The sequence below is a fragment of the Dermacentor silvarum genome, chromosome 9 (genome assembly GCF_013339745.2).
Source record: "Dermacentor silvarum isolate Dsil-2018 chromosome 9, BIME_Dsil_1.4, whole genome shotgun sequence".
NCBI lineage: Eukaryota > Metazoa > Arthropoda > Arachnida > Ixodida > Ixodidae > Dermacentor > Dermacentor silvarum.
Genome location: NC_051162.1, coordinates 80,760,858 through 80,832,946, shown reverse-complemented (window position 1 = coordinate 80,832,946; position 72,089 = coordinate 80,760,858). Strand labels below are relative to the sequence as shown.

Sequence of the window (72,089 nt, the reverse complement as noted above, 5' to 3'; positions counted from 1 at the left end):
GTTACTAGGTGGCATGCTGATGTCTCGTCGTGATGATTCACGAATCGTCGTCGTCGTCGGCGGCGGAGGATCTTCGGCATTGCGTCGTACAGCAACCGCACCTCCATCGGTTGCTGCCTTTAGTTTCCCGGGTAAGGGCTCGGAGATCGGTCCCGGTTGGGACCGGTGTACTGACGGCGATGCGGCCAGATGTAGCGGCCTGGTGACGGCGAGCGTGAGGGTCGTCGTGGTTGCCACTGGGCTCAGGCGAGGTAGTCGGCGATGTCACGTGGTCGCTCGCCAAGCTGTGGACGCGGCGAGTTGACGGCGAACCCTCGTAGGCCCATCTCGCGGTATGGGCATCGGCGGTAGACATGGCCGGCTTCCCCGCAGTGATAGCAGAGCCGGCGGTGGTCGGGGGCGCGCCAAATGTCCGTATTCCTCTGGTAGCTGCGCTGGGCGACGGGCGGGCGTGCTGGCGGCGGCGGCGGTGGACGACGGAACTGCGGCGTTACGGGGCCCTGGCGCGAGCGCGGAGGGGGGCCTTGACGACGGGCGACTGCGGCGTAGGTCATCGCTTGCGGCTGTGGTTGAGGCGATGCCGGAACTTCTGGCACTTCCAGTGACCACTGAATCTCTTCCTTAACTATGTCAGCGATCGTAGTCACCTGAGGCTGCGACCTTGGGAATAGTTTCTGCAGCTCTTCCCGTACAACTGCTCTGATCGTTTCGCGCAGGTCGTCGGCGCCTAACGCTTGAGCTTCGGCGTAGTTTGTCAGCGCACGGCGGTTGTATTGCCTGGCTCGCATTTCAAGCGTCTTCTCGATCGTTGTGGCCTCCGCAACAAATTCTGCCACAGTCTTGGGCGGGTTGCGCATCAATCCGGTGAATAGATGCTGTTTGACGCCCCGAAATCAAGAACCGAACTTTCTTTTCCTCAGACATATCGGGGTCGGCGTGGCGGAAGAGGCGAGTCATCTCCTCCGTGAAGATCGAGATGTTCTCGTTCGGCAATTGCACTCTGGTTTCTAATAAAACTTCAGCCCTTTCCTTTCGCACGACATTCGTGAAGGTCCTCGCGACGTTCTCACGAAATAGGTCCCACGTCACCAGGGTGTGGTCTCTCTGTTCTCAAACCAGGTCCGAGCAACGTCATCCAATGAAAAATAAACATGGCGCAGCTTGTCGTCGTCGCTCCATTTGTTGAACGTCGCGGTCTTCTCATATGTCTCCAGCCAGGTTTCAGGGTCTTCAGCCGATGATCCACGAAAGGTCGGTGGCTCCCGGGGCTGCTGCAGCAGGATGGGGGACGCTGGTGCTGCCATTCTGGTCGTTGACTTGGCCTTGATTGCAGTGGTCTTTTCGGGAAGAAGTGCGTACTCCGGCAGAAGTCCTTGCTGCCTACGGCTAGCTCGCTGATCCTTGGCGATGTTGGCGTTGTCCTCTGGCTTGGGGCTTGGATCGCGACTTTGCGGGGGCGTTCGGTGCATGAACGAACTAGCACCTCCACCAGATGTCACGCAGTAGTGATGCTGAAGTAAACAGTCGTAAAACTGTGTATGACGAAACTGGTTGTTTATTGGGCGAACCTGTGCCCACAAAAGCAAGCTACACTCAAAGCACAACGAAAGCGGCGAACACAGTCGGCGATCGTCGAAAATCTGATCAGTGGCGAAACACGTCGGCTTTTATACCTGAGTCATCGAAGGTTCCAGAATAAACCCTGGTACGCGCGTGTCTTCCAGAAAGTTCTAGACAATTCGCGTCGCTCATACAATCAGATAACATAAGCGTCGGTGAAAACAGGCAACGGAAAGAAGCACCGATAACGTTCTAGAAACTTCCGATACAGGCGCGTCTGGCGCCGAGCGATAACGTTTACCATTTGTTAGGCAGTGGAAAGCGGCCATCGGCGAAAGATGAACATGTATACATGTCAATATACAAACTCACGATAGAAATATTCACTACAGCAGACCCACCATCGTCACAGTTTCGCTTGCTTCCATCTTCACAGTAGTGGAAGGGCTCAGAAGTTTTTTTTTTTGCATGACAGTGACCTAAGCCTCGCCTTACAGTGGTCCAATATAAAATCATACACGTATGATACATTGCGCATATAGAGTGATGCTTGTTATTGTCAAGCTATTTTCAAACTGCAAAATAATGCAATCAGGCTAAGCACTTCGTCTGCATCCCATATTGTTGCATAAAATAAGAACTAAGCTGGTCTTTTAAAAAATTCCCCTACAATCACACCGTCCAATAGTTATATTCTTCCGCACATTTGGCTCTTGCAGCCCAATTTCATTTGTAGTCTCTGATAAACACCTCCGCATTTAGTAAACACTGATAGTGGCTTAGCTTGAAACGGCTCTTATTTGGGGTCTCCAGTAAGAGCCGGGAGCCAGAAATCGCATTCTGTTGATTGCGTCTGCTCATATGGTGCGCATAAGGAGGGCGGCATCATTGCTGTCGCAAAATTTTCTGCGCCTTGGTGCATCGAAAAAGGAAGGCATGTTTATGATCGATCATAATACCGCCGATCTTTCACAAGCAAGAGCAACGATGTCACAAAAAAGTGACATCGCAAGTTCATCATGGCAGAGAGCAGTAGCTTTAGTAGTGCGAGACAAGTTGAAGTTTCTATAGGTGAAGTACACTTGTGTATTGAGTAACTTTTCTATGGCAACCGAATATCATAAACAGCATGCTCGTGTCTCGTTAAAGGTATTCTCAATATATATAAAAAATTCTGAGCCCTTCAACTTCCGTGAACGTGGAACCCAGAGAAGCTGCTACTATGGTGGGTCTGCTGTAATGAATATTGCTATAGTGAATTTACATATCATAATTATTGATGATGTTGAACGTCTTCTGCTTGTTCGTCAAAGAGCAATGACGCCGGCGTCTTGTCTTCGCCCGGCACAATGGCCAAGTAGTGCGTTTGCTGCGCCAATTCCGCCCCATCGTCATAGACTAGCATATCAGCCACAGCGTTCATAGGCGTTGCATACTGCACGGCAGCGTCAGGATCCTGTGAGATCTCTCCCACTACTGCTCTCGGCGACTCATACCCAGATATCCAACGCAGGTATGAGCCCCATGTTTCTTACCTTCCTTCTTTTATTCCTTATCTCTCTTTATTTCCTTCCTTCCTTCTTTTTTATTTCTGTCTCATCCCGGGCTCACACACGCATATCCCTGGCTCATACCTGCACATCCAATGCGGGTATGCACCACGCTTGATTTTATTACTGCTAATCGTGACGTAACCCACAAGCATGTCATCTTATTGATGTCATGACTTAGTCCTCGATTTTGACACCTGTGCTAAGGCACAACTGGCGGGAAACTGCCACATACATGGAGCCAAAATTGTAGCACACGCCGGTCGGTCTACGGACGCGATCTCCTGGAACCTAGCCTTTAACAGCTTCGCTGTAAAACAGTTTTTTTTTTTCTTTTCACTGGGACGGCGCTGCAATCGCCGACATGAGTGGATGTGCTCCCGTCGGCGCCGTCTTTCTCAACCGATTTTGCAGTGTTTTTCACCGAACACCACCGAAATTCCTGCGCCACCTAGTCCGCCAAGTCGCCACGAACCTGTGGACACCACTTTTAAGGTGGGAACCGCTTTTTCATCAACTTTACGAGGACGTTTCTACCCGTGCCACGCTACCGCCGCGCTAAGCCTAGGAGGGCTCCCGTGCTGTGTGCTCACGCGCTCATGCGCTAGGCCGGCACGCTGCTCCGGCCAGCCTCGCAGCTTCAAATCAGGAGACGCCCGAGACTCACCGATGGATAATATGGAAATACAAGTCGAGGGGGAGGCCATACCTCCCAAAAATGTAACTAAAGACAACGGCTGGAAGACTGCCAGATACCGGAGGGAGCCTGGCACGTCTACGCCCAAGAACGCGAAAGTAGACGTACACCCACCACATGGCGGTGGAGCCGCGAAGAGGACGTGGTTAAGGGCTCACCAGAGCGGGGTCTCGGGGCACTCTACACCCAAACATAACAACACTAGCTACAATAACATTAGCGAATTAGAAAACGAAGCCATCGCTGAACTGAGGCGCCAAAACGCTACATTTAGACACCTCGTCCAGCAGTTAACTAAGGAGGTACAAAACCTAAAAAAGAGCACAGGCAACCCAGGAACATCAAACAACGAATCCTGCGAGCCAGTAAGATGCCGCATCTACCCAAGGCAGACACCAAGATCGTCGTCCGACCCAGGGGTGGTCTCAACTTAGCCAAGGTAGGGGGCCCGGCGGTCACGGCCGCCATTTTCCACGCCACGTGTATAACCAGAGAGGAACGAGCGGTAGACACCATATGCACGAACAACCATCAAAATATCATCGTCATCAGCACTCCGAACGAGGCGAACATCGACAAGTACCTACAAATGAGACAACTACGCATCAACGACCAACTCCACGAAGTCAGCGTCTACGAAACGACCCCAAACCTCTGGATCAAATGAGTCAGCAGAGGCATACCCCTAGAAGATGATCGCCAAACGATAGACGAAAAGATCGTTAACTCGAGAACCCCACGGCCCCGGCCACCAAGCGAATCGGCAAATCGACCACTATTATCATCGCCTTCGACGGCCTCAAAGTTCCCACCCTGGTGCGCTATGGAGAAACCCTCCTCAGATGCACCCTATACAGGAAACAAATCGACGTATGCCACCAATGCGGCAGACTGGGCCGCCGAATGGACGTCTGCCCCAACCCCCAAAACAAGGTATGCCGAGGCTGCGGCGCCCGAAACCCAAACCAAGAACACCAGTGCACTCCCCTCTGCGACCTATGTGGGGAAGCGCACCCCATGGCAGACAAGACTTGCAAAGGAAGATTCAAGACGCCCTACATCGTGAAAAGAAGATGGGAACGACGGTTGCAAGCCGAAGAGCAGGGAGCCATGGAGGCCGCCGCCACCGTGCCCACCGGGCGATCGCGGAGTCGCTCCCGATCCCGAGGCCGGTCCAAGTTCCCAGGGCCGCTCCAGATCCAGGGGCCACTCCGGATCCAGGGGCCGCTCCACATCCAGGGGGAGGAACGGCAGCTGCACCCCCAGAAAGCGAAGGGGGAACTCCAGGTCCAGGTCCGGGCCGGCCAACGCTACCAAAAAGGTGAGCTGGGCGGACGTGGTTAAGGGCTCCCCAAAGCGGGGGGTCTCGGGGCACTCTACACGCAAACATAACAACACTAGCTACAATAACATTAGCGAATTAGAAAACGAAGCCATCGCGGAACTGAGGCGCGAAAACGCTACACTTAGACACCTCGTCCAGCAGCTAACTAAGGAGGTCCAAGACCTCAAAAAAGAGCACAGGCAACCGCTAGAGAGGCCGGTCAACGCGCCTGTCGCCGAACTACCCGAAGTCGACCACCAACCGGCCGCGAAGAAACGGGCAGTACAGCCACAGCAGGAAAGCAGCAGGGTGGCACACGCCCGCTCGGAAATCAGACATGTTCACCGAAATACAGAAGACAGTCAGCAGTATCCTGATGGCCGTCGCCGGCCTCACCGACAGAGTCATTCGCATCGAAGTAGTAGTAGGGCTCACACCACCACCACAGGGACAACTGGGCCCGCACTCGAATTCAGACATATTCATGGACGAGCTCCCCCAAACTAACAAAGCCGGATCGGCCAGGCCAAATCACAGACACAACATGGATCCAAACCGTAAAGAATTCATAGTCTGGCAGTGGAACTGCCGAGGGCTTGGTAAAAAAAATCACAGCATATCCACGGGGTGAATGATGATGAGTGGGCGAAGCTCCGGAGGGAATCATCGGATCTCCCGCTTAAGGGGTTGCTAGCACAAACGCGTTAGAAACGTGCAGTACTCTCTAGTAAGGGGGGCGGCCACAGCGTCTTACGCAGCCATTTACACATGCCGGAACGTGCACCGCGTTTGCCGACGCCATCACATGACTGCTGAGAGAGTATACCCCCCGTATTCATAAACGCACCTCGACTTGAACTTGACTTGCCACCGCCTTGGGCAGCGCGTTCGAAACGCGTTGAAGGTAAGGCGGAGAGGCCAGAGCGTCTTACACCAGTTTCTTACACGGGCCGTAACGCGCTAGCACAAACGCGTTAGAAACGCGCTAGAAACGCGGCCTTTCGTTAATGTTGGGTATTTATTGCCATCGTGGTGCGTTGTCTATGTGCGCTTTGTGGCGTAGTGGGCTAACGCCGCGCGCTCGGAAGCGAGGGGTCCCTGGTTCGATTCCGCGCTACGGACACAACTTCGGAATTTTTTTTCTCATTTTTCTCAGACTGCTTACACACTACTACTACGACGACGGGGACGGAACGGGTGCCGCTATAAGGAGCTTCGCTCCTAAAAAAGGCTGTCTTCCAACAACGCGTCAGAACCACACAACCCAAACCAGACGTAATCCTACTTCAGGAAACGGTGGGGTCACAGGCTTCGCTCCCGGGATACCGCGACGTGCCGCCCTCGGCACCGATGGACAGGGGGGTAACGATCCTGGTCAGAAAAGGCCTCGTCGCCGTACGACACAATATACGGGGAGTCAACCTGGATCACCTGTTCATAGAAATCATCCCACAAAGGCATCGCAAAGACCACATATTCATCCTTAACTTATATAGCAACCCGTCAAAAACGAGAGAGAGATTCTTGCTACTGTTCAAGAAAGCCGCCACCCTCGCGGACCCACACCTGCTCCTGTTAGGCAGAGACTTCAACGCCCCGCACCCGGCGTGGGGCTATGGCCACGCCACGGTCAAGGGCAAGCACCTCTGGCAAGACTCACAAGACCTAGGCCTCACAATCATCACGGACCCTAGCACTCCCACAAAGGTGGGCAACTCGGTATCCCAAGACACCACACCGGACCTCACCATGGTCAAAAACATCGAGAACGCAGAGTGGCAAAATACGACAACCGACTTGGGCAGCGACCACATGACTTATAGAAATCAAAATCCCGACCCTCGGGGGGACCTCCCCACTGGCCAGAAGCTTCGTACGCACAGACTGGGACAAGTTCCGCAGACAGAGAGACGCGGCCCAAAACGACGAGCGGATCACCGGCAACAACTCATGGACCGCAGAACTGATCAATGACGCCGTAAGAGCCACACAGACCATCACCACCGAGATCCCAACCGAGAAGATGGACAGCCGCCTAGCCCACCTCATCGAGGCAAAAACTTCCATCCTAAACCGGTAGAAAGGCCAGCGACTCAACCGCAAGCTAAGGAAAAAAGTCGCCGATCTGAACCGAGAGATCGAAGAGCACTGTTAAACGCTAAGCGGGCAACAATGGGACGAGGTCTGCAACGCCGCGGACGGCCAACTACACAAGGGCCATACGTGGAAGCTCCTCAAGCACCTCCTAGATGAAACCAAGAGTAAATCCAACCAACGAGACAACCTGCGCAGGCTCCTCTACACGGAAATAAACGCAACGGACCGAAACAGCGTCACCCAAAAACTGAGAAACAAATAGCTACCTCAAAAATTCACAGTACCGCAACGGGACTATCGGTATGAGACGAACCCCGCCCTAGAGGAACCCTTCAGCATGGCCGAAATCAGAAGAGCGCTGCACGGACTCAACGGCAAATCCGCGCCAGGGCCAGACAGACTCACAAATAAATCCTCAAGAAACCTAGATGACAAGTCCATCGACAAGCTAACCGAGTTCATCAACGGTTGCTGGTAAGAAGGAAATATCCCACTCCAATGGAAGACATCCAAGGTCATCATCATTCCCAAACCCCGAAAGCCCCCGAGCCTCGAAAACCTAAGACCGATCTCGCTGACGTCTTGCGCTGGGAAGGTCATGGAACACGCCTTCCTCAACAGCATAAACACACACCTCGAGGAGACACACGCATATCCACACACCATGATTAGTTTCCGTGCTCACCTCTCTACACGGGACGCCTTGCTACAGCTCAAGGAACAGATCCTAGACGACCGAACCCGAGCACCAAGGCGATCCTCGGCCTCGATCTAGAAAAAGCGTTCGACAACGTGGCGAACTCCGCCATCCTAGACTAAATCTCAAACCTGAACTTGGGCATCCGAGCATACAACGACATCAGGGACTTCTTCACGGACCGAAAAGCCACGCTCATTGCCGGGGACATGGAAACGGAAGAACTGAACATGGGCAGTGAGGGAACACCTCAGGGCTCGGTCATATTCCCCTGTTCTTCAACCTCGTGATGCTCGACCTCCCGCGGAAGCTACAAGAATCGCATAGCGTCTACCATACCATCTACGCTGATGCCATCACGATCTGGACTAGTAACGGAAGCGACGGCCAAATAGAGATCAAACTCCAAGAATCCATCCGCAAAGTAGAACAGTTCCTCGCGGGGACGGGCCTACGATTATCCCCCGGAAAGTCGCAACTCCGGCTATACCGTCCCACCCTCAAGGGCAGACCGCCCAAGGGATACGGCGGACCAACACAACACGAAGAAATCAAAATCCACACACAGGAAGGGATCGAAATCACAAAGGTACGCAAGATCAAGGTCCTAGGTATGCTCATCGAAACGAACGGAGTTAATGGCGAGACTGTCAACAAACTAAGGACCATGGTCAGCAACGCCATGCGCCTAATCCGGCGGATCACAAACAGAAGAAATGGCATGACAGAGGAAAGCGCCATCAGGCTCATCCACGGTTTCGCCATCAGCCATATTGCCGGCGTCGCGACCTTTCACAACTGGTTAACTAGCGAAAGAAAAAAGATTAACGTGCTCATCCGAAGGACGTTTAAGCTTGCCATCGGCGTCCCGGACTCCGCCAGTACGGAACTCCTCCTCGAGCTAGGACTGCACAACCCGCTCGAGGAGATCGCCGAAGCATAAAGCATATCTCAGCTCGAAAGACTAACAGAGACCGACACGGGGCGATACATCCTGGATCGACTGGGCATCACGTACCACAAACAACACGGACACAAAGCGCAAATACCCAAGGGAATCCGAGAAACCACACACGTTGCAGCCACCCTCGGAACGTCCACCCTGACTTCAACAAAGGTCGCAGACTAGCAAGAGCCAAAACCCTCCTCCGATCGTACGGAAGGGAAACCGACGCGCGCTTCGTTGACGCCGCGGAACACCTTGATGGCAGACGCTTCACTGTAGCAGTAATAGACGCCAACTGCAAAACTGACAACGCGTGTAGCGTCGAAACCCAACATGCAGATGAAGCCGAAGAGGTAGGCCCTCTCGAATCCGGATTGCAACACCGTCCTGAGCGACTCCCAGGCTGGCGGTGCGAAACTTTGCCAAAGGGTGCATTTCCCCTAAAGCCGTCAACATTCTTAAGAGAATACGCACCCCCAACGGCCACCTGAGTCGTATCGTATGGTTCCCCACCCACGTCAACACGGGTGACCAGGCACCCCCGAACTTCAACGAGGTAGCCCACCGCAGAGCGCGACAGCTCACGGACCGCGCCCGGCCGGCCTCTCGGGAAGACCTCCGAACCTAACGAGACGGACTGACCACATACAACGCGATTACAAAGATGTACCAACAAGCCAGAAGAGCATTCCCACCAGCACACAAAGACCCAAACAGGGTACAAGCAGTGGCCCGACGTCAACTGCAAACAAAAACCTTCCCGAACCCATTTCACTTCAAGCAGGTATTCCCCGAAGTACACAAAGAAGACACGTGCAAGATATGCAAACAGGAAACAGCTACACTCAAACACATGCTATGGGAATGTAACGCCCAACACAAAAAGAATTAAGCTCCGAGACCCTATCGCTGAGGTGGGCCGCCGCTCTGCGCAGCTCCGACCTCGGCGACCAATTTTGGGCTGTCCAGCAGGCCCGCGATGCGGCGCTGAAACAAGATCTCGACGTCCTGTCGTGGGAGACCTGAGCCCGGGTCGTCAAAACTGCAGGACAATTCAATAAAGTTATTACCATCCATCCATTCTTTTAACTGGGCTGAGTGATGCTGACGAAGTAATATTTGTATTTGCATGTGTAGCATTTCGAAATAGGTTCGTTCTCTTTGTTCAGTAACTCTTTCAATTTTGTTGAGGAACCTGAAGTCTACGTTTGCAACCTTGAATAGGTAAGTCTGTTTTCAAAAATGCGGTTTCTGTAGTGCTTCATGAATCAATCAGCAGTTTGAGTAGGGTTTTTTTTGTGAGCGTGGAGAGGAAAGTATTCATTGAGTTGGGCTGTCAATCGACGAGATTTCTCCGCTGTGCTTATGATTGTTTAGCATTCCTACACTTTAACTGTGATGACAGGTTTCTAATCGTGTGTGTCCGTTAGACACATGGTGCGGTTTAAAGAAGTCTTCATCCACTCAAAGTGAAGCATGAATTTGCTGTAAAACGTTTGAGGAGATTTTACAGCGATGCTGTATACCTCTACCCTGCAGCCAAGCAAACTTTCGTCTCGGCGTAAGCAAAAAACGCCAGGCTAAAATTTAATACAAGCGGCATATCTTCTTTGAAATAAGCTATACAGCATACAGCTCAGCACTCGTTTTCAAAAGAAAAGCCACAAAACAAGCATCAAAGCCACATGATGAATGATAAGGCACTTTAGGCTCCGGTAAAGATTAGGTTTGCAGCTTCTTCGAAAGGGGCTGACGTTATTCAAAACCCTCATGAAACCAGTGTCTCTGGTTTCACTTTTTGTAGAGCCACCTGTGTGAACTCAAGTGACGTCCCAATGAGTAATCGCTGTGGGTGTTGTTTACAGCTCCACTGTCCAACCACCTTCACCGTACGGATTGGAGCCACAGTTTTTTTTTTTTCAATTTCAGTCCAGTTTAAATTAGCAAGTTTTGTAAATGAAGAGTCGCAAGCCAGGAAAGCCATTTTCTGGCATGCGTCTGCCCACGGCAGATCGGCTAAGAAGTTAAGTAAGCAGCCGAAAGCGGCATAAATGCAACGTGTGCTGCAGTCTGCGCAAATTATGATGCGACAGGAAGCCACCGACTGTACCGAGACGTGGCTGCCGTTGATGCATGTGAACTCACAGCAAAGCGCGAGTTTCAATAAAAAGAACTTGCGGGTGAAAATTTTACTTTGTTACTTGTTTTTACATGCAATTGTTTTCTAAATACATGGAAGCAAACATACATGAACAGCCAGAATGAAACTGCTCCAACGATCTTTATTTTGGTCCAAGCATGGCAGTCTAATCTTCAGTAACAATAAGAATCCCTTTTAACAAAAAAGACATTTCCGCTACAGCCCCAGCAATGGCTAGGGCATGGAGTTGAACTGTCGCATTTCTGCAAAAAAAAAAAAAACACACACACACACGTTCTTGAAATTATAAAACATAAGTATTTTTATAACGAGAACACCGCATTTACGAAGTCATGGATACTTTGCAGCAATTATAAGTTTAGAACCACGTTCGCTATATTCATTCCCAAAATCTGCCATGAGAATGCCGTCGGCTGACTCGTACGATAAACAGCAAATGCTAAAAGGATAGGATTGCAAAACTTTTTGACATGAATGTTAGTACGTATTATATAGAATTATTCACGGATGTTCATAAAACGGTCCGCCTTTGTATTTCTGCTGAGCAATATTTATTTGCTCTTTGGCTTTATTTCGCAATTGCAACCTGCGCCATAGGGTTTGTCTCAATTAATATGAAAAACTCTCAGGAGGTGTATCGTATATGAAACGAAGATTCAGAAACTTCAGCTGAGGAATTTGGAACTCTTTTCCGTTCAGGTGGGACAGCTCCGCAAAAGTTATTAGGAGGACGAACTGGATAACGTAAAAAAATACGCAATCGCCAGCACAGGGGTGCTGTCCACAAGAAAATATTCTGGAGTTTTGCGTGTCAAAACCCCAATCTGATTATGAGGCACGCCGTAGTGGGGACTCCGGAATAATTTGGACCTCCTGGGGTTCTTCAGCTTGCACCGGAATCAAAGTACATGAGTGTCTTCGCATTTCGCCCCTATTGAAATGCGGCCGCCGTGGCCTGGATTTCATCCGGTGACCTCGTGCCAACACCATAGCCTCTAAGCAACCACGGCGGGTCGGTTGCTGTTCACAATAATGTTCTTAGCATCGACACAATGTAGGGGCACACCATACTGCTATCGCTGAAACACGTCATGTATGAAACACGTCACGTCTCCTCTTGCGCTTCCCTTTATGTTAGGTGCACCCTCTGTCGGTGCCACTACAAGGTCCACGCAAAGCGCATGTCTGCATATATACGTATATTGAGCCATGACTGTTTGAATATATTTAGTGCTGGTTTGCCGCCGCTCAGCACTGGATACATTTGACCTTTCATTGATGAGTGTCGAATACATGCAACCTACCAGAAAAAGATTACATCATGCCGAGTTTCAGTATTGACCATGTTTCTGGTCAAATGTATTCGGCCAACGCCGAATGACTAGCAGCCTTACTGGAAAATTTATAGCAAGCACACAGGAGCAGAAATTGGTGTGGCACAAGGCTCACTTTTAAATGCCTACTGTAATGAACGGAGACAAAGACACAGCCCCCGTTCCTGGGCCGGCTGTTCTATTCTCTGCCTCGTCGTCTTCTTTTCCCTCGTTTGCCCCCTGGCGCCCGGTATACGAGCGCCCGAGCCCAAGTGCATGTTTTCATCTTCACACTCGGCCACGCTGCAAGTTTCCGGCATGGCTTGCAAACACGCCACTTAAAATGAAGGCAACCTGTTGAGTCGTCGTTGGTGAGCCGTCCAGCCTGCAACTAGCTTCTCTGGCGGGCGGCATTGGCTGTTGCGCGCTGGTCGCAGGTCTTGCCGACGATTATCCTGCCTCTCATCATTGAAAATTTCCGCCGAAGTTGAGGAGATTTCCTCCAAGGATGTTCCGCTGACCACTATGGGTGGTGCGACCGCGACCAGTCCTCCCCGCCTCTTCTCAGACCTTCGAGGATCATCACAGGAACAACTGGAGAGGTTGTGAATGAATGGCGATGCCCTGAATGACTGGAGGGCAGAATCGGAGCCACTCCGAAGCGAAGTTGTCGTGCTTGTCACATGGCTGGAACCAGTAGCAACTGACTGTAGTGGACCATGCCGGCCTCGCTTCTCGTCAGGCCTACCGGGACTGTTGTCGCTAAAGAGGACGACGACACATTGTCCGAGAACGTAGACTGGAACCCACTGACACCACCACCATGGCTGCTGGAACCACGAGGTGCTGGTGCTGGCCGCTGCTGAACACCAGAAGATGCCGAAGTGCTGCCACCACTCCCCTGGTGCGGTGGTGGCCCCGCGCATCAAGCATGCCGCAGTGAAGGCTGTCCTGTGATGCCTCCTCTGCGACCTGTCACAACCGACACTCTGGAAGACGAGGACGAGGATGGCACCGGGTGGAGGGGGCCTGCACGCGGCTGCTGCTGCAGCCCAAGGAGGAGTAGGACAGGGCTGTGGACCATCTCGTCGGCGGAAGGCGCCCTTCCTGCAGCAGGGGTGGCGTGTGCCGGAGGGGAGCTCTTGTTGCGCTACTCTTCGGCCCTCAGCAACCGCAGGGCCACGGCGGCTGGGCCAGTGTCCAAAGGGTCGCAGTACTTTACATCGGCCGCGTCGTCGCCGCATGCCTCTGTTGCCGACGTTGCTGCTGATGCAGCTTCATCCACTGTCTTGGAGGCCTTGCTGCCGGGTTCGCTATGGATGGCAGAGGACGCCAACATGGAGTTCGAACCGGAGGCCTGTGACTGATATGGTGGCGGCTGAGGGCTCGACTCGCTGCCTCTATTGCTGAACCGTTGGTTCTCAGCCGCGATCTTCGAGGATGACGAGCCGCAGCTGATACTCGGGAATGTAGGGGCAGTGCAAGCATAAGGGAGCTGGCGGTTGCTAGGTGGTTCTATCGGAAGCGGAATAGTAGCGGAAGCGGTGGTCACCATGCGCTTCCCATCGTCTGGGGTGAAGCAGACGGCGACCCCCGGTGAGCCGGCGTCTGCGGCGAGGCAGCCTGGGCACCACTCTGTCGACGCGTTGCTGGGCACATCTGCCGCAGCATCAAAGCAGTGGCGCGCCGGAGCGCCATGCACAGAACTTCGCTGGTCGGACTCACCGCAGGCAGAAGGTAGCTGGCCGAAAGCAGCTATTAAAGCAGCACTCCTTTCAGGCCAGGACCGCTGTTTGATACCTTCGTAGCTTTCCCATGCCTTGGCGGCACCTCGAAGTCGCCCCGCTGCATCCAGCCATATCGGGTTGTCGGGCCAGGCATGGCGTGCGCCGAGGACGTTGGCGGCTTGCAGCCACAGAATGGGGTCATTCTCAAATCCATGGAACTCCGGTAGTTCTGAGGCAGCAGGTGATGGAAAAGCTGCTGGAGAAAACCCGGAAGCGGCTGAAACTATATAGTCCAGTTGCTGTGACAGCAGCGAGATCGCTCGCATGACGTCAGTTAAACTGCCCCTTGAGCCGCCTGTTGAGCCAGGGGCGGAATGCGCGCACCCTGAGGCAGCGGCAGCGGCTGCAGTACTCGGGCCAGCCGGACCAGTGGCCAAGGGAGCGTGAACGGCATCCGTTGAGCCAGGGCTGGTGGCGGCCGTGGTACTCACTGTAGCCGTAAGCATGGCCAGGGGAGCGTGAACGGCATCCCTTGGTGGCTTAGTTGCCGATGGTACCATGGGGCAGGGATCCAGGGCATGGGAAGCGTGGACGGCGTTCCCTGGCCGCAGGAGGAACGTACGACGGTGAGGATCCATGTCTAAGGCAGCGTGGACGGCATGCCTTGGCGGATCGGAGGTTGACGTAGTCCCAGGCGCGGCATCTATCCGAATTGAAGCGTTGACGGCGTTCCCTCGCCGGAAGGACCCTGGACGCGAGATGCCGGAGGACGCAAGGCCTCCGCAGCACGGTGCTTAAGGCTGAAGCCCCTTAAGACTTGGCTTTCGTCGACTGCGCCATTGTAATGAACGGAGACAAAGACACAGCACCCGTTCCTGGGCCGGCTGTTCTATTCTGTCCCTCGTCGTCTTCTTTTCCCGCGTTCGCCCCCTGGCGCCCGGTGTACGAGCGCCCGAGCCCAAGTGCATGTTTTCATCTTCACACTACCTTCAAAATTTCGCAATAGTGACTCTTTTTCACTGGGATAATCACCCGATCCTTGGCCATTCCTTCATAGTGGGCATGAGCCACTCTCGAGGGCTAGCAACAAGCAAGCAAGCTACCTATGCCTACCCGACGAGGGAACCCATCCGTCTATTGCGTAAGACGAATCGCTATACAGAATTATTGTATAAAACACAATAACTTCGAAAGGAAAAACGGTGGCGTTCCTGTGTTTCGCACCCATGACCCCACCCACTGGGCTAAACACTTTTTTATACATTGCCGACTTTGACATTACACACCAACAAAACAACAAAACTCCAACAAAGCACAAAAGATAAAATGTGTCGACAAAATGTTTACTGGGATGACATTTAAATTATTTTAAATGCTGCGAATTCGTCCAGCATTTCAATCCAGGTTGTCGGTTCATGGCATGTCCGATGGACATCCCTGAACCGTACTACACTTACTTTCAATGAAGTGACCGCGTACAGATCTCACTACGACATCAGCATTGTTGACCTGCGTTCTAGTTTTCCACAAACTGTGGAGGCCCAGGAGCATTATAGCGTCCTATGGAAAACCCTGTTTCTACCAGTAAGAATCTTATTGCCTGTGGATTTAAAGGTAACTCTTTGTATAACGTCCCTTGAAGTACATCCCAGAAAAAAATCGGGTCCCAGCAAAGTAAAAACACGTGTTCAATCATTTCAGGTTTCTTACATAAGAAGCAGTTGATTGACCAAGAGACAAAAATGTCTTCGTTATGAACCCATGTTTTAAGTGATAGTGTATTAGTGTGTAGTTTAAAGAAAAAATTGTTACCGAAGGATGTACTGGCATTCGTTTAACCCTTTTGAGAGCATCTCCTGGCCCTCCATAGTTTGGCATGCGATAAATCGGTACAGGGAGCACAGTATCTATTAGGTCCTTATACATTTTTTCTTAGTAACGTTGGAGAGATACTGCATTGAAAACACCACATGCAACAGTGTGCAGCAAAGCACGGCTTCTCGTAGAGAACCTTTAGCGGCACCACACATTGCTTCAAACGAGCATACAATAAATCCTTGAAGGGGACGACATAAACGCACTTGCATGACTGTGGTTAGGAACATATTGTTCTCATCGCGAGGGTACATAAAGCGCAATACAACTTGTTGCAAAAATAAATGTGCCATACTAAGACCACCTTTCTTTACTCGCAAGAACAAGTTTGTAAGGCTGGTTCTTTCCCAAGTCGATGCCCATATGAAAACGGCGCAGATATTGTGGATATTTTGCAATGTTGATCAGCGAAGCACACAGGACATTCATAGCATAGCATATCTTGCAGGTAATAAATAGGTTAGGGACTGCTGGCGCGCGTGAACATTGACAATTGCCGCCCTTGCCACGCATTAGCTTTTTTCTTTGCTATCGCCGCTTCTTCATCCCAGTACGGCGCCAGGTCCCGATAAGTGTCCAGTGGCACGCCAAGATACGTTGTTGCTGATGTTTACCACTGAAGTCGAGAGAAGTAGCGTGGCACTTCATGTCATTCGCCATGCCAGAACCCATAGCTCTTCTGCCAGTTTATTTCCGGCCCGGTGCATTTGCACAATGTTTCAACTACCACCGCGGCCTCACAAATACTCTCTCTATTCGGGCTGAAAATGGCAATGTCGTCAGCATTCGCCAAAATTTTTCCATGCATTGACTGTAACCTGTAGCCAGCTATTCGTTGATTATTCTGGGTGGCCATGCACAGAGGCTCAAGGTAGGCTATGAAGAACATGAGTGACAGTGGACATCCGTGCATCACAGAAGACTGCACTTGCAGGCAGTCAGTCAGGTCTCCATTTGCAATGACACGAGTGGAACAGTTAGCATACACCATTTTGACACTGTCTGCTAATACGCTTCCTAAATTGAAATGCTCTAGTATTGCGAAGAGAACATCGTGAGAGAAACGGTAAAAGGCTTTTGCGAGATCTATTGGCATCATCACCACTCGGACAGGAAATGCATCACAACATTGTAGCTTGCTTCGAGCTGCGTGTATGTTCGTGGCGATGCATCGACCCTTCATACCACAGGTCTGATGCGTGCCAACCAGCTCCATTTTTGCACCCTTCAATCGTTTGGCCAACACCTTCATTAATATCTTATAGTCGACGTTGGTAATGCATAACGGGCGGTAAGACCCTACCAACAGACGTTTTTCAGTCTGGTGCCTCAGCTTTTGGAATGAGAACGATGTGTCAAGTTGTGAAGGACAGTGGTCTACGATTTTGCTGATATGCTTCGACGATAACATTGAGCAGAATGTGGGCCATCATTGTTTTGAATGCTTTATAAAATTCTATTCCTAGGACGTCAGGGGCAGGTGTCTTGCCAACTGGTAGTGCATCTATTGCGTCCTCTATTTCTTTCATGGAAATTGGCTGTTCCAGAGGCGTTTTTTCTTCGTCCAGCTTTGGCATTAAAGGTACAGATTCTGTTTTAAAGCCCTTTGAAACGCTGTGCGATGGACCAAGCATATATTTGAAATGATCAGCGACGACGCGCTTGATAACATTGTCGTTATCCGAAACGTCATTCCCGCTTCTTATTTGCCCTATTTCCTTATGGCAAACGTATCGCTTTTCGTCCGACAACGCGCGCTTTGTTGGTGTTTCCTTGGACCACAGCTTCCCTTACCATGCACGAATAACCGCTGCTCTGTACTTGTCCGCATCCATTCTTTCCAACTAAAATTTTATGTCTCTTAATTCTTCGGTGTACGTACCTGGTTGGGAGCATTCTATATCCGTATGAAATTCAAGTTCCTCTCGAAGCAGTGTTTTGTTTCGTTTTTCTTCATACGCAATATGCTACTTCTTTCGATAGCTTTCATTTTTACTACTTGCTTGAAATGCTCCCACTTAACACCAACGCTTAAAAATTGCCCAGCGAATAGCTTCTTTAGCTTGTCATCTACATCTTTAACAAAACCCTTATCCCCAAACAATTTCCTTTTAAGTTTCCAAAGGTTTCATCCAATGTAATTTTTGTTTTCTTTTTTACCAAAGGTTGCAATAGCTAGACAGTGGTCACTGAAAGACAATGGCTTAACCTCATACGAAGTGCATCGTAGCACACGTTCAAGCGACATGTACAACCTGTCTACTTGTGCATGGCTACCACCTTGAAAATGAGTGAATTGCGGAAGCCTGCCTTTTATGAAAGCACTGCCAATATCTTCTGAGTTGTGATCCTGAACTAATACATTAAAGACCTCCACAATTTTATCTCTCACTGGCAAACCTTTTACACAATTTACCGCATGGCAAACACAATTGAAGTTTCCCACCAAAACTAGTATTTTTTTCGCAATCGTGATAGATTTGAGAACTTTTAAAAACAGTTTTCTCACTGCCTCTACATTGGGAGCATACACACAAATCGCCATCTGGATGGTTAGCAAGGAACTGAGAGGCGCGTGCCACTCTGTGATCGGTAGAAACGCGGCCTCTTGCGTGGGCCGCTCCCGGAGGTCGTGAACAGCCGCGCCACAAAAAAACATAATTTTTACAACGAAGCAGTATACCTCTACCAGCCAAGGAAATTTTCGTGTCGGCGTAAGCCAAACACGCCAAGCTAAAAATTGAATACAAACAGCATATCTCCTTTGAAATCAGGCATCAGCATGCAGCTCAGCACTCGTTTTCAAAAGAAAAACCACAAAACAAGCATCAAAACTACGTGATGGAAGATAAGGCGCGTGTGAACAATGGGCATACCCTTCGACGCGTCCTGGTAAATATTAGGTTTGCAGCTGCTTCGAAAGGAGTTGACGTCATTGAAAACCTTCGTGAAACCAGTGTCTCTGGTTTCACTCTTTGTAGAGCCAGGGGTGTGAATTCAAGTGACGTCACAATAGGTAATCGTTGTGGGTGTCGTTTACAGCGTTCCTTCTCCCGCGTGTGTTTCCCGGTAAAGATAACGGTTGCGTAAGCTACTCCAAGTGGAAAAGCACCCAACAGCAGAGAAATCGCGTACTGACGTCACCACGGTCTAGCAACTCATTCAGTTCATTCCAGGCTACCATGGGTACACCACGGAAAGCAAAGACGCCAAAAGAACAGCGTGAATATAATGTCGTTGTGAAGTAATAAACGGTGCATTTAAGTACATTTCACTTGTGTCTGGTTTCGCTCTTTGTAGAGCCGCGTGCCTGAATTTAAGTGACGTCCCAATGGGTAATTGTTGTGGGTGTCGTTTACAGCTTCACTGTCCAACCACCTTCACAGCATGGATTGGAGCCCCAGTTTTTCATGTTTCTGTTATTGTTTCACACTTTTAATATTGAAGTCGGAAAAGATATAACATTAACGACATGCGCTGCCGGTTATTTGTTCATGTCATTTGTTTGTGGGCTGCCATTCTCAAAATTCCGAGGAATAACTTTGTCAAGAATCCAACACAAGGTATGAGAAATTTCAGGCATAGAATGTGGTGGAAATGTAACGCGCATATACCACACGTCATAGAGCGAGACATGGTATATACGTCTACCTAAATATATACGGAAATGTTCGCTCAATAGACGTCAGACTCTGTAGTTTTGCAAGACGCGTAGCGCCACCTGCCGGTGCGAAGAGGTAATAATTGAGTAGTGCAAAGTCCGACTCCCTTGCTAAGTTGTCTAAGCAGCTAGCGACTGCGTAACAACGATTTAACTTAATTTTGGTTCATATTGCGAATGTTTTGCGCATTTAACACCCAGAAAGAGAGCTATGAATTTCTCCGCTAATCAGACGCGCCGCTGAACTGCCATAAAGATACAAAGCTCTTGTTGGCTCACTCGTAAGAACGATGGCGAGCACCATGGTAACCGCGACAGCTCCGCGCGCAACGAAGATGCGCCGCAGTCGACGCTACTGTTGCGTTGCAGCCATGAACGTGAAGGACTGAATAACAACGTTCAGTTTTACCGATTTCCATCGCGGTCGTATGAAGGAGAAAGGCGAGAGCGCCGGATACGGGCCGCTCTGCGTGTTGGGTAAGCGAATTACTCGCATTCTCCACAACACAGCCGCTCACATGAAAAAGTGTGATAATGGTGTTCTGCTGTAATCTGTTGCGTAGCCCTGACGGGGGATTGTGGCAACCAAGCGAAAACTCAAGAATCTGCAGCCGTCACTTCGATGGCAACAGAAAAAACAACGTAGCGAACCATCCTGCGTATGTGCCATCGATATTTCCGCCTGTTTGGAGAGATTTGGCAGGTCAGTTTAACCAAACATTTTGGTTCCTTTATGTTATTCTTCATTTTGGTTCCTACTTTTATTCAAAATCTTGGTTTCTAGGGCGTTGTGGTATCGCCAGCTCATTTCTAGTTTCGGCTTTTCCGGTACAACAAGCACGTTTCGCAATGCACTGAGCCCTCTCGAGTGCGTGTTTTTTTTTTTCAATGTGAGCAATAAGTTGCCATAGGAGCACTGGATGAGCAATTGCGAAGTAACGCACGTATGTAGAAAAAATGTCGCGTTTATTTACGTTTATTTGTGCGCGTGTGTTGTTTTAGGCGTCTGCTGAAAATTCAAGGGTACTGAGCGGTGCTGTAGCTCCCGTGAGACAGGAAGATGCGGCGCGCAGGCACTGTAGGAAGCTTAATAACTTTCGTTATGTTCGCACGCTGTTTATTGCCTTGGAAAACGTTTTCTGTTTGCTGCCCGAAAAAGGCTATGGAAGAATTTATTCTCTTTGAATAATTACGACAATAAACATTACGAATAAATGCTTAACGCTTTGAGGGTCGAATTGTTTTGCCAAATGCGACCCCGCAGGGTCGATTTTTTTTTAATTGCTGATTTAAATTCTTCTAAAGAACCTATTTCGAAAAAAATGGTCGTAATTTTTTTAGAGTGACCGTAAAGTGACGAGAAAATCGTTTGTGTTGTAAAATACACAATGTTCATTCATGAATAAGAAGATAAGCGCACTGAAAAGTTTTCATGTGCACATCCGGAAAGCGGAACAAGTGAGAAGCCTTCGTCTTATCGCCAAAAAGGTGCGATAGAGCTTTTGTCGTCTCCAAAAACGGAAACGCGAGAACGGCAGTATCGTTTATGTGTATATACGCGCCTGCCCGTGAACAGATGTAATCGCGCCGCGGTGAGCGATAAACGATCGAGTAAGAAGCGGTCACCCTTTGAGAGATTTGAAACCAGGTAGCCATCAGTTTAGCGCGTGAAACAACTAGCAAATGCTAACACGTGTTCAAACGAATAAATGCCAAAATATTGTTCGCGACCACCTTTAGGCTTGTTTTGCTTTCGGTTGTACCCCGCGAAAGCGGACACGCACGTATCTCCATTTGCAGTAAATACAAACGGAAGACAACCGTGAAGAGAACATTCGAAGATGCGCGATAACATGCTCGAACGCACAGGAATCGAGAGCTGAAACGACAAGGCAACGGAAAAGGCGGAGGTCGCCAGGGCCATTCGCCCCTGATAAAGGGAGCTTTGCACCACTTACCGTAAGCTACATAGCTGACTGAATGAATCATATATGTACTTTATCGCTTTGACATTATGTACGTACCCAAATTTAACACATTTAAGCGCTAGAGAAAGGACGTCGGAGTTCTTCCTCGAACTCGATGTCGTACGATGCTCGCCGTACTTGCGAGTTGCAGCGCGCCGAAATAACATCTGAAACTTCTTTTATATTGTACACGTACTTCGGTCTGCTGAGCTTCCTCCCTTTCCGAAGCGTGGATGGGCGGAAGAAGCTTTCCAGGTCCTTGATTTTTAGGAAACCGTGCCTCAACACAACCGAAAGAGGGGGGTTCATTGTGGCCTATGCAGCTTCGCTTGCGGACAGCTCTCTTTTCACTACTCAGTTTGCGCCAAAGCTGCGATGGGGGCGCGGGGGGCGGGTTTTTCCGCAGCGTCGCCTGGGCAGAGTCTGAAGTCTATGACAACGCCGCCGACGCAGACGCCTGATTTTCTGCGATACCTCTTGGAGGCCCTTAACGCTACTGCGTTAAAGTCGTAGCGCCCGTGGGAAGTGACAGTAATTCAGCGCGTGGTGTTCATATCTAAACAAAACGTGCAGTTCTGACATCATCGCTGGATTATAGAATAAGATATCAATCAGTCATACATGTGAACGAATCCTTTCACCAGCGATGGTTGGATGAATACTATAACATTCGGAACTCTAGCAAAATGGTACTTGACTGGAGATCATCCGTCGTCCTATCTGTGCTTAATCCAGGAGCTGCGGTAAAGCCCCTTCCGTCCTATCGTGCTAAATGCCTCTGATGTCATGTTACGCATGGTACATTAGCGTCTAACGCGTGTACTTCAGAGGAATAAATTCGTTCCTGAAGGTATGAGCGGTTTCTGCCAAAAACGCTCCACAGCAGATTTTATTGCAGACATGGCCCCGTTGCTGTAATCTGCTTGAAACAATCGTCTCAACGAGTGCATACTGTTGCTGGACATCCACCAATCATTTAACTCTCTCCCGCATTTGGACATTATCGAAGCCCTCAATTAGGCTGGTGTGGAAGGCCGCGCACTTGATTACGTCTTCGGCTATTTATCGCACAGAATAATGAACGTACACTGGTAATGTGACAAGCCAACCTTTCCCTGCAAATTGTGGAGTTCCTCAGGGCAGCGTAATACCGCCACTTTCGTTCAACTGCGCGCTTGCAGGCCTACCTTACCGTTTATCGAAGAGGGAGAGTTATCCGATAGGTGTTGCAATGTAAGCGGACGATATGGTGTTATCGATTACTGGGGCTTCCAGCGCTGGACCGCAACTACAAACATTGCAAACTGCATTATGTGTGATGGCGTAATTTCTTAATGAAATCCGCCTTTCCATTTTTCCACCTAAGTAGGCATATATTACCCCTAATTCTCAACAGAGAGCACAACAGTCCCTGAAACGTTTTCAACTAAACGATTCTCCTATATTATACGTAAAACAACACAGATATCTTGGTATAATCTGAGATGACCGCATCAGCTAACGACCTGCTGGTAAAGCTTTACGTACATCATCCCGGTCTCTCCTAAAATATCTGACAACATGGACAGCTCGAGGCAATGGCTGTGATCAGTGAAATAGCTCTACGTGCGTACCAAGGAATATTGCTGTGAAGAGCACTTTATTCTCTGATTTTGGTGAACGTTACAACTTGACCGATTTCACAGCTAGGAAAGGTCACCCGAGTGGCCCTTCGGGCAATACTAGGCCTTTCGCGATCCGCAGAATCAAGCGGTTTACTTGCCGAAGCCATACAACTACCACTGAGACGACAAGTCAATCGAAGGGCCTAACACCACATAAATCGTCTATGTCGGACCGACGACGGCAGAAAGAATATTTTTGAGCGAGTGCTCAGCAGACAGAAATGGCAAGAAATAATTAATAATCGTGGTCATGTGGTAACGATGTACAACTGGCCTTGAACGGCTTTCGTGAGTCTTGAGATCTCTATCTAAGCTCTTATAAGGAAGATAGTGTGGAAGACATAAGATGTGCATGGCTATGGACCTGCCGTGGAGGCATGGAGGCTATGGTGTTGCGCTGCTAAACACGAGGTCACGTGAAGAAATCATGGCCGCTGCCGCTGCGTTTTAACGGGGACGCAACGGAAAAACCCTCGCGTCCCGTGCATTAGGGGCACGTTAAAGATCCCCTGGTGGTCAAAATTTATTCAGGGTCCCTTACTATGGCGTGACTCCTAATAATATCGTGGTTATGACACGTAAAACCTCAGAATTCAATTCTATTCATGCCTACAGACAAACATTGACACCACGAACAGTAATATATATCCAACACTACCTAGTTTCCTTTTTCTGTCTCCCCCCAAGTGAACTTCCAAGTCGATCATGGAGCCCGTGTGGGGTACTCAGTCAAATTCATTGGCGAAGCGCTCGTTGGCCTAAAAGATGTTTATGTGTAGTGAAGCCCACTTTACCTTTAACCGTACTATTATTTCCTTTTTATAAAAAAAGAATACCTCTTGTTACAAGGGTGCCGGCGCTTTCTAGAGATGTCCTAAATTGTTTCCAGAAATAAGAATATACCGGAATTTTCACATATTTTTTTTTGTGCATTACCATAGGTTAACTTGAAACCGTGCTCGTTTGGCAGAGCTGTTGTAGCTGTCATTGCTCCGAGTGAGGCTCATTCGACGCATTAACGTCATAATGTGAAGCGCTTTTCAGTTTCTTTCTTCCTTGTCGCGAAGTGTAGGACTGTTTTTCCCTAAAGTTGGAATGATTAAATTATTTATAGCATTATTGCAACTGCCATAAGACGCTCATTGATGTGTCACGCTATATAGTTATATGTATATAATATTTTTTTCGTCTCTTCATGATCTGTCATGAATTCTGTTTTGATGTTTGTAACAGTGGTTGTGATACCCCTCCTGCATGGGCGCAAGCTTGGGTATGCAGTATTTTGGAAATAAATAAATAAATAGTGACGTGTTATTTTTTTTCTATTTTGCGGGCTGTTCTTTGTACGTTAAAATGCAAATGACAGCAGGGCTATGCGACTAAATAGATTTTGAACCCATTTTCCAGCGAATCTGCTAATTTTAGGCAATTACAACAGCAACTTCAATTGCTTTCATTTATTGGCACACATTAAAACGTTTCTGGTATGTAACGGGTCTGATTAAAACCCCGCCCTTATAAAACGGTTTTGAGCACTTCGTGAAGGACGTTTAAAAGGCGATAATTTATACACACGCGTTTATATTCACCACCGCATTGGCCAAGATGTCCTGCTTTGTTAGTATGGAGGAGTGTCCAATGAAACCACTGACCCCATACTGACGATATTTTTCTGAAGAATTACTGGGATTCGACTAATAAAATATTGTTCTGTCGCCAAGTAATTCAGGTTTTAGTTAAACTATAACTACAGAAGCATGGTAAATGTACCAAGACTTTTACTCACAAATGTTTTGCAGGTACTTGAAGCGATTCGCTCTTCAAACATAATCTTTCTGCCTTTGGTTTGAGGGCGAGATTGGCAACTGAAAGTGAAAATATTGGCGTTATTAAATATTCCCTTGAATAACATGAAATACTTTAGATTGGCAGTTGATGATAGAACTGCGCACAGGCAATTTCAGTACAGGCAAGCTGCATTTCATCCTATTCTTGCTCTGATATTCTGTGACATCTGTTCCATGCATACAACGTGCTGCTTTTTCCAGTGGCCATTTTTACTACATTATCGCTGTTACCAACTTATCCCTACATGCAAGACGAAACCACTTTATCTGAAATTTCAAAACGAGTTGTCACTGTTCTTTGTTGTGAAATATCATCATCATCATCATCATCAGCCTATATTTTATGTCCACTGCAGGACGAAGGCCTCTCCCTGCGATCTCCAATTACCCCTGTCTTGCGCTAGCGTATTCCAACTTGCGCCTGCAAATTTCCTAACTTTAAGGCAAGGGAAGGCGAGGGAACAAGAATTCAGGATCGCCAGTCAGCCTCTAGAGTCTGTAAAGGAGTACGTGTATCTAGGTCAATTACTCACAGGGGACCCTGATCACGAGAAAGAAATTTACAGAAGAATAAAATTGGGTTTCAGTGCATACGGCAGGCATTACCAAATCCTGACTGGGAGCTTACCACTGTCGTTGAAAAGAAAAGTGTACAATCATTGCATTCTACCGGTGCTAACATATGGGGCAGAAACTTGGAGGTTAACAAAGAAGCTCGAGAACAAGTTAAGGACCGCACAAAGAGCAATGGAACGAAAAATCTTAGGACTAACATTAAGAGACAGGAAGAGAGTGGTGTGGATCAGAGAACAAACGGGGATAGCCGATATTCTAGTTGACATTAAGCGGAAGAAATGGAGCTGGGCAGGCCATGTAATGCGTAGGATGGATAACCGGTGGACCATTAGGGTTACAGAATGGATACCAAGAGAAGGGAAGCACAGTCGAGGTCGGTAGAAAACCAGATGGGATGATGAAGTTAGTGAAACATACTTGCCTACTTATAAGATTGGACTTGCGTCGCAAAAAGGAAACCATTTTATTAGAGTGCCCGCAAAACCACTGTGTCCGCCAACAACAGTGTTTTCAAAGAGCGCATGCGTAGAATGTTATAAAGGGCTTTGCTTTTTACGTGCGCACTCTATTATATATATATATATATATATATATATATATATATAGGAGATTTGCGTATGAACATGGTTGCGCCACGCCTGCCCACTTCGATACAATGTCGGCCTCGCTGTTAGCTTTTTGTCGCCACAGCAAAGTACGAATGCTAAAATCGGCTTTCGCTTAGCTGATCGATTTATGAAAACGCAGTATCGGGGGCGTTTTGTCGTCATTAGGCACATTTAAAATGACTTACGCAGCGCTTGCCTACATAGGACACAATAAATGGCGTGCACTGCAGAGGAAGCGCGCCACAACAATTTTCGTTTAACGTCCCGTGATACGTTCTGCTCAACTAGACATGTCACATAAGGTGTGTAAGCGTTTTTGGATGCTTCTCAGAGCCACCATGAGTCAGACGTATAGTAAGATTCACTAACCGCGTGACCTCTGCGATCGGCGCGCCGGAGGTTCACGCAGCCCATGGTAACAGCAACAAGCATACAAGTTAAGCGGTGGCGTTGGCTGTATGTATTATTTACGTGTTCCTTGTGTGTCAAGCAGCAATACGCGCGTTAAGGACGCAGCATCTTATTGCGGGCGTACGCACGCAGATGCTTTCCGTTCTGCGCATGCGCACTTCTCTCCCGCAGTCTCGCAGCGTACGCAGGCTTGTTACGTGTGCCCAGCTAAAATACTTGTGTCTATTATTGTTATTTGCTATCGGTTGGTTCTGTCGCTGCTAGGTCGAACCCCACGAAATGGATTTACTTCTGTACACCAGACGGCGCCAAGCCATTTGGCGCTGGCAAGTTAACGGGGCTGGAAGTTAACCAAAGATCGGTAGGCCGGTTAGCTTTGGGAGGCCAAGGCAAGACCACAAATGAGGCAATGCAGGGGGACATGGGATGGGCCTCTTTTGAAGTCAGAGAAGCGCTGAGCAAAATTAGTTTTGAAGGACACTCATGAACGTGGATCAAAACAAATGGCCCGCTAAAGTTCACAAGTATCTGTACGTGGATCAAAACAAATGGCCCGCTAAAGTTCACAAGTATCTGTACCTGAAAATCGTGGACACATAATGGAGGAAGATATTACAATAGTGCCGGCAAACAAATACAGGGTAATTAATAGCGTGTGTAGAAAACCAGGAGTCACTAGAAAGCAAGTGAGAGAAAAGGAAACAGCGAACTAGGTGTACGATTGGGAAACAAAGAGACCATGAAAATTTACATGAAGGGGAAGAAAGAAATTAAAAGATAAAATCTCTACGATAACTGAAGAGGGATTGCCTAGCTTTTGAGGCTCGTGCTGGTAGCCGAAGGACAAAAACACACCGGAGAAATTATTCGCAGCAAGATGAGGCAAGGGTCGATAGACCACTCCGCACCACCGGATAGCACTCCGCACATCTTAATGGATTTTGAAGAGATTCTCAAAGTGAGACCTCTCCGCAACTTACAGCCTCCAGAAGCGGTTGGATTCGAAGTGGCCGAAAGCCTCAACAAGTCGGCATTCAAGGTAGGCAAGAGGCGTTCAGACTATTGGTGAAAAGAAAGCACGGGACAGATGGATACGAGCGCATCAATAACAGGCATAGGTAGCGGTAAAATGTAGATATAGTTTTCAGGAAGAGAAATGATATTAGGAAGATGTATAAAACATCTAGAATGACAATGCGAACTACACACACACCGACCGACTTCTGCAGTTGGGTATTCATAATACACTGGAATAAATTGCAGAAGCACAAGAAAGGGCGCAGACTCTCAGACTCTCCGGCACCACGGTGAGCAGACGACTCCTAACAGAGATGGGCGTCCCCCCGGCTAAGGTCGAAGACACGTACCAGGGCCTTCCGAAAGAGCTGAAAGACCACATCATCATATCCCCCGCCCCGCGCAATATGCATCCCGAGCGCAACGTGGAAAGAAGGGAGGCCAGGGCCGTGGCGCTCCTACGCCGGGCGACAGAACTCCCTGGCGGCAGCTGCTTCGTTGACGCGGCCCAATATGGCCACAGCGAAAATTTCATAGTAGTTTCGATCAACCACAGGGGTTCGACCGTTAACGCAGCTTCGGTACGAAGCGTGTCGTCATGTGCAGCCGAGCAAGTGGCCATGGCCTTGGCCCTCCTGGATGATAAACATGCCAACATCTTCAGTGACTCCGGGGCAGCCATCCGCGCCTTCAGCGTTGGCGCCATGTGTAAGGAAGCCTGTTGCATCCTCGACGGCAAAAGCATCGTTACCCACACTCTTACGTGGTTCCCCGCTCACATGGGATCCATCTTGGGAGGAACTACAAACCTCAACGAGCTAGCCCACTCCAAGGCGCGAGGTCTCGCTTTCCGCGGCCATGCAGAACTCCCTGGCCGGCCCGCAGTGGTGAAGAACAGAGACCAACCGACCACATCTAACGAAATTACGCATCACTTTTATCTCGTGAGGAGAGACTTTCCCTTCCTCACAAGAAATTAAATAGAGCGCAGGCATTGACCCTCAGATTATTGCAAACAGGCTCATATCCCAGCCCGGCTTTATTACACAAGCTTTATCCCGACACTTATGCAGTAGTTCTTGCAGGCACTGCAATGACTTTGCTAGCCTAGACCATAATATGGTCTAGGCTAGCGCCAGAGCATATTATGCTCTGGCGTTGCCCCTCGTTGCGAGGCACGGAACACATCAATGAGGACAAGTTGCTCTCCGCTATCAAGATCCTCGGCACCACTATGGGCTGTCCGGAGGACCCACGATGCGGCGATCGGGCATGGCCTCACTGTCCCAACGTGGAAGTGGCCCGCTGCACACTGAGTCGCGTACCTCAGAACTTTCATTAAAGTTTTACATCCATCCATTATTCCTTGAGAAAAATCTATAGCTTACCTGAATAAATCAAGCACGCTAGGTGACTATTTGTCATCGTCCTGTTTCGAAGGATATGTCAATAAATCATCATCATCATGCGCCATTAGTTCGCCAAGTCGAGCGCTCCACTAAAACTGCCATCCCAAACACGCGAATGGCTCCGCCGTAACTGTTTCGCGCGCGACGTACGGATATCGTCGAAATGCGCTAATAAAACTCTCTAGCGTCTTATGTTCTCAAAAGTACGGTAGCCCAGGCGATTAGTCTGGGATTAACTGGTGTACATTCATAAAGACGAGATGAATGTGACCCGTCATTCTTTTATTACAACTTCCGACAACCATGTTTGGTTCTGTCGCTGTAATTTTAGCGTGGCTTGTCTTTCGGTAACTACTTCACCAGACACGAATTAGATTTTTGACACACAATACCAACAGTGTTTTGGTTTTCACCATCACTACATTCTTAGTCAAATTCCTCTTACAGCCGTTGCGTCTAGCCACAAGAAAACATCCAAATAGCGACGCTTACAATGTGGTCAAGTATGTGTGGTTCTCAGCATCAAGGGACTCTAGGTATGCGGCCCGCCGTTTTGGAGCCAATTTTGTTCGCTTGACTTTTCATCTGGTACCAAAGTTTAAGAAACGACGCTTATGAAGCGGCCCTACCTATAAACATGACACTTTTTTGTGGCACAATTGTTCGAAATAGGCATGCTTACAATGAAGCCCATGGGCTTCATTGAATTTCGTACCATTTTTATATGGTACGAAAGTTCAAAATCACGACGCCTACAATACGGCCGAAATATATGCGGCCCATAGTGTGAAGGGTTCTGTATAAAAAACTGTGTGTACAACGCTTTATTTATTTTTAAAGACAATACACGCATCCTATGGCGGATACACAATGTTTATAGAATCTGGTAAACGGCTTTCATTTGTGGCAAGTTGTTTTATTGCTGGCGTTGTTCACTCTCATCACTTTCACAACATCCAAACGAAATATGATACTCATGCACATCTTCCGAAAATCAATGTCAACAGAATATGGCAATCACTATGAACTATAATGACACCAGTATACCTTAAGCGCATTGAAATGGGCAAATAACGTCTATCATCTTTCTAAAGAACCGTCCTTATGTTCTGCCTGTCTTTTTAGGAAACTCGCGGAGCGCATAATTCATTCCAAGGTTCCGAATTTTCGTACTTTTCTTTCCACCCAAACTAGCCTGGTTTTCAGAATGCTCTCTCCAGCCAATCAGGAATACAATTCTTCATAGGTGACCTCACTGCCCCTGCATTGGATCCTAAATACCTCTAGATAATCTCTTGGGTTTCTTAAATGCACTTGCGAATTTTCTTCGCAAACGGCTCATTCTATAAGTGACGCGTCTAAACAATAACACTTTACCCTGCAAGTTTGTTCTATAAGCGTTTCTAAAGCCTGGACAAGCTCCTGGACAAGCGAAAAACGGCACCTAAGTTCCCACTGGCTGCGACGCCACGTAACGAGCGCGCCTTGACGGAACAGAGCAGGCGAAAGAGTGCACCTGCTTCTGTGATAGCGCGCCAGGTTTTGCATTAGGGTAGAGGGCATCACTGTAAAGCCACGTCACCTTCTCATTCGGAAGCCTGTGTTATTCACGCGTTCTTCGCCCGCGCAAGCTCTCGGCTGCGTTCTAACTGCGCCTTGGCAGTCGTTATAAAGAAATTGACGCACAAAACGACAGATAAATTGCGAAGGAAGAACTGTGGTGGTACTGAGTTTGGTACCTCCGACCACACGCTCAGAAGGCGCGTGTCTTAGCCACTGGGCTAAAGGGCCAAACGTCTGAAGGCGCTCGCTTGCCCGCGAGTTTACATTTCAGTGGCGTTCAATTGGACATTAATGCTTTCACATTTACAACTCATAGGACGTGCTTAGGTGTCCACGGATTTTTTTACACTTCATTATTTTGTCTCCTTATCTGTGTCACCGGCTGGATCAAGCATAGCCATGACGCAATGGTCGTTCAGCTGAAGTACCTCATTTACAGTCTATGATCTCACAACTTGCAACTCCTCTAACGTTCGCCTTCGAGCAGATGATTGCGTGAGCTATCAGAATATTTCAAACGGCAACGATACGGATGTTCTTAAGAATAGCATTAATTTTGATCTGGATTAGCTTAGCAATGTTTTCATACTGAGGCACACTTGCTTCCCTATTTTTAACGCGGTGTCCGCCTGGTTGCGTTTAATACCTACAAATGCAAAATTATATTATCGGCCATCATTCGTATTTATATTTCTTTTGCTTGAGAAGGTTTAAATATCTAATCAGAATATGAATACCTCAATAATTTTGATTAATAACAGACAATATAAGATACAAAATTCACACAGAAAAGAGCGTTGATTTTATGCTGGCTGGCTTACTAAAGCGCAGGACCTTACATACCGCTTTTTCTTACCTCATCACGCAGAAGGCAAGTAAGACCATTATGGTAGTCGTTTTCTTCATGATTGCGGTCTGGCTATGGTTCTTCTGGTTCCAGAAAAAAAATACATGAGAAACGAAGCCAGGAAAAGCTATTATTTTCTGGCAATACATAGCATGCTTCAATGGATCATATCCGTGTCATTCGTCAGGTAATCGACAAATCTGCGGAGTACAATAAACCTCTTTATATGTATTTCATAGACTATGAAAAGGCATTTTAGTCAGAAGAGATACCAGCAGTCATAGAGGCATCGTGTTATCAAGGAGTACAGGAGGCATACGTGAATATCTTGGGAAATATCTACAAAGATTCCACAGCTACGTTGTGTCTCCACAAGAAAAGTAGAAAGTTACCTATCAAGAAAGGGGTCAGGCAAGCAGACACAATCTCTCCAATCGTATTCACTGCATCCTTAGAAGAAGCATTCAAGCTCTTAGACTGGGAAAGCTTAGGAGTGAGGATCAACGGTGAATATCTCAGCAACCTTTGGTTTGCAGATGACATTGTCATATTCAGCAACAATAGGGACGAATTACAACAAATGATTGAGGACCTTAACCGAGAAAATGTAAGAGTGGGGTTGAAGATCAATATGCAGAAGACAAAGATAATGTTCAATAGCCTGGCAAGGAAACAAGAATTCAGGATCACCAGTCAGCATCTAGAGTCTGTAAAGGAGTATGTTTATCTAGGTCAATTACTCACAGGGGGCCCTGATCATGAGAAAAAAAATTAAATAAAAATAAAATTGGGTTGCAGTGCATACGGCCGGCATTACGAAATCCTAACTGGGAGCTTACCACCGTCGTTTAAAAGAAAAGTCTACAATCATAGCATTCCACCGGTGTTAAAATATCAGACAGAAACGTGAAGGTTAAAAAAGACGTTCGAGAACAAGTTAAGGAGCGAAGAAAGAGCGATAGAACGAAAAGTGTTAGGCCTAACTTTAAGAGACAGGAAGAGGGGGGTGTGGATCACAGAGCAAACGGGGATAGCCGATATTCTAAATACCATTAAAAGAAAAAAAATGGAGCTGGGCCGGCCATGTAAAGTGCAGGACGGATCACCGGTGGACCATTAGAGTTACAGAATGGATACCAAGAGAAGGGAAGCGATGGTATGAGAAACACCGGTGGCACGGCCCAATGACGTCTGATGGCAGTCGAAAGAAGAAAGACACTTGTGAAGGAGAGCGAGAAGTCGGTGGCAATGAGATGGGGAAAGAGCAGGGTCGATGGCGTTGTCAAAACACACTGAAGACAATGAGTCTGAGACAGAAGCGATGGCGTCAACGTAGCAACGGTGGGAGTCGGTAGGAACATCGAGATCGTCAACGTTGTCGACCGCCTGCAAATCTCCTATGGTCCCTCCACGCAGTAGGCTGACCCGGTACTGGTAATAGTTGGCGACCAGCATAACAGTTGACCCAGATGTTATAGTGAGCACGGAAAACGGAAGAACGATGCGCTTGCGCTGAGCAAACACATCGAACGGCATGAACACTACACTGGTGTCAGAGTCGGCAGCACACGACAGGACAACAGCCATAGACGACTCAGGGGGTATGGTTGTGTCGGCATCAACAATGAGTTTATCGGCAACGTGAGGAGAGCCGGTCAGCAGTGATTCTCATTGTGGTAAAAGCGACACTTCTGCACGCGAACAGTCAATGACAGCATGATTACGTGACAGAAAATCTCTACCAAGGATGAGGTCGTGAGAGCACGATGGTAGCATGAAACACTCAATTATGTACAGAACTTCGTTGATGACGACACAGGCCTTGCATACATATGAAGGGTCCACGTCGGGGTCGGCGGTCCCAGTGAAAGTGGGTGGGTCGCGATGAAGAGGGACGCCGGCGCAGACGACAGTGGCAGCCGGTGGTCCAGGCAACGAAGTGGCTGAATCAGGCATAGTGCAGGGCGATCGTGTTGGTGTTTGCAGGGTTCGAGTGCGGAGCTCCAGGAAGAGGCGAAGGATCTCAGAAACCTCCACCAAATGTCACGAGGTTTACTGTCGTCGATAAGGTTGCAAGAACGCTACGTACAGGTAGGCACTGCAAGGGCTGTTCATAGCACGGGGTTCTCTCGCGATCGCGGCACGGTCCTTCGTCTTCCTCTTCAGTCGGCACATACACAGGCGCGCCTGTGCTTCATTACAATATATATTTGTTTAAATGTTCAGTGGCTTATCGTAGCATCCAACGTTCTACCGATCGACCTCACTCACGATTATGTCCATGGTAATGCGAATAAAATGTAGGCAATATAGCAACGAACCATGTTGTGTAATCTTCCTTTCCCGAGCGGTGTCCTAGTAAGGTACGAACGCAGTCTTGCTGCAATCTATTAGATACATTGACATTTGTTGCACCATAACCTTAGTGGAAGTCGATGTTTTGGCCATTGTAAATCATGGGACTCATACAGATGTCTCTAATACTGGATGGCGCTAGCGTATCCTCTACGTGGGGTGAGAGACGTAGTGGAACGGATTCGATTGTGAAATGGTGTATGAGAACGTTTTGTATAGGGCTAAGCCGGCTTGACTTGAACCAGTAGCTATGCAGGACTTGTTCAAACCCGCTTGCCTAAATGACCCGTTATCAGTGGTAGCACTCTTGAATTCCATCAATCTTCCCTCAGCAAGGGAGCTCCGATGCTTTACCCATTCTACCATTTAAAGCACCGTTACCGAGTCTGGTGGGAAAACAGTTTTATAGCTAGATATATATATAGATAGATAGATAGATAGATAGATAGATAGATAGATAGATAGATAGATAGCCCCTTGAAAGTCCGTGAAGTATCCTAAAGACGGCAATAGCGTTAACATACAGTTTTCTCTTCGTTCTCTTGTTGGAATCAACCCATAATGAACTTCATTCAATGTGGGCCGTTTTAATGCGATTATGTGATACTTTACACACATTCCTGAGGCTCTCTGTGTCTAACCGTTTTACCACCAACTTGGGTCACTGAATAGTCCCTGGTCTACCGCGTAGAGCATCGTGCTGTTGCGCTAACGAAACTGGATGAGAAACCAACTGTCGGGCCAACGAAGGTCACAGGTATACGTTATTTCGCTATGTGCCACTCTCCAATGAACCTGTTCCACGCCAACTTCGGTCACCGAGTATGTGAGATTGGGTATAAGCTGTTTTCAATGACCAACTTTCACGCCATCTTCCGCCACTTGGTATGTATATGCCACTTCGTATGTGACCGACTTGATTGAACTTCTTGGACGTCAACTTGAGACAGTGAGTGTATGCAATTTTACATATGCCACTCACCAATAAACATCTTTCGTGCCATATCGAGTCACTGCATACGTGCCACTGGGTATCTGCCCTTTTATTGAGATAGCAATTATATGGACACTTCAACCGGATTTCTGCCGTCGGCGTCGCCGTCGTCGTCGCCGTCGCCGTGAGGTTCCCCATAGATCAAATCTTCGCCGCGCGCCGTATGCCCGAGTGGAAGCGTGCGGGGACGCGCGCTATCACGGAGAGCGAACGCACTCAATCTCCCAAGCGCAAGCAAGGAAGCGGGAAGCCAGCGCCGGAGGGAGCGGGGGGGGGGGGGGGGCACTTCTACTCTGCCAACAACCGCGCTCGTCGCGCCCGCACCGTCTCTTATCTCCCCACGGCTCTGACCTTTATGCGCCGTGCATTCGCAGCTCAGTTTCCGTTGAAGCGATAGACCGCACGTACCTTCGCCGCTGCGGCGTATATATGCGCTTGCTGCCAGCGGTTTGACAGTCGTTGTCTGCAGTCATTCAGTGTGATCTATTCATGTTTGTTTGTGCGCGCTCACACCACGCTTGTTCATTCAGTTAGTAATAGTCGGGCCACATTTTCCAACGCACGCTACACATGCAATGCTGCCCGGATCGGCAGTGCAGAGCTACAGGTGTGTCTCTTCGCACGCGCTGCCCACGGGAAGCGCTTCTCATCAACACCACCGTTTCACACGCGCCTTCTCGTGGTCATCGAGTCTCTCTTCATGTCGGTCTACTTACGCCGCAGCACACCTGCTTACTTAATCAGCTCATGTTTACTACAATTCATATTGCTACCAAAGCCGCTCACCTTACTTCGTATGACATTGCTGTGTTGCTATCGCATTCATTGCTTCGCCCTTAGGGCGAAACTGTGACATTTTTTCATTGAACGTCTATCACGCCAACATCGGTCACTCAGTATGCGCAACTGCGTATCTGCCGCTCTTCAGTGAACCTCAACTTGGGTCACCGGGTATATTCTACTGGTTGATTCCGCTTTACGGCGCCAAAAAAGTCAACAATATACCTGCTTGCTTCGCTGCAAATGATGTCGAAAGACGATAGTCTTCTGCCACCCCTGATACATAGCACCCTCTCTTCTTCCCATTCCACCCATCACGCTCTTCCCCTCCCCTCCCACTCCTCCCATGATGGATGCAATGGGTGTTTACTGAATTCGATTAAATTTTCCGCGTTCGCCCTGCTCTCGCGCCATCTGTTGGGACCTATTATTACTGTTGGCTTAAAGCCGGCTACACAGCCATGGCTGCAGTGGGCTTGTTTTCAACGCGTAGCGTCTCTTCAACACCATTTATAAAGCGTTGATTTTTCATTTACTAACGTAACATCTATTCCAATGTGTATTCTCAATTAAATGAACGCGGTGAATCACGGTTATGTACGTATAGTTTGCCTCAAAGAGGCCTGAGGTTTCCTTTGCGCTGTATAATGTTCACGTGTATGACCCCGTGCCACCAGTGCTTGTAGCTTGGTTGCTTTTGGCCGGGCGGTTAAATCGAGTGACATACAGACAGACAGACTAAGCTTTTCCGTTTAGGTAGGCCAAGAAAGACTATCGTCTTTAAAAATTTTGCGCAGCTTGCACTAAGTTGTCCAAGCTGATGCCTTTTGTAAGTTTCTCCAAGTTTTGATAAATTTTATGTCGTGCAGAACAGTAAAGTATTTCCTTTTTAATGTCAATTTCAACACTTTTAGTCTTATTTTTCAGAGGTATAGTTTTGTTATTGTAAGCTTGTCGCATACGAACATTTCCTGTTGCCTCTGTGAAAGTGCAATAATCGGGTACAGACCCCGTCCAGCCTTTTTTGGCTTTTAGTCTGTGCGCCCAGCATTTGGTACATGGTATAATGTATCATATAGCCGAAATAAACTGAATGAAATGAACGAAAGGCTCGGGAAACTGCGGACCTGGTGATCACCTAGCTTCTTCCAGTTTCGCTAGGCTCGGCTAAGTTTTGCTAGGCTCAGGATGATACTCCGAATGATACTCCGGATGAGCACGCAATCGCCGCATTCGTTCTCGGCTGGCGGCACGACGAGCTTCCAGCATAGCACCTTCTTCTTCGGGAGTCTTGTACTTCTTCGGCCGTCCCATGTTACATTTACTCAGTGCTAATTCTACGAGAGTTGTATGTGTCGCCGTCGCGGCGACATGATCTTTATATTAAGTGTGACGTCATGGCCAAGCATCACAAGGTGTTGTCATGACTAAGCAAATCAAGAATTGCGGCGCGAAGCAATGACATGGCTGGGTGAATCTGGGTCAGTGACTGCTCGGCGACCGCATTGACGGGGCGGGTCTGCTGGAACGCGGGTGGGGCATTGGAACATGGGGTCGGCGTTGCAAGCTGTGCTATGCAACGCGAAGTGACGTCATCGCTGGCGCGGCGGCGCGGGAGCGTTGCCGGAGCTAGGAGAAGCGAGGCGCAGCTGTAGCAGGTGGTTGCTAGGCAACGCCGGTGAAGTCATCGTCCAGCGACGTTTTTCGTGTGCGACACATGGACTGCCGGTCGACTTAAACAGCTCCGCCGGTAAAACATCGGCGGAATCGCACCAACGTACAATACATTCAGACAATGGTGTCTGAACATACATTCAAGCACGTGCCACGCGCGGATTTCGTGGCGGCATTGCTAGATGACACATTGCGTCCACAAGAAAGCGCGAGGTACGAGCCCGGCACCACATATGCTTCACATAGTTTGACCTTTCCAGTACGGTGTGTGGCAGCGTTGCTTCAATGGCAATCGCATTAACATCGACATTCTTCGGAAGCTGCGTTAGAGCGAAATAGTTTTTTTTTTCTGTAGTGCTGTAAATCTACTACGCTTTATCTAATAACACTACGCAAATTTAACAGAAAGATTGCTGGAAAATTCCGTTATGCCTGATTAATAAGACGTGCAGGGTATATGCGATCCACTAATTATGAGTATATCGGAACATGCAGCTTTTAAAAGCCTAGGCTCAAAACACATGTCATATTACTTCCGTGCAAAAGTGAATCTGGGAGTAAGGTCGACCTGAAGGGGAAGCTTTAGCCAGGAGTCTCCTGTGTAAATGCATAGGAACGGAGAAATAGTTTTTCTCAACAACTACTGCCCCGAAATTGATGAAGTTTGTAGCATTTCAATAGTAGGCTAAAATCTAGTGACTGCTTGAAGTTAATTTTTATTTAAAACAAAAATTTTGTTTACAAATTGCGTATATTTAAAACATTTCTGGAACTGAACTACCAAGTCTACAACTCCTCAACTCAGCAAAGAAAGAAAAAACGGTCTCGCAATTCTGTTAAGTTATTTAATAGTACACCTACAGCTGGCAAAATTAATATACTATATGCGGCTGTTAGTGGACCGCAACATCCTCGTAAACGTTGCAACAATAAAATCGGATGCTTTAAACGCTCCTAAGAATGCAGTTTAGAGAACTGCGAATCCGTGTTAATGTAGCGTTACGAATTTGTGAACTTTGTGCTTCTATTGTTTTTACACTTATCGAAATCCAGCCATTCTCGTTAAAAGGACGCAGCCTAAATCAAAAGTTGCTTACTGCAGTCACTAGAATTTACATTTTTTCTCTTAAATACAACAAAATGTACTTAAGAATGTCAGAAGGTTACATCCTAAAAGCACTTTGCGTTTTACATGTATTCAAGCAGGCCATATCAGACTTGGGCCCAAGTTAAAGCTTCCTCTTAATAACGAATGCAGTGGCCATAATTTACAACTTTTCTTTCGGGGACTCTCATTTAGTGAAACCACTGCATGCTACCTGAATAACTTGCGAAGAAAGCAGCTTACCTATATTACTGTGCCCAATTCCGTCCTATGTACATCTGAATCTTGCACTATCATGGAAAAACAGGCTGCCGATGGGATTCATATACAGAAGTACCTTACAGACCATCCTGCATAATAAAACGCCGTATTTGACAGGTATCTTGTGCGGAGCTGTCTTCGAAGAAATAACACAATAGCGACACGAATACGTGTTTGTATTTTTCCGATGACGTGCTCATCACCGGCTAAAAAATATTACCAAGTTTCAGCTCAGCACTAGATGCGCATTACTGTGTTGGAATTCTCTCGAATGTTATTGCGTGTTCTATAGTATTGTCTGTGCTGTCGCCAAACATCTTCAATAACATTACATGTGCGACGTGAATAATGCACGTAATGCATGTGCGATCTGAAGCGCCAGCGATAAGGCTCGAATCATCGACCAGACACGTATAGGTCGCCGACGCGCTTGACTCGCAGATAAAATTTCGATGTTCAGTCAATGTGCTCGCCCTTGTCATTGTGTTCTGAGTGTTTCTTGTTTTGCCGGTAACAAGTTCGCGGAATGAACATTTAGTTTCTTGATTGCAGAGGTGGCCCTGCGGTTCTTCACCATGACTACAACTTGACAATAATAACAATGCTAACAATACTCAGACATGCACTAATGAAGAACAGGCAGTGGGAGGCATGGCTTGCGGACGAGGGCCGGGAGAGCCAATTCGCTCTTCTGAACCAAGCCCAGCGAGCCATTCGTGCCAGTGTAGCCCTAGACTATGGGCTCCAACCATCGTATCTTCGTTTATTTATTTTCAATAAAGTGTTTGCTCACTCACTTGAAGCTGAGGCTTGTGCAGCAGTTTTAGAAAATAATAGTTTAAACGATGAATGCATGAAATTCAATTCATGCATTCATGCAGTGAAGTAACTAGCGTATGTAATGCGTTCCTGTACAAAAGGTTGCGGGCCAGAGAAAGCATTTTCTTAACTTTTGACTGGTTGTCCCAATGATCTCGTTATCTTCTCGCAACAATGCCATGGTGTTCTCGTTTGAGCGCCTTGATAACAGCGCTGGCATTTCTCTCAAGGCCGCGTGAAGGTCGCCGACAGCAGGAGCTAAACAATTTCATACTTAAAAAAAAGAATAAGCTCAAGCAACAATAAAAAAGAACAACCTAATACTGATTTAACAAAGTGGCAGAGGGTAGTTGCCGCTGTTCCTCGAAAACAGTTTCTAGCCCTGCCTTTTACTACGCGTACCACAGGGCAGAGCTCCTAGCATTTAGACAAGGTATAATGAGCCAGAAATAATTACATATGTGACATATACTTGTCTTCTGAAGCTTTGGCCTACACTTCTTGCTGTTCACGTGGTCATTGTCGGCGACAAACGTACAAACGTAGGGACAGATGCATAAGCACCTCACCAGCGTCGTGCGCTGCCGTTGTAGGCAGAGGTGGCGGCAGCCAGCTCAGGCACGCAATGGACGTGCTACAACGTGATCAAGCATGACGCTGCCTGCAGGAGCACGAATAAAGGCTCTATAATTGAGCCTTTCCATAGGTGCCGCCTCCACAAGGCCTCTCGGCAGAAAGTGGACCGCACATGCTATTAGAGGAAAAAAGCTTACGTATCCTTGCGAATAGTAAAGATGTATTAGAGAATTCCGGGGAATGTAGCGCTGCCTCGTGCTGCGAGAAAAGCTGTAGATACCTGACTCCAGGAAAATCCGGGACAATCGCCCTTGTGCAATAAATTAGGGTGCAGAATGTATTTTTTACAAACCGTGTACAAATATTTAAAATGACAATTATGCCCTTGCAATGAAACAAGATATGTCAAAAGTTAAATTCATTGGCATTCACGAGTGACGGGATTCAACTTTACTGCATCTACGTATCTTATAAAGGGAGCACATCAAAACTTGCCTGTTCATTTCGTATTTTCATAGAAAAGTATTCATTGTTAACTTCCCATATAAAATGTTTGCGTAGCTGCATTACCGATTTCACGAAAGCATTCTTAAAATGGTTAACGAAGTCGACGTAATAATGTCTTTCTTCAGTTGCACATCTCGGCCATATTCAACATAACAATGTGGCGGTCAAAGAGTGAATCGCTCAAAGTTCCTGCAGATGATATGGGAGTAATAGAGTTTATATAAAAAAGTTTAATCGTACGTACGTTCGTAGTCTGTATAAACGCAGTAAACATTGCTTAACAAGCTAAAAGATGTGGTGTATGCAAGCACAGACAAACATGAACAGATCTCACTCAATGGTGTGGCGACTAGTCGCTGCCACACCGTTCACGTTATGACAAGTGCCGGAAGCGTGCCGGACCCGTGCTTCTCAAAAAGATAAAAAACAATTTGTTAATGCCGGCCGTATGCACTCGGGCCCTTTTTCATTCTTCTGTAAATTTCTGCCTCATGATCATGATTACCTGTGAGTAATTGACCAATATAACGTTACTGCTGTACATACGCCTGATTGCCGATCATGGATTCTTCTTCGGTTATTCAACATTACCTTTGCTAACTTACTTTTACACTTTTTCGGCTAAGGTCCTCAATCAATTGTGGCAGTGTGTTCCCAGTGTTGCAGAACAGGTCAATGTCATTGGTAAGCTGCAGGTTGTTGAGATATTCGGCGTTGATCATTGTGCTATACCCTCCCCAGTCTAATGGCTTGAAAACTTCTTCTCAGCATGCAGTTAATGTAACTGGAGATATTGTGCCTGCTTGCCTGCCCATTTTCTCGACAAGTATTTTTCCACTTTTATTGCGGCTAATTAAAACATGTGACGCCAGAACTATCACTCAGGAAGAGTCCAAGCCTCAGAAGTTGCGTATACGTGCGCTGTGTTTTGAGGCTAATACGAAAGTTACACATAAATGAAATAATTATTGAGTTGTCAGCCGTGTACCGCAAGCACCCCGGCCTTGAGGTGAAGTTCGTTCAGTCCTTCAGTACATCCCTACGATATCCACTTACACCGCTAATGACATACAAATGTCGTAGCTTTGTACAAACTGACTGAATGAAGTGATAGAACTGTACGCCACCGGGAGAGAGCACAAGGTAGCATAATCCGAGCGTCGAAAATGCTGATCTTGAGGATACGACGCGTTTTAGTGACCGCGCTTAGCGTAGGGCACGCTCTACATTGTTAACTTTACGATACCGGGCGACTGTGACCGGCTTTTTCGCGCCGTCATGTTGACCTCACGACTGTGCATCAGGTGCGGAGCACCATAAGACTGTTGCCGTCTGGACAAAAATGCTTGCGCTGGATTTACAAACGCTTATGAAGGGCTTCTTAGGTAAGACTAAGTGAGAGGAGGAAGCTATAGAAAGAAGATCGCACGAGGCAACTGAAAGAAGCGAGTGACGTCATTTCGCGCAGGACTGATGTTAGTCTGGGGTTTATACTAAGCATCTCCGGCCCAATCATACGAATACTATGGCTGTCATCTGCTTTCGCCTTTTTTTTTTTGCCGGCTGCCCTTACCATGGGCTAATACCTGTTACTCGCTTTGCACATGCAAAACACAAACGTAGTGGCGTCTTTACGAGCATTGTGCTGCACTCTTTTTTACCAAAAACGAACTGTCTCCAATAATTGTTGTTATAAACATAAATGTGTGTGGGTGTGTGCACGCGTGTGTGTGTGTGTGTGTGTGTGTGTGTGCGTGCTCGGAGGCATGCGACAATTATTTCCTTCATTCTTCATTCATGCGATGCATATACTCGTATTTCACAACATCGCTATGGAGGTACATGATTTTATACGCCATTTCTTTTGTCATCGTATTGAATTCCGGCTTCATATCATAGATAGGATTGCCATCCGTCGTACACATACGTTGGTTCACACCGTAGGCCACAGAACGAGCAACACCGTGGGCACAGCCCACTAAGTCGCTTCAACTTTGTGCTGAATTACAACTATGAGCTATATAACAAGAGGCTGAGGCTAACAGCACAGATGACGACAGCGAATTGTGCAAGAACAACTTTTGATAATCAGAAACATTTAGGCGTTTGTCATTGTTTCTTCTCACTAGCAGATTTATAGCCTCAAAGTGTTTGAGAAAATAATCATCTGCAGCTCCTATGAGCAAGAGGAAGCTCAAACTAGAAAAAAATACAATAGAATTGGGCTCAAAACACATTAATGACAAACTTGACGGTTGTGAGGGACGGACGCTGCACTCATGTTTGCTACCACCTAGTAGCGTGTCATGACGAGTATGAAAAATTCAGCCTACTACGTGCATACAGAAGCACAGCCTATCAGACAGGCAGGAGTTCGCCACACAGCATTAATGCTACTATCTTCCACAGCAGCGCACACTCAATACAACTATGCCCTGAAACAGTTCAGTGCACTTTTAGATGACAAATCAGAGTACGCTACAAAGATATAAGCACACGCCATCCTCGGCTTTCAGTTGCAGTCTCTGGCCAATCAGCCGCAACATGGCGTTCCAACGATGGCCTGCGTCAGCTTGAGCGGCGCAGATAGACATCATTCGTAAGACTGCTACACCCCTATCGTAAAAATTTCTTCTTAAGTCGTCACCTGCGACGCCTGTTTAGGTTTTGTGAATCGACTTCAACTTGCTATTGGCTGAAGTACTGAAGTTCGCACCTGTGCTGCCCTTATATAAGCATTTTTTTTACTACAGCGCTTGTCTTTGCAGTGGCGGGCATCGCAAGCTTGCTGGTCTTACGAACAGTTTTAGCTTTGTGAATACGCTTTTTTCGTAAGATTTTTCGTAAAATTTGTGCGCTAGTTCGCTTAGTGAATTCCGCCCCTGATAATTTGATGATGTTGCCATTTTATACAAGATAATTTTCCCATCATAGCTGTGTCGGTAAGAAGAGACCTCAGGTGCTTCGTCGATATTTCTGGGAATACCAAAGTGATTTGCGTAACATGATGCATTGCTTCGACTATCCTAAAAAGAGCGGTTGGTGGAAATCTAGCATTATGGGATCATTCACTGACAACTTGCTAGCAGGATACGCTACATACATGCCATATTTAGTACCATGTATTACCAGTTAGTAACTTCAATTCTAGTAGAAGTTACAATTCAAGCCCACCATTGTACAGCGGATAAATGGAGAAAGTTTATTGTACAAAATGCTAAAAGGCTACTACGGAATTCATGAGGAGGTCATCATCTGAGTTTAGCTACCGCAACATGTTTGTATTATCGTTTCCTTCAGTGCTATAATTGCAGTGTTCCTCCCGCTTGCAACACTAATGAGTGGAGTGGGCCTAAAATCATCTAAGTAGTGTTTGGGCCGTGGTCTAACAATCCATTGTCTCATTTTTCATTATTTATGGTGTGAGCCTGTGCTTACTTGCGTCTGGAATCAAACATCTAAATTGGTCGTTGTTACTTCAGTAATGCCCGAACAAAAATGTAGATATGCCATCAGTTTTAGCTATAGACACTTCTTTCAGTTCTTATGTTCTTTTTTTATGCTATTTTGGTATGGTATAAATTTCCCTAAATATATGCTATGATAAATGGAAATGTAGGCTAGAAAGCGCAGTGATCATGTGCACGTCTACCAATGCGCTATCAGCTTAAAAGATACACAGTTAATAAATTACTTTTAAGATTCTCCTCTCTATCTCGTATATCCATGTAGAAACAAGAGGTATTTCGATATATTTGGCGAGTGATGTCTCATTACTAGCGACCTAAGGAACGTCCACACTGCCATCGCAAAACTATTTTTTTCCTTCGCTGAGATACAAGCACTCACGACCACTTACAAAAACAGGGGATGCATTCTTTTTATTTCGCAACGTGTTTCTAACGAACTGCTTTAATTTTGTGTTTCATTTGAAATGGAAGGTATTGTCTTCGTGTTACCAGTGTGACTTTGAAGGTACTTTTTTTTAGAGCATGCTCTAACTTGTCACAGGAGCTTGTACCCTGCGTAAACATTAAAATAGATGTGTCAAACGTGTAGACAGGTTAAAAACAGCATATATACTTCAACAGTTCTGCATCAGCTGTGAAACCTCCTGACCGCAACTTCGCAACAATAATGAAAGTGAGAATTGCAATACCGAACAAAGGATGATCAAGATGCGAGCTGAAACGGGAAACTCGGTGTGCGCGCCTCGCAGCAAAGTGTTTCTTGGTGTCTGAGTTTACTTTTTTGCGCAGCAGCCTTGTAGAAAACACTCCGCCATAGATGCCATATGATAAACTAAGTTCAGTTCAGTTTATTGTCCGTAAAAACCCCCGGAGGAGGTATACCATTAGGGGTGGGTTTACATAAGTTCAACATTATGGACGCGTCATTAGCAATTTGCAAAGTTTGCTTCTAATTAAGCAAAATTGGTGCATAATTCCGTGGAACGGAGACTTGGTCTTGTTTTATAACATCCACGTGACACCAGCAGGATTTCATTACTCCATGAAGTTTTCAACACAAACATGAAGTTTCTCTCGTCTGTTTAGGAGAGAACCCGCAAGTTAAATTTGTAAAATGACTTGATCACTATTTTGACCCTTTCTTGCTTAGTACATGCGATCATAAAGGTTAAGGAGGTCGTTAGCGTAAAGAACGTTGGGGTATGTTGAGCATCAAGGTTGTCCGCTTGTGCTACTTTGTGTCAGTTAATGTATTTCGCGTAGTAGGTGGTCCTGGTATACCGGTTAAAATGTGTGGTGCATAAAGGGGTAACAATGAACTATTCGATCTAGCCCAATTCGTCGCTGTGTCATATTCAGGCTGAAGTCCTGGAGGAAATCTCGAGCGTAGATTCAGCATGTATAGCAAATTGCCGTGCATCACACCATGCCTTCGAAAACTTTCTCTCGGTAAGCCACATCGCCTTCCTTAATAAATATTTGACCACATGCAATTTCTTCCAGTTGTTTCATCGCAATGTGCTTGTTTTTAAATATTTCGGCGCGAACAATATCAGAATGTCCGTACACTTTATTGCGATTTGCCTTGAAACAATGTTGCGACGCTCCGTATTGCCACTGCCAAAACGCGTCACGTATACGGCGTATAGTGTATCTGGCCTCCTGTCTCGCACTTCACTAAGAACATGTTGCACCATTTAGTGACGCTGCCGGGAAGTCTGCACAGAGCGTACGTCAGAATATACACTCAGTCTGAATATATATGAGGCGGGTATGATTTCGCCACGTACCGGAAAAGTGTAACGTTTTTTTTTGTCGTTGGAGAGGCGGTATATACCCATTAGAACAAGAATTGATGCAGAACCCATGTCACGAATGCGTTATCATGAATTTGGAGGTACACTTTGGACAATTTCGAATTTTATGTATCCAAAATTTTCCCAGGATCATCAACTTCTCCCAGGGATCATTTACTTATGTAGCATTTACAGAAATAAAATGGGTAAAATCGTCATCACCTTGCTCTAAATGACCCATAAATGCAACATCTTATGTATAATATATTCCAAAGATTTTAAAAAAATATTCCTATCTGCTCGAATATGGATTCTACCTACACGCGTGAACGGCATTCTGCAGTCGATTATCTAAGTCGGGAAGTACTATCCTAATTAACAAAGTCTCATTGAGAAAGTTGTAGAGCAACATGAAAAACTCCCGATACAGCTTTCAGTTGCTCAATACGTGCTACATAAATGTGTTTTTCTGAGTGTGAAAGATGCCAGCGAATACACGCAGAATTGCCGCGCGACTGGCCGCTCGAGCCACTTTGCGTGTATTCGCGGTATTCTTTCACGCTCGGAAAAACACTTTTATGTGGCCCATATTGAACAACAGAAAGCTGTATCAGGAGTTTTTCATGTTGCTCTCCAACTTTCTCATTGACAATTTGTTAATTAGAACAGCACTTCTCGAGTTATCTAATTAATTAGATAACACGCTCGGAAAAACACTTTTATGTGGCCCATATTGAACAACAGAAAGCTGTATCAGGAGTTTTTCATGTTGCTCTCCAACTTTCTCATTGGCAATTTGTTAATTAGAACAGTACTTCTCGAGTTATCTAAATAATTACAATTACTTAATTAAATCTCAGTAACGAAAAAATTACTGGTGGCTACTCCACTGTACTGGAAACAATCCGCACTAGGTTTGCTCTGCGTAACTCCGCTCCTGTTTTTTTTTTAAATCGTGCTCCGTGATAGCTGGGACACCCTGTATATTCAGACTTAGAACGTGTTGCACAATTTAGTGACGCTGCTGTGAAGTCGGCGCAAAGCGTATGTCAGAATATATACTAAGTGAAGTGCGAGACAGGAGCCCAGGTACACCATACGCCAGATACATGACGCGTTTTAGTAGTGGCAATACAGAGGGTCGCAACATTGTTTCAAGGCAAATCGCAATAACGTGGACAGTCATCCTGATATTGTTCTTGCAGAAATCCTTGAAAACAAGCACATTGCGATAAAAGAACGGGAAGAAATTGCATGTGCTCAAATATCTAATAAGGAGGGCGATGTGGCTTATCGAGAGGAAGTTTTCGAAGGTATGGTGTGATGCACGGCAATCGCTATACGCGCTGAATCCACGTTCGAGATTTCTTCGAGGACTGCAGCCTGAATATGACACAGCAACGAATTGGGCTAGATGGACTAGTTCATTGTTATCCCTTCATGCACCACACATTTTAACCGGGACGCCAGGAACACCTACTACACGGAATGCACCAACTGGCACAAAGTAGGGCAATCAGACAACCTTGATGCTCAACATACCGCAACGTTCTTTACGTTTACGATCTCCTTAACCTTTATGATCTCATGTACTAAGCAAGGAATGGTCAAAATAGTGATCAAGTCATTTTACAAATTTAACTTGCGGGTTCTCTGCTAAACAGATGAGAGAAACTTCATGTCTGTATTGAAAACGTTATGGAGTAATGAAATCCTGCTGGTGTCACGTGGAGATTATAAAACAAGACCAAGTCTGCGTTCCACGGCATTATGCACCTATTTTGCTCACTTAGAAGCAAACTTTGCATATTGCTAATAACACGTCCATAATGCTGAACTTATGTAAAACTCAACCCTTTGGCATACCCCCTCCGCGGGTCTTTATAGACAATAAACTGAACTGAACTCATAGTTAACCATATGGTGTCTATGGCGCAGTATTGTCGACAAGGTTGCTGAGCAAAAAAAGAAAACTCAGACACATAGAAACACATCACTGCGAGACGCGCACACCGAGTTTCCCGTTTCAGATCGCAGCTTGATCATTCTTTGTTCAGCATTGTGTTTCTCACTTTCAGTGTTGTTGCGAAGTTCCGGTGAAGAGGTTTCACAGCTGGTGCAGAACAGTTTAAATAGATGTTCTGTTTTTGACATGTCTGCGCGTTTGATATATCTATTTTAATGTTCACGCTGGGTACAAGCACATCTGGTGAGTTAGAGCATGCTCTAAAGAAAAGTTCCTTCAAAGTGATAGTGAAAACACGAAGGCAATACCTTCTATTTCAACTGAAACACAAAAGTGAAAACAGTTCGCTAGAAACACGTTGCGAAATGAAAAGAATGCATCCCCTGTTTTCGTAAGTGGTCGTGAGTGGTTATATCTCGGCGAAGGAAAATAATTTGTTTTTCGATGGCAGTGTGGACGTTTCTCAAGTCGCTATTTCGCCGAATAATTCACTCGCCAAATATTTCAAAAGACTTCTTTCTACATGGATATACGATACAGAGGGGGGAATCTTGAAAGCAATTCATTAACTGTGTATTTTTAGGATGATAACATATAGGGAGATATGCCTATGATCACTACGCTTTCTAGCCTACATTATCAGTTATCATTGCATATATTTTCGGAACTTTATAATGCCAAAATAACATCAAAAAGAACATAAGCAATGAAAACAGTGTCTGCAGGTAAAACTGATGGCATGTATAAATTTGTACATACGCCATAGATTATTAGCATGTTACCCACAGAATATTCAACTACATGCTGCAGGGAAAATACAATCACGTATTACAAAGAATAGAAATCGCTTGCTCTCTTGTTTGCAGTGTTGTCAGCACCTACGCCGCCAACAACCAACCAACCGATATTGGCGTGTCTTGTGATAGCAAGATCACTCAATGTTGAATAACGAAATATATGGTTGTGGTTTAAAAATGCAAACAAAACGTTATCCTTGCACTTCCGGTCTACACACGACAGTGGCGCTTAGCTACGTTTGTTGCATATGTCATCAAATTTTGCACTTGCGTGCTGCGCAACGCCAATTACTTTGAAGCTAAGGACACCTACATTTCTCACAATGTTCACTACTACAGTGCTTGTTGAAACATCATTTCTGCCCGTGCCTCCATTCTGGATTTGCGATATTTCATAGTTTATTGTCAACACATGTATCAATATTTGGATATTTTTGGTAACAAAGCGCCTAGTTCGTCAAGGATGCTCGGGAGCGGCGACATTGCGAATGGTAAAAGTGCAAAAAATATTACAGCAATTTTAAAACATGAACTAGCCTACCCACGCAGGTCGACGTTAGTGTATACGTTCGTGCCCCCGGGTTACACCTACTGCCCATCTCTCTGACTCACGCTGACACAATGACATGGCACTATCTACGATTACGCTGATATTCCACATGTAGTGATAAATTTATCATAAAAATGTTATTTGTTCATTGGCTCCCTACAATCTCGGCTCAACCATTTACTGTAACAATATTTTAGGTGATGGCTAGAGTTAGTATGGTATATCAAATTGTATGTGTCTTCAATCAAAGAACGCCGGTGAGCTGCGAAATATTCAGAATGCGCCAGAATATGACTTACCCCTATTAGAGAGAATGTACTGGCCCCAGTTTGACATTTTCGCCATGAGTGGTATGTTCGTTTTTTTTTTTCGTCTCCCTACGCACTCCTATGTCCCTACGGTAACGCGGTGACTTGATCGAGCGCGCGCTAGAGGGGTGGGCGCAGGTGAGCGGTCAACTCCTCCTCTAGCCTGTCTGTGTCTGGGCTTGGCTAGAGCGTATATGCGGTTACATGCTGTACCTTGGAGGTAATCTGCAGCGGATGCAAAGACTACGGGAAAACTTGGATGCATGGTAGCTTTGTGCACGCTGTCCCTGCGCGCCCATTGTTGGAGTTCGCACGATGTCAACTTTCCGAGACGCAATGTAGACTGTAAAAAATTTCCATAATTTTGCAGCAAGAACCTACGCAAAATTTACGTGGACCATTCTGTTTTATGAAAAACGGCGGAATTCTACGTAAAAAAAACGGACGTGAGCTCTGTTTTTTAAATTCAGAGAGCCGTCCGTAGAGAGAGAGAGCAAGCGAGAGAGGAAAGGCAGGGAGGTTAACCAGAAGTCAGTTTCCGGTTTGCTACCCTACACTGGGGTGGGGGATAAAGGGGTTGGAGACAGTGCAAAGAGAGAGAGAGAGAGAGAGCAAAAAAAAACAGAAAAAAAAGTTGCAGTGGCTTAGCACGGCTATGCCAGGATATACGTAGCGTTAGCAAAGGTTCAGCTGATTATTCTTAGCTTTCCTGGTTGTCTCCTACGCTCAACCGCTAATTGCCAGGCAACTACTTCGGGATCCGATGAGTCAAGCTTCTCCGTTCTTCTGCGCTGTTGAGCAGCATTTGCGCTCTCCTTCTCCGTGGCTATACCACACTGGCAAACGCCAGTCAGAAGCGCAGCGGCTCCGGCTCCAGCGCAGTGTCAGACGGCGACTCCACAGCGAGCGCGCGCCGGCGCCAGTGCGTCTACCACGGCTACGACGTCACTCCTCTGGAATGCGCAGACCGGCGGCGGTGAGTCGCGCGCGGCGGCGGCGGAGTGCGCGAGAGGTGCCGGCTCCGGTGGCTCCGGTGCGCAAGCCGTGTGACATTACTGATCCTTGCGCATGCACAGCACAGCTCTTGATGTGCCGCGCGAAACGGGCTTGGCTAGGCCAGTGTAGCTAACGCTACAAAAACACAGGCATTGGTAACAAAGGTGGCGTTCCAGTCACAGACGGAGCCGTCCGTAATTTCTTGTGAAGGGCAATTCTGTTTTATGAAAAACGGCGGGATTCTACGTAAAAAAGACGGACGTGAGCTCCGTTTTTTTAAATTCAGAGAGCCGTCCGTAGAGAGAGAGAGCAAGCGAGAGAGGAAAGGCAGGAAGGTTAACCAGAAGTCAGTTTCCGGTTTGCTACCCTACACTGGGGTGGGGGATAAAGGGGTTGGAGACAGTACACGCTGGGTTGCATTTCTCCGGCACAAACGACCGTACTAGCGGCTGCAACATTACTAGACTACCTAGTCTAGTAACGTTGGAGCGGCTGCTAATGGCAGACGGTGGAGGTGGTATTCCTGCCGCATTTGTGATTTCACTCTAAATAGAAAGGAATAGGCGCTTTATTGTTACACAAGTAAGTGATTTAAGTGTCCTTTTTTCGTTGTTGGTGCACGTCGCGCGTGCGAAATGCTCCGCGATGGCGGATGATCGGCTCAATTGTTTTGTGTGAGCACGCTCTTTCACGAGATTCCTTGGTAATGAGGATAGACAAAGCGACATTGCGAGTTGCATTTGTTGTGTTGAATGCATACTCATTACAACTGAGACGCGTAGGCAATATTAGCGGCGTTGACGCCTCTAGCAGCTCCGTTGTCGTCTGTATGTAGCCGCTGGTTTACTGACGTTAGCATTCCAGTTAGTACTGTGTCGTGCAGTGTGCTCGGCGTTCCAAAATATAGTGAGGGCGTTGTACCCCTTTGTAATCTCTCCGGACGCGGTGGAACGCTATGTTACGAATATTCGGTGACGCATTGCATCACAGTGAAATTTTTACCCATTATTATAAGCTTCGGACCCAGTGCCCTGGCTAGGCGTGCATAATCGCAGTGTTCACACCCGGGATTGGAAGATTGCTCATGTATGAAGACCTCGAAGAGCATGTTCAAAGTGCATGCCACTTCATTACAATGAAATGACGGTGGAGCGTCGTGCACGATCGCAATTGAAAGTTGTCTGCGTGATACCCGTTAAGGGTCGTTGCAAAAGAAACGGATTATTTTTCTACCTGGCAATCTGTATTCGTCTTTTTTTACAGCTACCAGACTGACGATTAACGTTCTGACGCAGTACGTGAGCATATCCCGCATACTGGGAGGGAGAATTGCCGCTTAAATTCTGCCCATACGCGGCCGTAATTGAAAAATAAATGCACGCAAACAGTAATTTTTAATGTAACCTTGACATAGAATAGCGGTGGCCAAACGTGCATTATGGACATTCTAAAGTGATATATATTACTAACAAGTACAAAACCAACCAAAATATATGTCAACACAGATGTTGACGGGAGGTTCACACTTACTGTCTCGAGTTGCATAGAATAATTTTCAGCTTACACGCATCACTGCAATAATTATTCTAAAGTTCGTGCATGTGTTGTAAGTTATCCAGGGCAAAATATTTTGTGAGCTCATTTTTCGAATAGAAGGTGCTTCATAAAGTTTTGCAAATAATTAAACGAGGCCATTAGCACTTTATAAAATACTGTAAGCTATCTCACAGCAATAACAGTAACTCAGTGACGAGCTTATATGCAATATTGTAATTGTATACAAAAATGTTTGCGCTTCGCTTTGGATGACCGGTCAGCAAGTAACTGATATCAATATTTCATTTGCAACTGTTGCACCAGTGAAGGATGTCTGCGTGCCGCGTTGCATTCAGTTTCTCAGCCATGGGGGCCTGCTTGCAACACCAGTGGCAAAGCAGTCTTGCGTTGTGCTATTTGTTCTGGTAAGCTGTGCCATTCTACCGTATATCAGTCTTGCATGTGCAGTCCTAATGGACATTGACTGCAAATGTTGGTGGAATGACAATGTCTATACAAGTATAATAATTGTTGCAGATGCATCGAAAAGATGAGTGAGTACGAACTTTATTGAGGTCCTGAGGAGAAAGAATGAAAGCGGGGCCGGAGGCCCCGCCAATCGATCCGGTGGCTCCCCCCAGGTCGGGGCCGGTAGACAGAGTCCTTCGGCGACGGCCCGGGCCCTCTGGACAGCCTTCAGCTGAGCGATGAGCTCTGTACTTCTGAGCGCTGAGTCTCAGGAGGACTGGTCAGGAAAGTCCGTGCCCGTGTTGGCAGGGCACAGCCAGAGCATGTGTTCGAAGTTGTTGTATTCGTGGCCGCAGTGTGGGCATGCAGTAGGAAAGTCAGGATTGATCCTGCTTAGTGTTGTTGGTGTGATGTATGTCCTAGTCTGCAACTGTCTGTAAGTGACGGCCTGTGCTTTTTTGAGGTTTTGGTGAGGAGGAGGAAAAATTCTTCGTGCTAACCTATGATTTGAAGTGATTTCGTGGTATGATACAAGCGGGTCTTTGTTGTCTAAATCCCTCCAGGCTGGGTTGAAGCGAGGGGGCGGACCACAGACGCGGAATGTGAGTTATCGCACTAGTTGGTGTGCCCGCTCGTTCGGATTACAGTCAGGAGGTCCGGAAATGTTGCCCATGTGGACCGGGAACCATGTGATGCGTGGGGACGTGAGGTTATCCCCTCCCGTTTCTTGGAAGATTTTGTTGACCACCGTAGCTGCTTTCCTAGGGACGAGGGCCACCGAGAAGCTCCTGATGGCTGTTTTGAGTCCGAGTAAATGACGGAGGCTTCTTTGCAACTTCGAAGGGCCACCGCGATGGCCATTTCTTCTGCTTCGTAAGTGAAGTTGGTAACCAGCATGGCTGCGTTGACGAATGATCCATGGGCGTCCACCACAAAGACCGCGTATGCGCCTCGATTCCAATATCTGGCCGCGTCAACGAAGAGGACTTGCGTTTCGTTACGATTAATGTTGCCAAGGATTGCCTTCGCTCTCGCTTTTCTCCGCCCTTCGTTGTGGGTCGGGTGTATGTTTCTTGGGATTGCATCAACGGTTATTGACCTCTTGGCATTTGTGCATAGTTGCGACTTCTCTGGTGGCATGAAGAGGGGCTGTATGTCTGCTTCTAGTAAAATCACGATGCCCGCCTTTGTGAGTGAGAGCCGACTAATTTGGGCGTTTCGCTGTGCTTCAAAGAGTTCTTTTGCCGTGTTGTGTAGCCCCAATTGGAGGAGTCCTTCCGTGCTAGTGTTTCTAGGGAGGCTTAGGACCTTTTTCAATCCTGTTCTGATTAGTGTGTCGATTTTGTTCAGCTCCTTCTGCTTCCAGTTGAGGAAGGGAGCGGCGTAAGTTACGTGGCTGATGAGGAAAGCGTGAAATGCTTTCATAAGGTTGTCCTCTTTCAGTCCGTCCCTTTTGCTAGCGACCCGTGATATGACCCTGGTGAAGTTGTGGGTGCTCTTTGTGAGGCGTTTTAGTGCCTCCGCGTCCAAAATATAAATCCAAAAGATAAATGATGTTTTGTTTTTCCTGTGGCAACCAATTGGTTGAGGATGAAGGCGTCGACTTGAAAGTGGTATTGTTTCATAGTTGTCTAGATTGCACATTAGTGTTGTCCAAAAAACATTATAGCGCCGGAATTCGGGATTTGAGGCAACAGATAAAACATGCACCAATAAAATAATTGTTTGTCTAGTTTGCCTCTATGAGTATGCAAAAAACACTTGCGTACTAACCTCTAATACTCTCCTGCATGGGCTCCATGGTAACTAAGTGTAACCACAGTTAAGCTCACTGTTAGCCACTGTTCAGCCTATTATAATAGGTGAAGATGCCCCGACGGATTTGTGTGTGACGTTGGAAGGTATCATAACAAGGTAAAATATAGCCTGAGCACGCAGCTGTGTCACGTGGACAGGTTACCAAAATATATGAACACTTTGAAGGGAATGAACAGCACTACTGCCTGAACGAAGTGAAGGCAACGGGCACAGCAACATATTCCCTTTATCCTGTATGTGGCGAAATTCAGCTCCTTCCTAAACATGCACCAACCAACCCAGTTCAGAACGCTCTCGCAGTTCATCTGAATACCTCAATTTGTCTACATGGGTAAGTGATTATACACTAGCATATCTGGGGGCTATTCTGCGAGTTTTGTATGTTTTGAACATTTGCCATGAGGATTCTTTATTGCTCAAATCTTGATGTACAACTGCACAAAGCAGCCTCAATAGCTACGTTGCTTCCCCATCTTTTGTCGAGGGTCTGTGCGTGTTTCCTAAGATAGTCCTTGAGTAATCGTGCTGCTTGTCCTACATAATTGCTGCTGCAGGGCAGTAGGATGTTGTAAACCACACCAACTGCACTTCCTATCATATCCAGCACATACTTCTTGATGCAAACTTCCCGTCTTGGCCTGGTCCGGTTGACATTTTTGTACCAGCCCAGTTTGTTTGGCCCTGAAAAGAAAAAGGTAGGTCCAACTTCCCCCGGTAATTTGCTTGAATTGACAGCATCCTTTGTGTACATATTGTATAGCAGTGGTAGGCCTTGGCATCCTTGAAGTACTCCGACTGGAGACTTCACCTATGTTCAGCTCCGTTAAATGCTTCTTGGCAACGCATGCCAAAAGGCAGTGCGAACACACTGTTAAAAGCAACCGTACTTGGGTCTGAAAGCTCCCATCCACTTCGTGGTGGTGCTGGGAGTGCTCTCTTGTGTTTCTCTAGCAACAACACACTTCAGTGTTCAAGTGCGCTAATAGGAAAGACCAAGACACTGTTGAGTGTGGGGCATAGACCCAGCACGATACTCACCACAGAAAACCTTCAAGCCAGATATTGGAGCTTGCCTTCCAGTAGTTTTACTTCCATGAGCACACCTGGCACTGTAGAGGAGACATTAAAAAATGGCCTTGAGTAGCCTTGCTTTAGCAACTTCTCACAGACAAGAACACTGTCAGGTAACCGCAAAACTCTAGCTATTGTGGTCACCAGTGTAGTAAAGTTATTTTGCTTCATTGGCAACTTTCTCCTCTATATTAGGTGAAGTAAGGCTACTAAATCGGTAGAGTGATTTTTTCTGCCTTCTTTGCAGTGCTTGATGAGTTCACGTAAGGGGAAAAACTACCACTTGATAGTGATCTTCCATTTTTGGACCGCAGGGTTTTCTTTGGTTAGTGTTATGTGTGCTGGAGCTATGCCCAATGTTTGAAGGAGGGTATTCTGCCTTCCGCGTCAGCGCACTCTTTGGCTGTGAAGATCATCACAGGAACACCAAAAAGCGTCCTCAAGAAATCGAGGCATCACCAAGTGGAGGACAGCTTCTGAATCCATGTCTAAGATTTGCTTGAAGTGGGTGGCTACTATTATATCAAATTCACAAGGTCAGTCACAGTCTCAAATAGACTGTCGGGAAAGCGGAAACTTTCTATTATTGTTCACGTCGAGCAATCACGGTACATTGTGCGAAAAAGTGACTCAGACCTAGCGTTGACGCGAAGTGTAGCAAGAGGCAGAACAGCAGTTCATCAACTGTGCGGTTGTTTACGTTGTCCCGCTCTCCTGCAGCTGCAACTACGCAGGACACACAAGCCTAGTATATATATGTTTGTCTGTAAGCAAAATTGTTTGCCTGCGTTCGTGTTGTCTACCCTTCTCCCGTCTTTTCGTGCTGTCCCCAAGTAATTGCATAGGTACACTCTTGCATAACTTGCAATTATGAGATGCATGCTTGGGAATATAATAAGAAACTGTGCCATATGGATGACATAATTCATTACACGTGTTGGTGTTAAAGAAAGTAAGTGGCTGTGCAGTCTGGGTAGGGCTTCAAATCTGCTTCTTATAGCCCCATTGTTAAGTTACTTCCAAAACTTGAGATACAGCGATTCAAGCTACGTCTGTGAAAACAGTGCATCATGTTACAAGGAAATGTAAGACCACTCATTGGAAATAGCTCGGTATTGTGAGAGGTTGTAGAAACTTGCTTTCGACTTGCTTTCTACATCATTTTATCAAGATGCTTTTTAACTCCCGCATCTGTCGCGTTGTCTCATCACTAAACTGTAAACAAATTTGAGTATTACGCCTTGACTTTCCGTAAAGATTACATGAATATGATTAATCCTTTCAGACGCTATGTACACAATTGTAAACACCAAGATCGTGCATCAACAATAATAGCATTGATTAAAGTAAGGATATATAAAATGTGTCCCGTACATCTTGAAACCCTTCTGATTGAAATTGTGCTGCAAGTTTGAATGACACAGGCAAATTGTTTTTGTAAAGCAAGTATGAAGGTAGATGGCTGGGTACTTTGCTTGGTGTATGTTCTTCACCATATAGTATGTATGTCGCTTCTTTCATTCTTTTTTCACAGTGTGTTGCACCAGTCATAATTTTAGAGTGGCTGGATAGGTGCTATTCAAGCCTGGTAGACATGAAATAGCTGATGTTTGCAAGTCTGATGTACTTGCACTGAGTTTTTGCATGGCGTGCACATTCTGTAAACTTGACAAACTCACTAAAGAACTGGAAATCCAAAATCAAAAAAAGATGGCTGACTAATGGAATAGCACACGAGGAATAAGGATTATAAACAGGGATAAGGTGCCTCAGAAAGGCTGGCCAACGTTTCGATAGGAGGACCTATCTTCGTCAAAGGCGGCCTCGTCATCCTCGGCGGGTTAGTTTTAAAGGGTTAGTGGAGTGACGTCACGTCGATGTCCGCTGTGGCTGTCTGTAAAGGGAGAGACTGAAAAGAAAATGAGCGCCGGCGCTTGACTGGCTAGGCGCGGTTTCTAAGACGAGGGGACAAGAGCGGGAGAGCGGGAGAGCGAGAAAGTGGCAAAAAAAAATTATATTAAAAAAAAAACGTCAGAGGGGGTTGGGGGAGCGAGAGGCGAGTGAGCATTCGGAGGAGTCGTGGTCGGCGTGCGTTTGGGGTCCCTGAAGAGCCGGTCAGTGTGCAGGTCACAATACGAGTTGAAAGCATGACTTGAGTAGCGTAGCATCAAGGCATCGGGTAATTTTGTGGTTGACAGGGAGCAGCTTGGTCCGTCAAGGGACGTTAGCCTCACTAGTTCGCCCTAGGCGTCGTCGCGGCGGTGTACAGAATTGGCGAGACCTTGTGTGGTCAAGGCGCCGAAAAAGGTATCCTGGCGTCTGGGATTTTGGACTGTCTCGGTGTGGATCTCGTGTGGAGAAAAAAAACAAAAAAAAAACGAAAAAAAAGAAAACGCGCGTTTGAGAAAAAAAAAACCGGCGCAGGAGGGTGACAGTGTAGAACAAACATTTTTAAACCTGGGGGGGAAACAGGTGTACCTGGAAAAGCGCTCGTATGGTTGATCAATGCGTATATGCATTGGAGGACGATAATCAATTGAGTGGTAGGGGAGATGCAGGGAAGAACTGGAAATGGAAGAATAGGTGAGGTTGAGGGAAAAAAAAAAACCCGGCACAGGTGAGTGACAGCAGAAGAAATATAATTTGAAACATGAACACTGAGGGGACAGGTGTACCTGGAAAAGCGTTCCTATGGTTTATCAATGAGTAAAAGCATGGAGGAGGATAATAAATTGAGTGGTAGGGGAGATGCATCTCCCCTACCACTCATAAAACAATAAATAACAATTTAGTCATCTTAACGAATCAGCTTGACCTGATCAGTATTAAGACATTATGTAGAACAGGAAGAGAAGACAAAGCATCAATGCTATTTCACACACATTATTTGCCCTGCCGGACAAAGGCCTTTCCCAGCAATCTACGATTATGTCTGGTTTGCGTCAACTGACTCCATCCTATGCTTGAAAATTTCCTGATTTCATCATGGTGCCTAGTTCTTCACCGTCCTTAACTGCACTTTTCTTCAAGTATCATGCCTATCAATTTTTGTCATTCTCGAAGTTCATTATTATCGTGCCAGGTTCCAGCATCTTAGGTTAGTGTAAGCACAGCGCAATGATGGTACTTTTCCAGAATAATAAGCCGTTGTTCGTGACTCAGAAGTGCGTGACATAAGTGTTCCAACCAATTATATTCTCTAAATTTTCTTCTACCGATCCACGACACCTGTGACTACTTGCCTTAGGTAACACACTATGTTGCCCTCTTGCCCTAGAAAACATAACTAGTGCCTTCTTGCAGGTCTTTAAACTGGCAACATTTTCACCACTGACAGTAGAGCATGTTCAGATAAGTTCAACTAGACATGCCTGGTTCCTACTTTTAATTTCGGTGAACAAATTTCATTGGGTGCCCGAGCCTGACGATAATGAAATCAATGGTATCTTCTATTTTATTATAGCGCAAGCTGAATGACAGGGACAACAGAAAGGCAAATTCGACGCACACCCAGCCTTAGCGTACAACAACAGATTCGTTTCCAATTCTCGTCAATATATGCACCCTTAAAACGTCATACAACAGGTGTAAAAGCTCGGTAAACATGAACTAACAGGAACCACAGGCATGCAGTTTTTAGCCACATAGATTGAAAGACATGTAGACGTTTAACGCGAACAAAGATCGCATCATCTTCCACCTGCTTCTACTAATGATAAGTTTTTTAAAATGTAGGTTTGCACTTTAATCTTTGGCAATGAAGGGCAACAAAACCGCTCTGCAGCCAGGGTATTTACTTTGTTATTGTGTTCTCGTAGCCTGTCATTTATACATCTACCAGTTTGACCAATGTAGGACCGTCCACACTCAAAGGAATGTCGTATACAACACACGTGATGCAATCAATGAACTTGTTTTTATGTTCTTTTTCCCATGCAGTATCCGCAATTCTTTCTAGCCTTGTCTTCCTACACAGGCTCCCCAATATACTAGGAGCCGAAAAAATAATGTTGATGTCACACCTTCCAGCAATCTTTATTCTGTGGGAGAAACTATGTATGTAGGGGATGACGGCAACCTTTTTTTATGTCGGTGTTTGTACCATCCACTTTCTTGGAACATTTTACCACTTGGCTAGGGTAACCAGCGCCGCTTAAACGTGAGACCTGCCGTCCGAAGCTATTGTGCATTTGGTGCTGGCATGGCTTCTTCAGCACTTTACTGCAACACACCTTCATAATTCCCCTCTTCGCAAGTTTTTTATGCGCGCAACGAAATGGTAAAGGTGGCTTACTTACCATAGGTTCTTAACACCAACAGGTTTTGTTATCGGTGGGCACAAAATTAATGTCAAGGAATCTCATCTTCCCGTCACATGGCTATCCTGCACCTAATGCACGATCGCTTCGAACGGCAAGTCTCACATTTTAGCGGCTTTGGTTACTCGAGCCACGTGCTCGTGTCAGTCACAGCAGGACTGCTTAAAAAGGCACAGCAAAAAGCTTCCGAGCAGGTATATGGAACAAGTACCGACATAAAGAAAAAGATTGCTGTCACCCCTACATACATAGTTTCTCCTACAGATTACAGAAGATTGCTGGAAGAAGTGACATCAGTGTTGTTTTTTCGATGCCTAATAAATTCATGAGGCTGTGTAGGAAGTCAGGGCCACAAAGAATTTCGGCTACTGCATACGAAAAGGAACATAAAAACAAATTCATTGATTGCATCATGTGTGTTGTATACGAGATTCCTTTGACTGTGGACGGTCCTACATCGGTCAAACTGGTAGATGTATAAATGACAGGCTATGAGAACACAATAACAAATTAAATACCCTGGCTGCTGACGGTTTTCTTTCCCTTCATTGCCAAAGATGCAAGTGCAAACCTAGATTTTAAAAAGCAGTTATCATGAATAGAAGCAGGTGCGAGATAATGCGTTCAAACAATAGACACTAGTAACATATCAATTTTTGGTGACGCATGCATCAGTAAGCCTTCAATTTCATTATCCTCGAAAGAAAGAGCTTGATTATCTTCGTTCGCATTGAACGTGTACATGTCTCAATCTGTGTGGCTTTTTAGCCACACACATTGAGACATGTACACGTGTGTACACATGCATGTGGTTCCGGGTTTTCTTTAGTTCATGTTTACCGAGCCTTTACACGTGTTGTATGACGCTTTCAAGGTAAATATAGTGACGAGAACGGGAAAGAAATCTGTTGTTAGTAGTTAACACTGTGTGCATGTCAAATATGCCTTTCTGTTGTACCTGTTGTTCAGCATTGCGCTGCAACAAAATAAAAAATGCCATACAAACAAGTCCCTGAAGCGTCATCGTTAGCTTCGCAAGAAAAACAATTGTCCTTGAAAGTAAAATATAGACGCACCTGTTCAATTGGAAGCAGCTTTTTCTTGATTTTTCCGAATACACATTTTGGTTACTCACAAAGAAAAAGTATTGTGGCTATGGCTCTAAGAATATTTTGGCACAGACTGCAGGCAAATAGCATGAATTCCAACTAATTACCATGGAGTATCCCTGCTACGATATGAAGAAGTAAAACTTTGAATACACAAAGTTTCACATATTTTAGGTTCAGTGTGTTTTTCTCTGCATCTATTAACAGCATGGAATTTGGCCATCCTGTTGCCATTGAAGTCGCAGGCATTTGGGGCAAATAGCTCTGCTTTCCTTAACTCTCAAAATCTACGAGAAGCACTCATTTTTGGGCATTGCTTTAGTTTGAGCTTTACTTTAAAATTTCTTTGGGAGAGGTGGGATTCTTAAAAAATTCCCAAATAAGCACGTCCCGCAAGTAACGCTGTCTGGAACGACATGCTGCATTATTTGTTTGGTTGTGGGGTTGTAAGTCAAGGAATGGACAGAATAAACGGTACTGCCTGTAGCTGCCACATATGGGGTCAATGTGTACTACTTTTTGCAAGTTCCTTAACGTCCCGAAAGTGCTACAGGTTGCTTCGAAAAGCACACACTGACAAAACGGCAAATTTTTGGCTGAACACAGCGTATAATTATAACTTTTTAAGTCATACGCTTACACAAGTCGACGACGTCTTCAAGTATAACTGGTGAAGTTCTCACCAGGTTGTTGAGCGCGTCACAAAGTCGGTGTTCTGCGCGGCGCTGGCGTAGCGCGGGGCAGCCGAAGATTTCCGAAAAAGTGGTCTTGAGGGAGGCCCAGTTATGAATCTCCGCATCGTCATTTCAGTACCAGAGAATGGCGATGCTGGTCAACTAAAATAAGACATTGGTCAGCCTAATCATATCGTCCCATTTGTTGACTGCGCTCACCATCTGATAAGTTGCCAAGCAGTCCTCGACGTCTTGGTCATCAGTCCCTCTGAATACCGGTGGGTGACGCTGAGGCAGCACGCCGGGACAGAAGGTGGGCTGAGTCTGAGAGGGGTCTTGGGTGCTGGTTTCTTCCGGCATCGCTGGGGGCGCTGGAAGCAGTTCCAGGTTGGGAGACTACCCAGCACCTTCGCCAAAGTGTAAGGAGGTTTATTTAAAAGCAGGGCTACGTAACAACAGCCTTGGCCCTAGAGTGTAGGTCACTGTCTCGTGCTCTCCGGGTTGTGGGACTTCGTTGTCCTCTCGTAATACTTCCGGACTCACTACCCCACTCTAATCAAAATATTCTCTCGCAATGTACTTATTTATTTATTTATTTATGAGTACCTTACAGCGCCCTCGTGGGACATTGTGTAAGGGGGGCAATACAGCATGTACATAAGAGAAATACACATAGGTGAAATATTGATTATTACAAATGTAAGTGAACACACGAACAGAGAAACGCAAAATATACTAAAACAGCAAAGTGTAGTGTCTGAAGGCGTTACACAAAAGATAATATAAAGCAACTATTTAAACACCAACAGTTTAACAAGATATTATAACTGCCGAAAAAGTATTACGCAAATAACTGTACACAGACGATAAAATAAAAACAGGTGAAAAAAGCATCGCCATAACTATAAAAGAAAAAAAAAACATACCGGTAACAGCATTGTAGGCACGGGTGAACGCGAAAACGGCATACATCAAATTTCGGTGCATAAATATTTTTTTAGGTTGCTTAAGAACTTTGCGTGATCCCGCTCTGATGCGAGATCATCTGGTAGGTCATTCCACAAACGAATCGCTCGTGGAAGGGCCGAAAGGTTGAAAGCGTCGGTTTCACCGTACATGCGTGATAAGCTAAAGTTGTTATTTAGTCGGCGTGAAGTTCGATGAGCTAGATTAAGGTGAACAGATGGCATCATGCTGGTGTGGATGAGTTTGTGGAAAAGTGATAAAAGGGGAATGTCACGGCGAATTTTTAGTGGCTCGAGTGCAAGGCCTTGTTTAATCTGTGTTATGCTAGATGGGTAGCTGTAATTACGCGTAATGAATCGACTGGCTCTGTTCTGGATAGATTCTAACTTGTTAATTAGGTATTTTTGGTGCGGTGACCAAATGGAGGGGGCGAACTCGAGTTGCGGACGGATTAAAGCAAGATACGCGAGTTTACGTACATCGGAAGGAGAATTGTATAAATTACGGCGTAGAAAACCTAATGATTTTGATGCGTTAGCACAGATAGAAGTGATATGTGTGGACCAGGAAAGATTAGGAGTTAGGTTTATGCCTAGGTACTTATAATGCTGAGCGCGTTCCACAATGCTGTTACCAATTTTGTATAGGCCACTAAAGTTATGATGTTTTCGACTAAAAGTGATTAGTTTGCACTTGGAAACGTTTAATGTCATCTGCCAGGTATTGCACCACTCATCAATACGCTCTAGGTCTTGTTGAAGGGCAAGATGATCAGTACTGCTGCGGATGGGACGGTAAATAATGCTGTCATCAGCGAATATGCGCATACAAGATGATAAATTGTCCGGCAGGTCATTAATGTAGATGAGGAAAAGTAATGGGCCGAGAACACTTCCTTGCGGAACACCAGATGAAACGTAACAAAGTGATGAAGAGTAATTGTTTGCGATAGTAAATTGCTGCCGGTTCGTTAGGAAGTTACGGAGCCATGTTAGTGTAAGCGAATCTAGTTTTAGCGATGATAGTTTTAAAATCAAGCGGCCGTGAGCAACACGATCGAAGGCCTTTGCAAAGTCAAGGAATATGCAGTCTGTCTGTAGATTACTATTCATGTTAGAATGCAAGTCGGTAGTAAATTCGAAAAGTTGAGTCTCACAAGAAAGACCCTTTCGAAACCCATGCTGGTTAGAAAAGAAGAATTTGTTAGATTCTAAATGAGTGTAAATGTTAGAGGCTAAGATATGCTCAAGCATCTTACAAGAGATGCATGTTAAGGAAATGGGGCGATAATTCCCAGGTGAACTTTTATTCCCACTTTTATGGACTGGCACTACTTTCGCTATCTTCCAGTCAGTAGGCAACAAACCCGTATTTAGTGACTGCCGAAAAATGTGGAATAGGATTTTACTAGAGGAAGATATAGTGTTCTTTAAAATTTTAGAATTTATATCGTCAATACCAGAAGACGAAGACATTTTCAGATTTTGTATGATTTTAGAAATGCCTTCAATTGTGATATCGATGGGTGCCATGTATGAGTAATCTCGTTCGAGAATTTCGGGAAGATGGTCGTTTTCACTAGTAAAGACAGATGAAAAGAATGAGTTAAAAACATATGGACAATCAGTGTCGGCAAAAGGAGTGTTATTTTCATCATGCAAGGAAATGAAGTTATCGTCGTAATCAGGGCTTATTACTTTCCAGAACTTCTTCGGATTAGATTTAAGGAGTGATGGTAAGTCCTGGGAATAGTATTTATTTTTGGCAGTTGCAATTTCGTGGCCATATGTTTTTAGGCATTCCTCATACGTTTCCCAAGAAGACTGTGAACATGAATTTTTCGCTGACCTATAGAGCCGCTTCTTTCTGTTTCTGAGTCTGCGCAGAGACTTGTTGAACCATGGGTTCGTTTTATCGTTAGTAATCGTTATCAAAGGCACGTGTTTTCCTATTAATGCCTAAATCTTATTTTTGAAAAGAACCCAGTTTTCTTCTACTGAGCGACTGTAAAAAGAAGGTAGTAACACGTTGTCAGAAAAGGAAGTAAGTTCCGTGTTAATGGCATGGTAGTTGGCTTTATTAAAATCCCTAATTTTCTTAGATTCAGTTCCTGCAAATGGCGGCTGGATAGCAAGAGCTACTTGTAGCAATTTGTGGTCACTAAATCCATTCAAATAGTCTATGTGGTTAATTGTTTCAGGTGCAGTTGTCAGAATGAGGTCTAGCGTATTCGAACCGCGTGTTGGGTGAGTAATAACCTGAGCAAAATTAAAGTCTAAAGTTAAGTTAATGAAGTCAGCTGAGTGTTTACAAGAGGACGACAGCTCCTCCCAGTCAATAAAGGGTAGATTAAAATCGCCGAAGAGATACACAGTGCGAGCCTGGCAGACTTCAATGGCAGCACTAATGCTGCTGCGCAACTCATCTAAGAAGGAATGATGACAATCAGGAGCCCGATAACAGCTGCCGAGCAACACTTTTCTGGAATGAATTGTGCAACCTACCCAGACAATTTCAATCTTAGAATTTGAAGTGATGGCGTATGACGTGATGGATCTTTTAATGGCCAGAAGAACACCACCACCCCTTCTGTCTATACGATCACATCGATAGATGTTGTAGCTGTTGGCACAAGAAAAAATTTCGCTGTCATTGATGTCAGCGTTCAGCCACGTCTCGGTGAAGACAAGAATATCAGAAAGGCTATCATCGATGTAAGATGAGACCATGTCACGTTTGGAAAGGATACTTCTAATATTAGTGAATGATATTGTTAGTGATAGAGGAGTGCAAGGCTGATGCAGCTTTTGCTGGCTAGATGTTCGTGTGTTTACTTCTAGCTATCTGCGTGAGCGTACAACGGTCTTAGTGATGGCGTCGTAGACGTAGCTTACGTTTTCGATGCGCAGCTTGTCTACTAGAAGCTTAAATGGCTTATTTTGAGTTTTTGCGAATTCTATTAGCTTCCTGCGAATCTGTCGCGTTGCTAATGAAAAATCCTCGCGCATTGAAAACGCTGTTCCCTTCAGGTTACGTGCACGTGACAAGATTTGCTCCTTATCTTTAAAAAGGGTCAGTTTGGCAATGATCGGTCGACACTTTTCTTTATCATGTCTACCCAACCTGTGAACCCGTTCAAACTGTGTACCTGTTAGTGTAAGCTGTAACTTTTCAGAACAGAACTTAATAATTTTCTCTTCGGAAGCTGCCCAATCCTCATTAGCATGGTCTTCTAAACCGAAGAACAGGAGGTTGGATCGACGCATCCTGTTTTCCGCTTCATCACATCGCGAAGATATCGACATCAGCTGATCTGTCACTCCGCGCAGTGTGTCTGCAGGTGCGGCCGGAGCAGTGGCAGCTGCCGAAGCCCCTGCCTGCTCAAGTGACACCACCTTTGCATTTAAGCGCTTAATTTCATGTTCAGCAGATTTCAGTTGTTCAGACATATCGCGAAAAGCAGGTACTGCGCTGTCCCCGGCCGTAAGCCGGGCGGCATGATCCTTCTCCAACGCGTCGACCTTTAGCCTAAGTTGCTTCATTTCGTCGAGGACTGCATTATGCTGAGTTACTAAAGCAGCGTATCCATCTTTGAGCTCACGTACACTTTCCAGAGCCTGCGCAAATGTGTCAGCCTCAGACTTCGACATAGGCCCAGGGTTTAATTCAACGTCGCCAGCAAGCAATAACAAAAGGTCGAACAAAGTACAACATGCACTAGACAGGCAAGATGACAGTCGTTTCAATACATCGGTAAGCTCTGGTGGGCACGACACCGCGAAAAGGCAATAATTGCTACTTTTTATGGTAGCAGCATGGCTGAGGTAACTGACCTGCAAAAACATGGGCTGTAAGCGTGGCATTCTCGATGCGGTGTCGAGCCCGAAGTGGGAGTCACCAGACTGGCATTTATATCCCGCGGTGCGCGCTCCCAGCGTCGCTGTTGCCGACCTTGGTTGCCAGACGAGGTAGTTCGTGGCGTCTAGATCTGGCATTGATGGCACCCGAGGCGGCTCATTGATGGGCAGTGAATCGGCTGTGAGTCGACCGGAGCCGATCACGCCGGGACACAAAGCCCAGGAAGCCGCAGTAGGCACTGTCGCAGACATCGGCTTCCAGCTGACGCTGACGGTTCCGTTCACATCTGGTAGGAATGATGTCGGCAGCAGCTCGTCGAAAGGCGCTGAAACGGCTGCGAGTCGGAAAGAGCTGAGCAGACCAGAACAGAATACCCAGGTGACGGCAACCTGCAAAAACATGGGCTGTAAGCGTGGCATTCTCGATGCGGTGTCGAGCCCGAAGTGGGAGTCACCAGACTGGCATTTATATCCCGCGGTGCGCGCTCCCAGCGTCGCTGTTGCCGACCTTGGTTGCCAGACGAGGTAGTTCGTGGCGTCTAGATCTGGCATTGATGGCACCCGAGGCGGCTCATTGATGGGCAGTGAATCGGCTGTGAGTCGACCGGAGCCGATCACGCCGGGACACAAAGCCCAGGAAGCCGCAGTAGGCACTGTCGCAGACATCGGCTTCCAGCTGACGCTGACGGTTCCGTTCACATCTGGTAGGAATGATGTCGGCAGCAGCTCGTCGAAAGGCGCTGAAACGGCTGCGAGTCGGAAAGAGCTGAGCAGACCAGAACAGAATACCCAGGTGACGGCAACCTGCAAAAACATGGGCTGTAAGCGTGGCATTCTCGATGCGGTGTCGAGCCCCAAGTGTAATTGGAAGTGTAATTAAACACTTCCAATATTTAGTCCAACACTCTCATGACGCCTTCTCCCAAGGATAAAATACCTTACTTTTTATGTTGTAGCAAGTACCAAGATAGACTGAAGTTGATCTTGCAATCTTTCGCTTTGCCAGACTGCCGCAGTGACATGTTTGAACTAAAACTCGCAGGTTGTCTCGAGTGTGCCAGAATCTATTTCTAGATTTTTTGCGCAGTTATTTTTGAAAAAGCGGTCGTTTTAAAAGCATGGTGCATGTACAACGGTTGCATTTGACAATGAATTTTACTTCAAAGAATAGAGAAGCGCGTAGTTTTAAGGTACTGTGAAGAACACAATACTGAAAGAACGAAGCGTCCACTTGCCTATTCCCTTCAATTTTGTTAATTTTGCGCTTGGTTTCTAAGTGGCCGCATTGACGTATGCGGTTACGTCGATGTAATATCAAGTGTGAAAGAATGAACAATGCCAAGCCTTCCAGCCCTACCATGGAATCGCATGTACTTTTGAGCAAATGCTTCCAAAACGACTATGCTATATATGTTGGCTGCAGCTTATGTAATCACTGCAAGACGCCACTGCCCTTATAGAAGCTCTTATTAGTGTATATAAAACAATTAACGCGTTTTACAGCGAGGGAATTCACGTTTTTAGGCTGCGGGAACTGCGTTTGTCGATTGCTACGTTACGCCTAAAATATCTGCATTTTTATTCGCTTGTTTACACTCTGACTGCGTACTTGTGTCGCTTGGCATTATTCAAAAACTACGTAAATATATTTGTTACTGCCAGAATTACCAGGCCAACAAACATATCATATTTTTAACACCAAAGTTGTTTAAGCTCGAGGTTGATCCGTCGTCCTGCGCAGAAAAATGACCGCCGAGAGATGACGTCACCATGCGTCGCCTAGCAACGCGTCGCCCAGCTGCGTAGAGCCTCGCCACAACTGCGGAGGCGGCGCTACAGAAGCTCCGTGTATGAGGCAACTACCAGAAACCTTGCACAGAAAAGTGCAAGATTTGTTGCACTTTTGCGCAGCACGCTTCCTGCGATATAAGAATGCAAGTTTTCTATGCCCTAGAAAAAAAAACTGACCGTAACTGTTGAAAAAGCCGTATTCTAAAGAACGCACTACGCTTGCGAGAAACGCTTCTGTCATGCTTGTGTTACGAAGACATGGACTGCTCAGCAAGATGGAATGCTGCTAGCAAGAACGATGGAACGAGCATGTCTTGTAGAAGAGTTGTAGTTGCGATGATATTTTTTTAGCTGCTCAAGCTGGTCTTCAAGGCAGCCTGCGACAAAAGAATCAAGTGGCTTACCTCGTAAACGGCCTGACTCAATCAAGGCCACCGCAATCTTCTACTCTTCCTGTTAGAAGTGTTACACATGGCAGTAGAAAACGTGCTCCAGAGTTCTCAACGCAATAGCGAAGATGTCCGTGGTCTGTTTTGTGGAAGTCACATGAAACGTTGGACTCTCTAATTCACGTTTATGAACTGTATTTTTTGTTGCGCTACTGCCATATGCATGCATTCGCCGACATCCAAAAAGAAAGTACTGGCTGTCAGTAGTCACCACAAAATACTGGAGCTTCGAAAGCACCAAACCATCATTAAGGTATTCTTTTCGCGAAACTACTGCTCGAAACGTTAGGACAAAACCAATACGACAGTACGGGGTATTAAAGAGCATTCTGCCTCCGTAATCCATGTCGGCACTCACTAAAGGGCAGTTAAGAATACCTCTATGGTGGCCAACATGATGTTCAGCTCAAACGTACTCGAAAAAAAAACAATCCTAATGAAGCCCGAGCAAAAACAAGTTCACCGGCAATTACGATACTCCCTAATGTGAAATTCGTGCGCCACTTTATACGAGTTTTATTTTAGCAATATGTTGGCTGTCGCGGACAACTTGTATCGTGCGGCACGTTGCAAACGGAGCGAAGCGTGGCGCGACTGCCTCGCTAATCGCGTGATCGCTAGAGCCCGCACGTGGGTGACGAGTGGGCGCGATTCCCAGCAGCCGCCGCAGACAGAGCTCATGTAGCTATGTTTCCAAACAGATGAAGCACGCTACTCTGCTGCCATCTCGTAGCCATCGTTGCCGCCGAGCCCGAATGGTTTTGTCGACGCTTCTGGCGGCACAGACACACGCTTTTGCTCACCAACGCGAGCTCGAAACTCCGAATCTTTTGCAAATCGCCGACGTTTCGCCGCCGCTATACTCGGCGTTGGTCCGAAGTCGTCTCATCTGCTCTCGAGTAGCGGTACGACCGTTTTGGCGCCGCGCTTCCTCTTCTTCGGGAGTAAAGCACTTCTTCGGTGGCCCCCATCTTCACGGTGGTGTGCTTGGCGTGGAGACGCGCGACATTCTCTCGACGCCGCGGTCACGCAAAGCCATTATGACGATCAGCACAGTTTCGTCACGGCTTAGCTCCGCCTCCGCAGCAGTGGCAAGCATCGGCGCAGCTTCTCGAGTTAGATAATTACTTAAAATTAGCTAATTAAAACTCAGCAACGAAAATATTACTGGCGGATACTCCACTGTACTGGAAAGAATAAGAGGAAGGCGTTACGCGAAGCAAACGTAGTGCGTATTCTAAGTGTTCACTGAAACACTCTGTATATATATATATATATATATATATATATATATATATATATATATATTCGGTATATTATATATATATATTATATATATATATATATATATATATATATATATATATTCGGTAATACGAGCGATTTTATCATAACGGCCAGTCTTGCGAGTTTGCCATTTCGAAAACGTATCTATATATATATATATATATATATATATACTGATTGCTACAACCACAGTCTGGCAGTGGCAGTAACATAAAGCCATTATTTATATTGATTGAATTTAGGTTATGGCTATAAAACCTGCACAAAATGCAGCAGTGCGTCGATTCACAGCCTGGATATAAGAACATATACAGGGTGCCTCACTACCACGCTGCGTCATCCATGCGATCAGCGAAAGCATGGTCGCTTTGGGTGCCGGCCCACAAGTGGCGGCATCGGTAGCGCCGGTAAAATTACAGATGATACTATTTTCTCGTCTTCAGCTGTCGCCCTGTGTACATGTGCGTGCGCGCTGCACTGACGACCGCCAATGTGGTAATTTAATCGTGTGTACGCTGTGCTGAGAGAAGTTGTGACGGTTTTTGTGTGCATTAATGATCCAACACCCCTGAGACCGCGTAACGTAGCTTGCAGTATCTTTCGTGTGGTGTGCCGATGTCGATTACCGTAGTTAAGCCCGATCGCGCTTTCTTTTTTCCCGGCTAGCAGAAAGTCTCTGGTACTCTCGCTGCGCTTGCATCGGATCACAGTGCACAGAAGAACTTGTTGAAAGCTGTGCTATCACGTGCTGTAGTTCATTCGCAATTCTACAGTGATTACGTTGGAAGGACCGCGCACCGACGGTCCTTGCCGCGGTACCTCTACGACGCCGCGGAACCCTTGACGCGAAGGCCCTCCGTGCATGAAGGAGCGTTTGCCGACAACGCCTGAAAGGTAAGTCCGGCGCTTCTGCGCATTCTTGTAGTCCGTGAAGTGCACATTGTTATACGGATCGCAAGGTGATTAGTAAAGCGACAAAAATTATAGATGTGCTTTTCACAGTACACACTTAGCGTACAGTTTCATTAAAATTTCCCTGAAACGTGTTCTTGTAGCCAGAGGCTTCATCTATCGTTTATTTGCTTTCTGCTGTGAACTGTGCTAGCACCGGGGATTGTTTGATCTAAACGGGCACAAAACTTTAAGCAGGAAAAGTTACTGTTTGTGTCCGTAAATTCTTAGGGAGAAATCTGTGTCTGACGCAATGCTAGAATTCAGCTTATATGTAAATTCTTCTATTCATAAAGTCGTCAGACAGCCTGTATTTATGGTGTTAGGTGTCCTGTGTGTTTTCGTGTGTTTGTAAAGGTTTCTGATTTTACAGAGACGCTGAGATTTCAACAGCAATGTTTCTTCTTAATCGAAGATTCTTTTTTATCACTCCTGAAAAAGTGGGAGTCTTCTTTTTTAGCGTATCTTCCTTTGGGACATACGCTAAGAAATTAGCTTTCGACATATTACTTATTAATTTAGACATACATACAAGAAATTAGCTTTCGGACTGCTTTTCATGTGCTAAGGAATTTTCTTCATAGTACAATTCACATTTCACAAAAGCAGAAGGCATTGGTTACCTTTATTTTAAGGACTTCTTGTAGACAATTGTTTTGCTTCCCACAATACTATAATATATACTTATGATTCCCATAAGCCACAAAAGGTGGTTTAATAATAATTAAACCACCTTTTGTGGTTTAATCCGTAATACGGCACACTGCATTCCAGTTCATCTCTATCCCATGTCATCGCGGTTGACTGACCAAAATTCAGGAAATTGTTCAAGCTGCATGACGCTTGTATTTTGTTAATATATGGCGAGACATCGTTCCTCATACTGTTTCAGGGTTGTACTTCCCAATATATATCCCTAAATTATGTCCCTAAAATTAATTTTCATTCTTTTGCAGAATATACATGCAGCAAGTCGAAGTGCACAGACCTCAAATTGAAGAGGAGTATAGGCTCCATGCTGCAGAAAAAGGGGCCGAAGAGCAGCTCCTCTTTCAAGGAATCAAGTGGAGCGTAAATATTATTACTCACTACTTCATCATTCGTTGCGCTGGGCCAGGTATTGTGACACACCAAGTTAGTGGAAACCAAAAATAATTGCCCGCCAATCCACCCTGTGAAGGTGGTTGGAAAGCGAAGCTTTTTACGCCACCCTCACGGTGACTGCGGCGCACTTGATATTTTTTTGTACGTCAATGGGGACGTTGACGACTTGGCCCTTTATCCCAAACTGTCCGCCTCCTTGAGAGCGACGTCGGATTGAC

The 72,089-nt window shown here is 46.3% G+C and overlaps 1 long non-coding RNA gene across 1 annotated transcript; it reads right to left on the bottom strand.

The window, feature by feature from the left end:
- Positions 1-25,022: 25,022 nt before the first annotated feature.
- On the bottom strand, positions 25,023-62,042 carry LOC125940081 (uncharacterized). Its single transcript, XR_007463323.1, has 3 exons — positions 61,476-62,042; positions 31,527-31,600; positions 25,023-25,104 (listed from the first exon to the last, which is right to left on the bottom strand). It is a non-coding gene; the product is annotated as an uncharacterized LOC125940081 (long non-coding RNA).
- Positions 62,043-72,089: the final 10,047 nt, after the last annotated feature.